This window comes from Ranitomeya imitator, chromosome 3 (genome assembly GCF_032444005.1).
Source record: "Ranitomeya imitator isolate aRanImi1 chromosome 3, aRanImi1.pri, whole genome shotgun sequence".
NCBI lineage: Eukaryota > Metazoa > Chordata > Amphibia > Anura > Dendrobatidae > Ranitomeya > Ranitomeya imitator.
Window position 1 is genome coordinate 616,119,539 of NC_091284.1, and position 72,089 is coordinate 616,191,627.

Genomic DNA, 72,089 nt, shown 5'->3' on the forward strand with positions numbered 1-72,089 from the left:
GAGGTCCTGGACTTCAGCTTCTCTCCAATTTTCCTGTTATCAAATTTAAGGATTTTCCATTTCCCTCTAACTTTGTCATTTGTACCAATGTATTACATGACCGTTGGGTTTTACCCAGCCCCTCCCAGCAATATGTCTGTCTGATCCTCAATACGCTCAACCTGAGCACCCAGTAGACAGCAGGCTGTTCGGCGTTCACAGTCTCGGTGGCAGCTAACACTGTCTGTCCTCCTAATTATAGAGTCCCCTTCCACCAACATCTGTCTGGTCTTTGCTGCACTCCTTTGTGTGTCAATAAAGGTTTAATTGCTTTTTCTTTTAAAGGGCACAATAGTCACATAAATGATTTTTTTGGGGGGAAAGGGGTGGGGTTGTAAATTTCTGACAGGTTCCTATTAACATGAGGTCATATTACCTCTGAAATTACGATACACTTCTTGCCAGTTTTAGAAAATCTTTCAAGGTACTTGAAATATAAATGGAATTTTACTCCTCAGCCTGCTAGCCACTTCAAAACCGGAAATAGTTAAACAGTCTCTTAATAGGAAGTCTTCAACAAAGTAAAAATGTTTTAAGCTCTCCTAATATAAATATTTGATTGCTTTCAGGAGCTTCAGTTCTAATATTTATAACTAAGTGTGCATATTTTGAAAAATATGATTACAACTCCCAGGATCACAGATGCAGCAGATGTTCAGTACTTTGTATTCAGCTGGCAGGAATGATTTGTATACTCTTTTTGATCACAGAAACGATAGCGGTGTCCTAGTGGGTAAAAGAAGTTGTTTAGAAGGAAAGTAACTGTTGTTATTCTAATGCTGACTACTTCTTCAGAGACCGAGGTCTCACCAGGGATTTCCACGGTGCCGCTGCAGAGTGGAATTACAAGTTTTACAAGTAACTTATATTATGAGTTAGTTTTCATAATGATTCCATTTGTATTGCAGTACAATTACCAATATGATCAGCATTGATAAGACATTATAATATTCTTGCCATCTTTTAATTTGGCACATAAAGTAAGTGCCATAAGGGACAGTGTGCAGCTCAAAACTTTTTAAAAGCCTTGAAAATCAAAGTCCTATGCTGACTAAATAACAACCTGTATAACTCCCTATACCTTTGCTACTGAATGACAATGAGATTAATTTATACAATGCTTTCAAGTGCCTGAAGTTCTTACAGTTTTCCTTTCAAGAGTGCATGATAATTAAATGTTCCTTCATCAAAGGGGTGAAACCAGTAGCGTAGCTACCAGGGGCAGAGGGGGCGGTCGTCCGGGCCCCACGCTCAGAGGGGGCCCACCCGGAGCTAGGCTACTTTAACTGTATGCGGCGTGCGCAGCATGCCGATACAGTTAGATTCTATGGCAGAGCAATCGATCTCACTGCTCTGCCATCTGGCCGCTATGACCGATGCTAGAAGCGGGACCCCATGCCAGCAGCGGGCCCCCCACCTGTCATAGCAGGTTTGACTGTATCGGCTAGAAGCCGATAAAGCTGACTGCATTGATGAGAGGAGCGTTACACTCTCTCTTCCATCATCCCCCTGACAGAGTCTGACATTCCTGATGGAGAAACTGACAGCGGTCATGATGATGTCACTACTCAGCACCTGCTGTCTGGAGATATGCGGGAGTTCGGAACAGCAGAGGAATCAGGAGGAAGAGAGGTGAGTATTGTATTTATTTATTTTTTTATGGAAGTGCATTATACCATAGAGGCCTAAAAGGGTGCATTATATTAGAGTCTGCCTATGGGGGTGCTTTATATTACAGTCTGCCTATGGGGGGTGCATTATATTAGAGTCTGCCTATGGGGGACAGCATTATATTAGAGTCTGCCCATGGGGGGCTGCAATATACTGTAAAGTCTGCCTATGGGGAGCTGCATTATATTAGAGTCTACCTATGGGGGAATGCATTATACTAAAGAGTCTGCCTATGGGGTAAGCATTACATTAGAGTCTGCTTTATGGGGGGCTGCATTACATTAGAGTCTGCCTATGAGGGGCTGCATTATAGTATATAATTTCTGCCCATGGGTGCCTGCATTATACTATAGTGCCTGCCTATGGGAGTGCATTACACCATATAGAGTCTGCATATGGGGGTACATTATACTATGTAGAGTCTGCCTATGGGGGTGCATTATACTATATAGAGTCTGCCTATGGGGGGGTGCATTATACTATATAAAGTCTGCCTATAGGGAGTGCATTATGCTATATGGAAGTCTATGGGGAGTGCATTATACTATATCAGTGGTCCCCAACTCCAGGCCTCGAGGGCCGCCAACAGTGCAGGTTTTCAGGATTTCCTTAGTATTGCACAGGGGTTGGAATCATCACCTGTGCAGATGATCACATTACCACCGATGCAATACTAAAGAAATCCTGAAAACCTGCACTGCTGGCGGCCCTCGAGGCCTGGAGTTGGGGACCCCTGTACTATATGGAGGTTTATGAGGAGTGCATTATACTATATGGACATCCACATCATACAGTGTGGAGATTACAGGGACTGAGCCATCATGCAATTAAACAGATAAGGCAGCACTCTGCAGCGCTATAGCATGCAAACATAAAATATGGAAATTGAATTGCATTACTGCACTAGAAATATGAAAAATTGAGAATGCTTAGCGCATAAATTGGCCAATTCATGTGTACCTTGCAGCCATGTTAAGGCGATTCTCGTTGCCAGCACCTAATGCCAATCCTCTCTTAGACAGTCTACATCTCTCTGGGAACCTAATATGAATCTTCTCTTGGACTAAAGTTATCTGTGGATAATCCTGCTGCAATTAAAAACACCTAAGGCTAAGGGGAGGAGTGCTCAGTCAGAAGGCCAATAAATGGAGGAGAGGAAAGACAAAACAAATGATATTGTGCACGCCCATCATAAGATAGTCATAAAATATGATACATTTTTTTGCTCATCTCAAACACACAAAAAATGGAGTTAAAATCACTTAAAAACATATAACAACATGAACATCAAATAACACCCCTTCCAAAAAGAGTAGTCATGTCAGACATCAAACAAATTAATACATGGAGTTCCGCTGGTCAATAGACAAAGAAAACAGTCAGCCAGGCACAAAGGATAAATATGCCTCAGTGCATAGACCAGAGTCACTAAGTAGTGAGGGTTACTCTTTAGGAAAGACAAACTATGAAAGGAGCAACAATTCTGATCAGCCAAAAGTTAGAGGTACCCCCTTAGCCATGTGTATAAGGTTCTGTACTGCATAATGCAAATTAATCAGTATGGCTAAAGGGTGACAGAGAGACATGCGATCCAGCAGCCTTTTGAAAGGCTAACTCATATACAATCAAACAGATAAGGCAGCACTCTGTAGCGCTATAGCATGATAACATAAAATATGAAAATTGTGATATTTCAGTTTTTCTTTTTTAATAAATTTGCAAAAATTTCTAGATTTCTGTTTTTTTCAATCAAGATGGGGTGCAGAGTGTTCATTAGTGAGAAAAAAAATGAACCTTTTTGAATTTACCAAATGGCTGCGATGAAACAAAGAGTGAAAAATGTAAAGGGGTCTGAATAGTTTACGTACCCACTGAAAATCCTCTGAACCCAACCCATACCCAGACATACAGATCTTATAACCCTAAGCCACACAGACACATTATATATCTCCAAATGACACTGTGATTTATTACCCCAGCCTTTACCAAGACTATTTTTTTCTGTTCTGAATTAGTTGTTGCTTAGAGGTACCCGAAAAATTGTGGTCTTGCTCCCCCCAAAAGGTGCAACTTCACACTACTATTACCGACACTACAGTGAACAGCACTTTTACAGATCCATGGTAAATGGCAAACGGAAAAGCTCATGAAGAAGATGAAGACACGATAAAGACTACGTATTTCTATCCCAATAAACAACATTTCATCTAATATTGGAACAGAAAATGAGAATTCATGGCGACAAGTTCACTTTAATGAAATTAAAGATTTATCTACAACACAATCTAATCTCTATTTAGCATTGCCAAAAATACTTAAAACCTATATAATATGTTTACTGTGTACGCCGCACATTAAACAGGAAAGCTTAGTTAAAGCAATAAATATTTTTTAAACCAATAGAATAATTAGAGTCTGGGCTCAGAATGACAAGTATTATCAACAAAAATTAATCAGGCGCATCTTTTAGTGAACTCAATTAATAATGTGCAACAACAGGGTCTCTTTTCTTAAAAGGAAAATTAATTAGTGAAGGGAAGGTCACTTGGAGATGCTGACATCACTCATCAGAATGCTCTGGCAGCTCTAATTATTTGTCTTCCAGGCTTGGGTGATCAAAAATTATTGCAATACCTGGGCAACATTTTGAGAAAGCTTTGTGTATGGCTCTTTTAATTAGAGTTGGTATGTGATTAATGCAATGGCAGCATTTAGTTCAGCCTCTTAACATTGACTGACTTCGTTTTATGTGACTGTCCTATTGAAGGCAGACGCATGAACGGGACTTTTTCTAATTACATAAGTATATGTTCTTTTAACTCTTGATTGCCATGCAATGAGCAGTACATGAAGTTTAACTAATATATATTATAATTGTATTTTATGTATCTGCAAATTGAAATTCTGTAAGCATTACAAATCCATCATTTTCTAACATTGAACTATATCCCGGAAAGACGTAAATGATACATTGCCTACTATTTTGTTATAGTTTTCTAGGGCTCATCATCAGTTTGTATCTGAACTACGGTACTTTAACCCCTTAGCCCCCAAAGCTTTTTTAGGTTTTGCGTTTTCGTTTTTTGCTCCCCTCATTCCCAGAGCCATAATTTTTTTATTTTTCCATCAATATGGCCATGTGAGGGCTTATTTTTGTGAGACGAGTTGTACTTTTGAACGACACCATTGATTTTACCATGTCGTGTACTAGAAAACAGGAAAAAAAATTCCTAGTGCGGTGAAATTGCAAAAAAAGTGCAATCCCAAACTTGTTTTTTGTTTGGCTTTTTTTGCTAGGTTCACTAAATACTAAAACTGACCTGCTATTATGATTCTCGAAGGCATTACAAGTTCATAGACACCAAACATGTCTAGGTTCTTTTTCATCTAAGTGATGAAAAAAAATTAAAAGTTGCTAAAAAAAATTTTTTTTTACGATACTCGTAGTGTCTCCATTTTTCGTGATCTGGGGTTGGGTGAGGGCTTATTTTTTTGTGCCAAGTCGACTTTTTTAATTATATCATTTTGGTGCAGATACGTTCCTTTGATCGCCCGTTGTTGCATTTTAATGCAATGTCTCGGGGACCAAAAAAACGTAATTCTGGCGTTTTGACTTTTTTATCGCTATACCGTTTAGCGATCAGGTTAATCCTTTTTTTTTATAGATCTGGTGATCGCTCAAAGCAACCAGCATCAACAACTGTAGACCTCTGGTTGTCATGCCAATGCACCGATGACCCCCGATCAAGTGACGGGGCACCGGTGCGTACATTTCCAGCTGGATGGCCAGAAGCCATCTGAGTTTGACAGCAGCATTTAACTTGGTAATAGGCGCGGGTGGATTGCGATTCCACCCTTGCCTATTGCAGTCACATGTCAGCTGTTCAAAACAGCTGAAATGTCCCAGCTTTGAGTTGGGCTCATTGCCGGAGCCCACATCAAAGCGGGGGATACTGCCATTGGCGTAATAGTACGTACGATGGCAGTAAGGGATTAAAAAGAGCAATGTCACCACTTAAGGCCCTATTGTGCTGACTTTATATAACACTAGATGGTGGCCCGATTCTAACGCATCGGGTATTCTAGAATATGTATGTATATATATATAGCAGCCACATAGTATATAGAACAGGCCACATAGTATATAGAAGTACTACGTGGCCTGTGGTATATACCATGTGGCTGCTATATACATACATACATATTGTAGAATACCCGATGCGTTAATATAGGCCACGGAAGCTGGCGGCAGGCGCGAGCGCATTGTCGGACTACAGAAGGTGAAAATAGCAGTTTTTTGTTTTTTTATTATTTTTATGCATAAGCAGCATCAATAGTAAAAACTTGGTCACACAGGGTTAATAGCGGCGGTAATGGAGTGAGTTACCCGCGGCTTAACGCGGTCCTTTACCGCTGGCATTAACCCTGTGTGACCGGTGACTGGAGAGGAGTATGGAGCGGGCACTGACTGTGGGGAGTATGGAGCGGGCGCTGGGCACTGACTGCAGGGAGTAGGGAGGGACTAATCGGACTGTGGCCATCACTGATTGGTCGCGGCAGCCATGACAGGCAGCTGGCGAGACCAATCAGCGACTTGGATTTCCATGACAGACAGAGGCCGCGGCCAATGAATATCCGTGACAGGCAGAAAGACAGAAGGACAGACGGAAGTGACCCTTAGACAATTATATAGTAGATTAAAGTGTGAGGACAATATACAAGGTGAAACTATGCAATGGAAACAATATTCAACACATGACATATATGGAGCCGCAATTATAAATAGAAAAACATTTATTTTTTATAGTTACAAAAATGTTACATTGGGAAGGGGTATAAGAAAACAATTGTCTTAAAGTTATATTGTATATAACTTTTTACAGTCTGGAAGAACAACCCCAATTCCAAATATTTGTGTGAAAGGAAAAGAAAACAAGAATGCAATTCAATTATTTGGAAATGTCTGATAGCCATATTTAATTCATAACTGTACATAGAACATATATCAAAAGGGAAAAAGCTAGACATGTTTCCATTTCATTTGAAAAAAAAACTCATTAAGAAATTGATAGCAGCAACACATCTTAAAAAACTTAGGTCAGGGTTAACATAAGGCTGAGAAAGCAAGTGGTAGTAAAGGGTTATTTATCAACTAAGTCAGATGACTGTGTTGAAAAAGTTACATAAGCAGAGTCTCCCAGAAGCAAAGATGGTCAAAAGTTCACCAATCTGACCGACTGCATTAAAAAATTTCAGAAAAATGGACCTCAACATAAATTTTCGAGGCTGGATCTATGATGGTGCAGATGTAACAAATGTTACATTATTATTATTTATTATTATTATTTATTGTTATAGCACCATTTATTCCATGGCGCTTTACATGTGAGGAGGGGTATACATAATAAAAACAAGTACAATAATCTTAAACAATACAAGTCATAACTGGTACAGGAGGAGAGAGGACCCTGCCCGCAAAGGCTCACAATCTACAAGGGATGGGTGAGAATACAGTAGGTGAGGGTAGAGCTGGTCATGCCGTGGTTCGGTCAATCGGTGGTTACTGCAGGTTATAGGCTTGTCGGAAGAGGTGGGTCTTCAGGCTCTTTTTGAAGGTTTCAATGGTAGGTGAGAGTCTGATGTGTTGTGGTAGAGAGTTCCAGAGTAGGGGTGATGCGCGAGAGAAATCTTGTATGCGACTGTGGGAACAGGAGATAAGAGGGGAGTAGAGAAGGAGATCTTGTGAGGATCGGAGGTTGTGTGTAGGAAAGTACCGGGAGACGAGGTCACAGATGTATGGAGGAGACAAGTTGTGGATGGCTTTGTATGTCATGGTTAGGGTTTTGTACTGGGGTCTCTGGGTAATGGGGAGCCAGTGAAGGGATTGACAGAGGGAAAAAGCTGGGGAATAGCGGGGGGACAGGTGGATTAGTTGGGCAGCAGAGTTTAGAATAGATTGGAGGGGTGCGAGTGTGTTCCAGGAGAGGCCACAGAGCAGGAGGTTGCAGTAGTCAAGGCAAGAGATGATGAGGGCAAGTGAACATGAAACACTGAAGTGTTTCAGTGTTAACACGCGCTACAATACTGCTGTAGCATGTCCTGCATGTCAGTTTCACTAATGCTACACCTGTTATCAAAAAGTAAGAAGATTATTGACTATATAGTAAAGTATAAAGTTACGGTATATATACTATCTATAACTTACTGTGAGGAAAAGGTAATACATATGGAGAATGCCTTGGTAGTAGTCATAACCAAACCACAGTGGCTGATATGGTGCAAAGGCTCCTGAGCTACATAAAATGACAGAATATTATAAATGCTACAGATGAAGTGGAGTTTCCGCAACATATTTTGCTTTGGTGGCAGGAACTTAAAGGGGTTGTATGCAATCTATACAACCATTTTTTTTAAATAAAGTACACTGCCTTGTGAAATGCAAATAGTAGATACTAGTAATGAGCGAGCATACTCGTTGCTTGGGTTTTACCAAGCATGCTCGGGTCGTCTCCGAGAATTTGTAACTGCTCGGAGATTTCATTTTTGCTGACACAGTTGCATGATTTACAGCTGCTAGACAGACTAAGTACATGTGGGGGTTGCCTGGTTTCTAGGGAATCTCCACATGTATTCAAACTGTCTATCAGCTGTAAATCATGCAGCTGAGGAAACGAAAACTAAATCTCTGAGCACTAACAAATACTCAGAGACCACCCGAGCGTGCTCGGGAAAACCCAAGCAATGAGTACACTCGCTCATCACTAGTAGATACCTCACCTCCTGCACCTGTGCCATACCAGTGATGTTGGCAATGGGTCTTCAGACTCTCACATGAGATTGTTATGCCATGTGAGGCCTGAAGCCAATCAACAGATATTAAAATGCTGCATTCTCATTACTATATAGCAACCAATGATTGGCCATAGTCCCAAGTGATATGATAATACCACACAAGCCAAGTGAAACTCAACACCAGCATTATCAAAGTGGTGCCAGGACGATAGTCATTTGTTCTGATTAATATTTTATATCTTTCTTTTATTATAATTTAAACAATTTTTATTTATAAATGTTTATTTAATAACTTTGTGTTTGTATTATCTTTATATGCTTAATTCATAAAAGCAATGAGACAGGGTGTTGGCTATGGCTGGCTTTGTTTAAAAGTGTTACTACATTGGATTATGGTCCTTTGTCTCTAAACTTACATGTGTTTTAGGCAACAAGCTAAGCCATCCCCCTTTTCTTTCTGTGGATGTAATAAAATACTTGTGGCTTGGGATCTGTGAGCACACAAGCCTTGCACACTGGCAGTAACAGGCTGTGTGTGTTCTTGTCTCTGATGCATTGCTATTAATTGGAACATTGGTAGATCTGGAGATCCCTTTTATCTCACCCCAAATTAGCTCTCCCGGCAAAAGGGTTTCAGTGACAATGTTATTTTTAATTAACAAGGAGCAATACTTTATTTAAATTTATTGGGACAGACCCTTAAAAGGTGTTATCTGGAAATTTAAAAAGTATCTACAAGAATAGAATAGTTTAGGATGTAGAGGAGACTGAACTCAAGTAAAAATTTCCACACTTTATCAAGGCAAGTTACAATAGTAATAACATCAGAACAAATGCAACAATCATCAACCAGCACTACACGCTTCTGGTGCATGTAGCAACCTTAACCCCTTTACCCCCAAGGGTGGTTTGCACGTTAATGACCAGGCCAATTTTTACAATTCTGACCACTGTCCCTTTATGAGGTTATAACTCCGAAACGCTTCAACGGATCCTGGTGATTCTGACATTGTTTTCTCGTGACATATTGTACTTCATGATAGTGGTAAAATTTCTTTGATAGTACCTGCGTTTATTTGTGAAAAAAACGGAAATTTGGCGAAAATTTTGAAAATTTCGCAATTTTCAAACTTTGAATTTTTATGCAATTAAATCACAGAGATATGTCACACAAAATACTTAATAAGTAACATTTCCCACATGTCTCCTTTACATCAGCATAATTTTGGAACCAATTTTTTTTTTGTTAGGGAGTTATAAGGGTTAAAAGTTGACCAGCAATTTCTCATTTTTACAACACCATTTTTTTTAGGGACCACGTCTCATTTGAAGTCATTTTGAGGGGTCTATATGATAGAAAATGCCCAAGTGTGACACCATTCTAAAAACTGCACCCCTCAAGGTGCTCAAAACCACATTCAAGAAGTTTATTAACCCTTCAGGTGTTTAATAGGAATTTTTGGAATGTTTAAATAAAAATGAACATTTAACTTTTTTACACAAAAAATTTACTTCAGCTCCAATTTGTTTTATTTTACCAAGGGTAACAGGAGAAATTGGACCCAAAAAGTTGTTGTCCAATTTGTCCTGAGTACGCTGATACCCCATATGTGGCAGTAAACCACTGTTTGGGCGCATGGGAGAGCTCGGAAGGGAAGGAGCGCTATTTGACTTTTCAATGCAAAATTGACAGGAATTGAGATGGGACGCCATGTTGCGTTTGGAGAGCCACTGATGTGCCTAAACATTGAAACCCCCCACAAGTGACACCATTTTGGAAAGTAGACCCCCTAAGGAACTTATCTGGATGTGTGGTGAGCACTTTGACCCACCAAGTGCTTCACAGAAGTTTATAATGCAGAACCGTAAAAATAAAAAATCATATTTTTTCACAAAAATTATATTTTTGCCCCCAATTTTTTATTTTTCCAAGGGTAAGAGAAGAAATTGGACCTCAAAAGTTGTTGTCCAATTTGTCCTGAGTACGCTGATACCCCATATGTGGCAGTAAACCACTGTTTGGGCGCATGGGAGAGCTCGGAAGGGAAGGAGCGCCGTTTGACTTTTCAATGCAAAATTGACAGAAATTGAGATGGGACGCCATGTTGCGTTTGGAGAGCCACTGATGTGCCTAAACATTGAAACCCCCCACAAGTGACACCATTTTGGAAAGTAGACCCCCTAAGGAACTTATCTAGAGGTGTGGTGAGCACTTTGACCCACCAAGTGCTTCACAGAAGTTTATAATGCAGAACCGTAAAAATAAAAAATCATATTTTTTCACAAAAATTATATTTTTGCCCCCAATTTTTTATTTTTCCAAGGGTAAGATAAGAAATTGGACCTCAAAAGTTGTTGTCCAATTTGTCCCGAGTACGCTGATACCCCATATGTGGCAGTAAACCACTGTTTGGGCGCATGGGAGAGCTCGGAAGGGAAGGAGCGCCGTTTGACTTTTCAATGCAAAATTGACAGGAATTGAGATGGGACGCCATGTTGCGTTTGGAGAGCCACTGATGTGCCTAAACATTGAAACCCCCCACAAGTGACACCATTTTGGAAAGTAGACCCCCTAAGGAACTTATCTGGATGTGTGGTGAGCACTTTGACCCACCAAGGGCTTCACAGAAGTTTATAATGCAGAGCCATAAAAATAAAACAAAATTTTTTTCCCACAAAAATTATTTTTTAGCCCCCAGTTTTGTATTTTCCCTAGGGTAACAGGAGAAATTGGACCCCAAAAGTTGTTGTCCAATTTGTCCTGAGTACGCTGATACCCCATATGTGGGGGGGAACCACCGTTTGGGCGCATGGGAGGGTTCGGAAGGGAAGGAGCGCCATTTGGAATGCAGACTTAGATGGAATGGTCTGCAGGCGTCACATTGCGTTTGCAGAGCCCCTAATGTACCTAAACAGTAGAAACCCCCCACAAGTGACACCATTTTGGAAAGTAGACCCCCTAAGGAACTCATCTTGATGTGTTGTGAGAGCTTTGAACCCCCAAGTATTTCACTACAGTTTATAACGCAGAGCCATGCAAATAAAAAATATTTTTTTTTCCACAAAAATTATATTTTAGCCCCCAGTTTTGTATTTTTCCAAGGTTAGCAGGAGAAATTAGACCCTAAATGTTGTTGTCCAATTTGTCCTGAGTACGCTGATACCCGATATGTGGGGGGGAACCACCGTTTGGGCGCATGGGAGGGCTCGGAAGGGAAGGAGCATCATTTGGAATGCAGACTTAGATGGATTGGTCTGCAGGCGACACATTGCGTTTGCAGAGCCCCTAATGTACCTAAACAGTAGAAACCCCCCACAAGTGACCCCATATTGGAAACTAGACCCCTCAATGAACTTATCTAGATGTGTTGTGAGAACTTTGAACCCCCAAGTGTTTCACTACAGTTTATAACGCAGAGCCGTGAAAATAAAAAATCTTTTTGTTTTCCCACAAAAATTATTTTTTAGCCCCCAGTTTTGTATTTTCCCAAGGGTAACAGGAGAAATTGGTCCACAAAAGTTGTTGTCCAATTTGTCCTGAGTACGCTGATACCCCATATGTTGGGGTAAACCCCTGTTTGGGCACACAGGAGAGCTCGGAAGGGAAGGAGCACTGTTTTACTTTTTCAACGCAGAATTGGCTGGAATTGAGATCGGACGCCATGTCGTGTTTGGAGAGCCCCTGATGTGCCGAAACAGTGGAAACCCCCCAATTATAACTGAAACCCTAATCTAAACACACCCCTAACCCTAATTCCAACGGTAACCCTAACCACACCTCTAACCCTGACACACCCCTAACCCTAATCCCAACCCTATTCCCAACTGTAAATGTAATCTAAACCCTAACCCTAACTTTAGCCCCAACCCTAACTGTAGCCCCAACCCTAACCCTTACCCTAGCCCTAACCCTAGTCCTAACCCTAGCCCTAACCCTAACCCTAGCCCTAACCCTAACCCTAGCCCTAACCCTAGCCCTAACCCTAGCCCTAACCCTAGCCCTAGCCCTAACCCTAGCCCTAACCCTAGCCCTAGCCCTAACCCTAGCCCTAACCCTAGCCCTAGCCCTAACCCTAGCCCTAACCCTAGCCCTAATGGGAAAATGGAAATAAATACATTTTTTTTTATTTTTCCCTAACTAAGGGGGTGATGAAGGGGGGTTTGATTTACTTTTTTTGCGAGTTTTTTAGCGGCTTTTTATGATTGGCAGCCGTCACACACTGAAAGACCCTTTTTATTGCAAAAAATATTTTTTGCAATACCACATTTTGAGAGCTATAATTTTTCCATATTTTGGTCCACAGAGTCATGTGAGGTCTTGTTTTTTGCGGGACGAGTTGACGTTTTTATTGAAAACATTTTTGGGCACGTGACATTTTTTTATCGCTTTTTATTCCGATTTTTGTGAGGAAGAATGACCAAAAGCCAGCTGTTCATGAATTTCTATTGGGGGAGGCGTTTATACCGTTCCGCGTTTGGTAAAATTGATAAATCAGTTTTATTCTTCGGGTCAGTACGATTACAGCGATACCTCATTTATATCATTTTTTTATGGTTTGGTGCTTTTATACGATAAAAACTATTTTACAGAAAAAATAATTATTTTTGCATCGCTTTATTCTCAGGACTATAACTTTTTTATTTTTTTGCTGATGATGCTGTGTGGCGGCTATTTTTTTGCGGGACAATATGACGCTTTCAGCGGTACCATGGTTATTTATATCTGTCCTTTTGATCGCGTGTTATTCCACTTTTTGTTCGGCGGTATGATAATAAAGCGTTGTTTTTTGCCTCGTTTTTTTTTTTTTTTCTTACGGTGTTTACTGAAGGGGTTAACTAGTGGGACAGTTTTATAGGTCGGGTTGTTACGGACGCGGCGATACTAAATATGTGTACTTTTATTATTATTTTTTTTTTATTTAGATGAAGAAATGTATTTATGGGAATAATATTTTTTTTTTTTTTCATTATTTTGGAATATTTTTTTTTATTTTTTTTACACATTTGGAAAATTTTTTTTTTACTTTTTTACTTTGTCCCAGGGGGGGACATCACAGATCAGTGATCTGACAGTTTGCACAGCACTCTGTCAGATCACTGATCTGACATGCAGCGCTGCAGGCTTCACAGTGCCTGCTCTAAGCAGGCTCTGTGAAGCCACCTCCCTCCCTGCAGGACCTGGATCCGCGGCCATCTTGGATCCGGGGCTGGACTGAGCAGGGAGGGAGGTGAGACCCTCGCAGCAACGCGATCACATCGCGTTGCTCCGGGGGTCTCAGGGAAGCCCGCAGGGAGCCCCCTCCCTGCGCGGTGCGTCCCTGCACCGCCGGCACATCGCGATCATCTTTGATCGCGGTGTGCCAGGGGTTAATGTGCCGGGGGCGGTCCGTGACCGCTCCTGGCACATAGTGCCGGATGTCAGCTGCTTATCGCTTATCCCCCCGTGAGCGCGGCCGATCGGCTATGACGTACTATCCCGTCCAGGGTCAGATAAGCCCAGGGCACCTCGACGGGATAGTACGTCTAAGGTCACAGAGGGGTTAATCATGATGAACGTTCAACATGATTAAGGGTGTTATACGTTTCAAAACGCGCAGGAACAACTTGCTAATCAGTGCATTTTCTCTGATGTCATCACTATTTTTGCACACTTCAATAAAGTCTTGAATTTTTAACTCCATCTTAAGCTCAATCTCCTCCATATTCTTAACTGTTTGATGTCCATGGCAGTGGCTATTTTCTCGGTTTCAGAGGACATATTGTTGCATTGGTGAGATGTCTTTTTTACACGAATAAAATGTAATTTTAAATGCATTCCTAAATAAATACCTTTAGCTAGAAAATTACACTAATTTTATCTTTGAGGTAATCACTATAGTACATTAAAATGACAGCCATCTTGTTGCACTACCAGAAACTTGTCCTAGAATGTTAATAGGACTGGTGCCTGAAGGCATGTGAAATCGGAAATTTTGCTGCTGTGACTTGGCAACAGCTTCACATTATGTGGTATAAGTCACTCACAGCTAGAGATGGGAGAACATCTACTGTTCGGGCATGGACCCCGAACATGGACGCCACCAGAAGTCCCTGTTATTGTTCAGGTTTGGCCCCCTGAGCACTGCGTGTTTGTCACACTGGCATGTGTATGACAGAGGTAAATCATTACTGCCATTCAGAGAGCCGCAGTTCCCATGCTGTCAGATGACAGCGTGAGCCCGCAGCTGTGATTGGAGATAAAAAGTTTACCTCCATACACTGGTGTTGGCTGATGGAACTACTGCTTCCATCAGCCAATGCCTGCTGCTGCTAATAACAGGGAGAGCAGGCGGCAGCTGACGGAAGTATTCATAAGCCTGTGCCTGTGCTCTAAATAAATAATTAAAAAAAAAAAAAAGTATGGTTCTCTTGTATTTTTAGCTGTCAGTGTTAGCAAGTTTGGTTATGAAGAGTAGAGGGAATACAGATAATCATTTAAATAAATAAATAAATAAAGCGACATGGGGGTCCCCCCCATTTTTGAAAACCAGCCAAGCTAAAGCAGGCCACTGGGGACTGGCATTCTCAGGCTAGTAAGAGACCGTGAATATTGGCACCCCAGCCTAAAAATAGCCACAAGCAGCTGCCAAGAAAAGGTGCATCTATTAGCTGTACCAATTCTAGCACTCTGCCTGGCTCTTCCACTTGCCTTTTTTGTGGTGGCAAATGGGGTTCATATTTGAGGGGTTGATGTCACCTTTGTATTTTCCATTGACATCAAGCCCACGGCTTAGTAGTGAAGAGGTGTCTGTAAGACGCATATACATTACTAATCCTATAGTTGTATTGTAAATAAACACACTGCAAGAATAAAGTAATTTATTTAAAATAAAAACAAAAAACACTTATCCTTTTTTATTTAAAAATAACAAACATACTCTCGTAATGTCCATTCCATTGAAGTCCTCATCTCCTGCAAAAAAACAGAAATAAAAAACAGCAATATCCCTCACCTGTCCATCGTTCTGTCCCACTCCATAATCCATGTCTGAGGATAAACAGTTTTCAACTTGAAATGGTGCCAAGATGCCACCGTCCAGGCTGAGAACCACTGAGGAATAAGCTGCGAGCGCAACATCAGTTTTACCTGGCCCACGCTGGTTTATTTTTTAAAATTATTGCACATGACACAGAGACAAACACTGGATGTTCGGGCCCATCATTCAAGTGAATGGGGTCTGGGTCCTGGTCCAGGTTCCGTTCTTGTAGCAGAACCTAAACTTTTTTTAACTGTTCAACCGAGCCAATCGGACATGAACATCCAGGGGCCTGCCCATCTCTGGGCACAACAGCAGAGCTTAATACTACAATTAACACTGGACATTCTAGGACAGGTCTCTGTGTAACAAAACAATAGCCATTTTAAAATAATAAAGTCATTGCATCCCTAGACAAAACAAATACGATTTACTAAACAATGGTTTGTTAGAATTAGGTTGTAATTTTTCTTTATATCTATATTTTGAAATTGATGGATAACATCTTTAATGTCACGATAGTGCAGTGTTTTAAAGTTAGGTATGAAAAACAGCTACAGAAACTCACCCATGACCATAACAACTGCTCTGATATCCCTCCACAACCAGGATTTAAAACAAATAATAGTGACAACAACAACATCAAATATTAATCTTCATTATGTGTTTCAGGAACCAGCCAGGTCTCCACTCCTCTTCCTCATTATTATAAGTCTGGCTGTAAGACAGCTCACTGCACCTTTAGCCTCCTTGCTATTGTCTAGTAAGACAAAAGACCACTATGCCCCTTTGAAAGTGTGGTATCCATGGAACTGATGAGTTTGCTCATTGGAGAATTTCTAGGAGTTTGGCTTTTTCATGACCATGCAGAAAATGATTCATCCACTTTCTGGGATGTTCGGTCAAGTGGGCAGTCTTATCAGTGATTGACAGCTATCTCTGTATGCACAATTATATAAGGAAGGTTATCAGTCACTGAAAGGACCACCCATTGGACCAAAAATCCCATAAAGAGAGGAGGATTAATTGATTAAATCGCTGTTTAAACTGAATCTTTTCTAAAAAACTAAACACCAATCCTCACAATTCCCCCTGCTTTATAACATGCTGACTGCAGATTGGACGACATTTTCATGGTGACATGTTCCCTTTAACATAGGAAACTGTATTTCATCCTGTAAAACAAGCTGATGTATAAAAACAGATGCCATATGGATGGAAAAAATAGACATACATATAGTATACGGATGGCTTATCAATGACAAACACATGACATTAAAGATGAAAAATTATCCTTTTTTCTGGATGAAAATTTTATGATTTTTTTTTATATGCTCATATGAACTTAGCCTAATAAGCGGTGATGATGACTATATTCCTTGCTTAATTAAAGCATTTATTTCTTGGTTTAGTATACATTTAACAGATAAAAAGCAGTGTTGTGTTAATTTCTGCTCCAATCTAACCTATAGTACAAAGCTACTTCTTTGAGAGGGTTCAAAGCCCAATACAAAGTGTCTATATTTGGAAACTAGTATTTTCAACGGTAAAAGCTTTATATCTGTTTTGGTTTCAATGAGCTTTTATCAAGCCTTTATGCATCTTTGTAACCCTTTATAAATCCTTAGAAAATGAAATTTTAAGTTGCGTTTGGGAATCTGCAAGTGTTATTAATACATAGAATGTCTTGCAATGATTCTGTAAAGTACATGAACGGAAAGAAAAACAAAATTAGCGAGTGAATTATTTCATCTTCTTCCCATCTTTGTTTAATGCGAATCTGCAAATGGCTCTAACCACATCTTTTACTTTCGGAGAAGCCACATTAACCTTTATGATTCATAAAATTGGGGTGAGAGAGGGTTTATGAGGTGTTCTTCAAGTACAATTACAAATACATATTTTACATGATCACACACTACAATGTGTTGGAATTGCCAGGTCAGTCAATTGGGATGCAAAATAAAATGTTATATGAAAATCGACATTCAAATATTTGCATTACCTGCTTTGTTCTATATACATATTGCATATTATGTTCTGCTCTGAGAGTGATTGGTTTCTGAAATCACCTACATCTTTATGTTAGCAATTACTGTCTGTTCATGAGGGACATTTATGGCAGTTTCCATTTTAGCAGCAAGAGGTTTTATTAATATGCAAACTGTTAACAACTTGTGTCTTTAGAATTCCCAATGAGATAGTGTGGGAGCCATCTTACTTTTAACTACTGTCATCTGAATGGTTATTTCTACCTATTCTTGCCGTTCCTTACTCTGCAATCTATTCATGCGTGGTAAAGCTGGCAATCAAAGTTCGTATTTACATAGTGAATATGATAAATCTGGTGTTCAAGTTTCAACTACTTTTAATTGACTTGTGTTAGGCTTTTGTCACTTTTTTCTTAGGATATGTATTTTGTCAGATTATGTAGAGTGTTTTAGTTTTATACGGGTCTCACTCTATGGTTATATCATATATTATGGAGCAGCCTTTAATCCCTTCACCCCTGGGCAATTTTGCGTTTTTTTGTTTTCGTTTTTTCTCCCCTTCTTCCAAGAGCCATCATTTTTTTTTACATTTCCAGCCATTTCCTTGGCAAAAAAATAAAAAAAATTCCAGCCAAATAGACATATAAGGGCTTGTTTTTTGCAGGATGAATTGTACTTTTGAATGACACCATTCATTCTCATGGACTCACTCCTAAGTTGCCCCATCTGTGTGTTTCGGGTCATTGTCCTGCTCGAAGACCTAGCCACGACCCGCCTTCAATACTCTTACTGAGGGAAGGAGGTTGTTGTCCAAAATCTCGCGATACATTATCCCATCCATCCTCCCTTTAATATGGTTCAGTTGTCCTATGCACTTTGTAGAAAAGCACCCCTAAAGTATGATGTTTCCCACACCATCATTCATGATTGGGACAGTGTTCTTGCGGTTGTTCCCATTCTTCTTCCAAACATTGCTAGTGAAGTTGATACCAAAAGTTCTATTTTGGTCTCGTCTGGCCACATGACCTTCTCCCATGTTTCCTCTGGATCATCTACTGTAGATGATCATTGGAGAACTTCAAAATGGCCTGGACATGTGTTGATGTGAGCAGGGAAACCTTGCGTGCCCTGCAGGATTTTAATAGATGATGGCGTAATGTGTTACTAATGATAATGTTTGAGATCGTAGTCCCAGTTCTCTTCAATTCATTGACCGAGTCCTCCCATGTAGTTCTTGACTGATTCCTGAACTTTCTCAGAATCAACCTCACCCCATGAGGTGAGATGTTGCATGGTACCCCAGACCAATGACGATTTACAGTCATCTTCTATTTTTTTTTAATTTTCTAATAATTGTGCCAACAGTGGTTGCCCTCTCTCCAAGCTGCTTGCCTATTTTCTGATAGCTCATCCTAGCCTTGTGCAGATCTACAATTTGTTCCTGGTGTGCTTAGACAACTCTTTGGTCTTGGCCATGGTGGAGAGGTTGAAGTGTGATTGATTGAGCGTGTGAACAGGTGTCTTTACACAGGTAACAAGTTCAAACATGTGCAATTAATACAGGTGCAGAAAAGGAGGGCTTCTTAAAGAAGAACAAACAGGGCTGTTAGAGCCAGAGTTCTTGCTGGTTGGAGGAGATCAAATACTTATTTCATGCAATCAAATGCAATTTAATTATTTAAAAATCATACAATGCAATTTTCTGGTTTTTATTTTTAGATTATGTCTGTAACAGTTGAAGTGTACTTACGATAAAGCAATAACAGACCTCTCCATTCTTCATAGGTGGGGAAAATTGCAAAATTGGCAGTGTATCAAATGCTTATTTTTTCCCACTGTGTGTATATACAGGTGCATCTCATAAAATTAGAATATCATCAAAAAGTTAATTTATTTCAGTTCTTCAATACAAAACGTGAAACTCATACATTATATTAGATAGAGTCATTAGAAACAGACTCATCTATTTAAAGTATTTATTTCTGTTAATGTTGATGATTATGGCTTACAGCCAATGAAAACCCAAAAGTCATTATCTCAGTAAATTAGAATATTTTATAACACCAGCTTGAAAAAATGATTTTAACATCTAAAATGTTGACCTTCTGAAATGTATGTTCAGTAAACGCACTCAATACTTGGTCGGGGCTCCTTTTGCATCAATTACTGCATCAATACAATATGGCATGGAGGCAATCAGTCTGTGGCACTGCTGAGGTGTTATAGAAGCCCAGGTTGCTTTGATAGCAGTCTTCAGCTCATCTACATTGTTGGGACTGGTGTTTCTCATCTTCCTCTTGACAATACCCCATAGATTCGCTATGGGGTTAAGATCAGATGAGTTTGCTGGCAAATCAAGCACAGTGATACTGTTGTTTTGATACTTTTGACTGTGTGGACAGGTGCCAAGTCCTGCTGGAGAATTAAATTTCCATTTCCAAAAAGCTTGTCGGCAGAGGGAATCATGTAGTGCTCAAAAATTTCCTGGTAGAAGGCTGCGCTGACTTTGGTCTTGATAAAACACATTGGACCTACATCAGCAGATGACATTGCTCATGAAACCATCATTGATTGTGGATACTTTACACTAGACCTTGAAAATCAAGGTCCCAGAGTCTGGAAGAAAAGTGGAGAGACAGACAATGCAAGCTGCTTGAGGTCTAGTGTGAAGTTTCCACAATCAGTGATGGGTTGAGGAGCTATGTCATCTGCTGGGCACACATGATTTGGTTTTTCCCTATTTTCTACAGCAGTAATGCAATTTCAGTTTCATATATTTCATGTTTGCATGCTATAGTGTTACAGAGTTCAGATGTTTGTGACTTGCTTAATAGCTCCAGTAATTACTGGAGTGAGCTGGTGGTCATAATGCAATATAAGTCTGCGTGAACAAGAACGAGTCTCTCCTAGACTTATCTTGACAGCTTATGATCATTACTAGGGTTGAGCGAATATGTTCGGAATCGGACTCGGAATCTGAATTTGCTATATTCGTGCCATATTAGTACCCTATTAGTGCCAAATTTATTTTTGATGATTGTTCCCAAACATATTCAGTAATTTCTACTCCCATTGACTCCAATGACGTGCGGCTGCTTTTTTCGGCGAATATTGCATAAACAATATTCGCCCCGATCGTAATCAGAACCGAATTTTTAAAAATTCGCTCAACTATAATCATTACCTCTGACTTCTGGTTAGTTCGAAATTTTGGTCCCAAGATGGTGGCAAGGGACCAGAGTAGCTCCGGGAAGAACTGAAAAAGGTCACTGGTAAGTATAAGACTAGGGTCAGGGAACTTTGAATATTAGCACCATTCCATAGGGTCAGGGAACTTAGATTAGTAGAGCCACTCAAGTGCTGAAATAGAAAAAATGCTGGAGTGATGCTTTACTCAAACTTGCCAAAAGATCTTTTTTATTGAGCCGATAGCTTGCCACTGTTCACAGACAACTGAAACTGCTGTTTACACTGAACTATGTTTAGAGCGCTGCATATTATTTGTGATTTTATACAAGGACATTGTTGGGTTAGAATCCCATTGCTAAGTCTAATGAAAATGGCATATTTCAGCTTGCAAAGTCATGCTGCGAAACAATTGTGTAAACTGCTGGATGTCTAACTTTATGCACACAGCCCCTTCTCACATTCATCCTAAAGCTCAGCTGTGTGGTTGCTATCCCTAAGTACATCACTTCAAATTATCGGTAAATTAACAGAGTAACACATCCCACCTCACAGCAGATTTGATTCAAATAGTCTTTAAATGCCATATCTGTTCCTATTAACCTAAAGATCGCTGTAGCCGACATTTTAGTGAGACTGGCCAGATATATAGTGCAATAATTGTGACAGCACTTTTCATGATGATTTATGAGTCAATGTTTAACTTGATTACTCCACTGCTGACTCTGAGTACTATTTCAATTAGTGTGCAGAAGGTCACATCACAAATATTCCTCTATAATCTATTTCTATTAACATTAATGCACATACTATCCAAATCCTTTCACCCTTGTTGATTCAAATCAGCCGTGTCCCTAACAGTCAGATTGTTTACTGTATTAAAGCTACGGTCGCATCCGCTATGGTAATTTCCGGTCCATTGTGGATCATTAATACCTGCTCCATGACATCAAGAATAAAACATTTCACCGCTAGTGTTTTGGTATTAATAATTTCTGAAAATTATGAGATTACACCTTAAAATACATTGCATGCCCAGATCATTATTTCATAGCCAATTACAAGCGCAATGTAAAAAGAAAAATTACAAGGAAGGTAAAAAAAAATCTATTGTTTTGTTTTCCTAATAAGAGTATGAATTATTAATTTTAGGAACATGTAGACTGGTGTAAAGCACAAATACACAATATATTACGTTCAGTGAAAAGTCTTTGGATGGATTTTTTTATATGATTACATTTATTTTGATTAAAAGCACAAAAAAACAAACATGTTTCCCTATGGGTGTTGACAGATGGGCACTTTTTATGCTGGCACTTTTCCAGCTGGACAGGCACTAGTACAGAAAGTACTCATTAAACACTACAGTACTGTTTACAATGTTTACAGTATATTGTAAGAGTAATAAAGTATATAAAAAATAGAAAGAAAATCATTAATATTTTATTAATGTTATAATAAATTGTCATATCAATAAAATTAATAAATACAATTATCTTAGTTTTGAAATGGTAGTGTATTAGATTGACATATTGTGCTGTACTGATGAAAGAAAGCTTCTCTCTTGAGTCTTTCTATCTTTATGTATCAATAAGACTTTTTGGAGGGTGCATTGAATACATTGAAGGTGTCTGGCCAATATCCAAATTTTATGTGCTGTTAATACACTAGGTGTGTATTTCTCTCAATGCCAAACTATTATTAGTGCGACCGTGTAACATTATTATCTGCCGAAATCTATGAAACACCAGATACAGTGCATAGTGCCATAAATACAAAGAGAGGAGTCCTATTAATCATAAAAGGGCAAAGCAAGAAACATGGAGCACTTAGAAATGTTCACATACAGCATCCAGATAAAAGCTCAGTATATGCAGAAATTGCATAATCCTCATATGCTGAAGGCATTTGTAATTCTTACGTGTAGGAAACTATCATAGTCTGGTATGTGCACAAATAGTCTCAAAATAGATGTCAGTTTGGAACCATCTAGAAAAGTAGCAGAGATTAACGTGTTTAAACAGAAAATGAAGTATTTCTCCCAGAAAATTTTTGCAATTACACATGTTTTGTTATACACATGTGTAATTCCCTTTGTGTGTATGAGAACAACACAAAAAAACAGAAAAAAAAACAAACAAATTGGATATAATTTCATAAAAAAAAACCTCCAAAATCAGGATAGACACAATTGTTGGCACCCTCTACTTAATATTTAGTTGCACAACTTTTGGAATAAATAACTGCAATCAATTGCTTCTAATAACCTTCAACAAGCTTCTTACACCTCTCAACTGAAATTTGGACCACTCTTCTTTTGCAAACTGCTCCAGGTCTCTCATATTTGAAGAGTGCCTTGTTAAGATCTCTCCACAGGTGTTCAATGGGATTTATATCCGGACTCATTGCTCTAATGCTTTGTTTAAATCTATTTCTGGGTACTAAGTATGTTTGGAGTCATTGCCTTTCTTGGAGACCCATGATCTAGGACACAAACCCAGCTTTCTGACACTGGGCACAATATTGCCACCCAAAATCCTTTGGTAATCTTCAGATTTCATGATGCCTTGCACATAATTAAGGCAACCAATGCCAGAGGCAGCAGAACAACCCCAAAACATATTTGTACCTTGACCATATTTTACTGTAGGTACTGTGTTATTTTCTTTGTAATAAAGAGAAAAATGGTGTGCACTCTGGTCTAAATTATGAGGTGCTGGCGTAACGGACCGTGATGGCCCCAGAACTTAGTAGTAGAAATTCACCGCACACTCTTATACGTTAGTTTGCAGACATGCTTTCACACTTTTATTCCAAAAGTTACTCTCAAACACAAAAATAGACCACAAGCAGTGTAGAGATATACCGTATATACTCGAGTATAAGCCGAGATTTTCAGCCCAAATTTTTGGGCTGAAAGTGCCCCCCTCGGCTTATACTCGAGTCACGGTAGCGGTGAGGTCGGCGGGTGAGGGGGTGAGGGCGCTGGGGTATACTTACCTAGTCCCAGCGATCCTCGCGCTGTCCCTGCCGTCCCACGGGCTTCGGCGCTGCAGTTTCTTCCTCTCTTCAGCGGTCACGTGGGACCGCTCATTACAGAAATGAATAAGCGGCTCCACCTCCCATAGGGGCGGAGCCGCTTATTCATTTCTCTAATCAGCGGTGCCGGTGACCGCTGATAGAGAAAGAAGCTGCGGCACCGAAGACAGCTGTGACAAGAGGGGACAGCGCGAGGATCGCCAGGACTAGGTGAGTATAGCATATTCACCTGTCCTCGTTCCAGCCGCCGGGCGCCGATCCATCTTCCCGGCCGGCGCCTCCATCTTCCCGGCGTCTCTGCGCTCTGACTGTTCAGGCAGAGGGCGCGATGACGCATATAGTGTGCGCGGCGCCCTCTGCCTGATCAGTCAGAGCAGAGACGCCGGGAAGATGGAGGCGCCGGAACGAGACGCCGGAAGCTGCAATCAAGGGAGGTGAGTATGTGTTTTTTTTTCTTTATTGCGGCAGCGGCGGCACAAATTTATGTGGAACATCTATGGGGCACAGTGAACGGTGCAGAGCACCGTATATGGCACAGCACAGCTATGGGGCACAGTGAACGGTGCAGAGCACCGTATATGGCACAGCACAGCTATGGGGCACAGTGAACGGTGCAGAGCACCGTATATGGCACAGCACAGCTATGGGGCACAGTGAACGGTGCAGAGCACCGTATATGGCACAGCACAGCTATGGGGCACAGTGAACGGTGCAGAGCACCGTATATGGCACAGCACAGCTATGGGGCACAGTGAACGGTGCAGAGCACCGTATATGGCACAGCACAGCTATGGGGCACAGTGAACGGTGCAGAGCACCGTATATGGCACAGCACAGCTATGGGGCACAGTGAACGGTGCAGAGCACCGTATATGGCACAGCACAGCTATGGGGCACAGTGAACGGTGCAGAGCACCGTATATGGCACAGCTATGGGGCACAGTGAACGGTGCAGAGCACCGTATATGGCACAGCACAGCTATGGGGCACAGTGAACGGTGCAGAGCACCGTATATGGCACAGCTATGGGGCACAGTGAACGGTGCAGAGCACCGTATATGGCACAGCACAGCTATGGGGCACAGTGAACGGTGCAGAGCACCGTATATGGCACAGCACAGCTATGGGGCACAGTGAACGGTGCAGAGCACCGTATATGGCACAGCTATGGGGCACAGTGAACGGTGCAGAGCACCGTATATGGCACAGCACAGCTATGGGGCACAGTGAACGGTGCAGAGCACCGTATATGGCACAGCACAGCTATGGGGCACAGTGAACGGTGCAGAGCACCGTATATGGCACAGCACAGCTATGGGGCACAGTGAACGGTGCAGAGCACCGTATATGGCACAGCTATGGGGCACAGTGAACGGTGCAGAGCACCGTATATGGCACAGCACAGCTATGGGGCACAGTGAACGGTGCAGAGCACCGTATATGGCACAGCTATGGGGCACAGTGAACGGTGCAGAGCACCGTATATGGCACAGCTAGGGGGCACAATGAACGGTGCAGTGCACTATATGGTTCACACCTATGGGGAAATATGAACGGTGCAGAGCACTATATGGCACAGCTATGGGGAAATAATGATCTATTTTTATTTTTGAAATTCACCGGTAAATGCTGCATTTCCACCCTAGGCTTATACTCGAGTCAATAAGTTTTCCCAGTTTTTTGTGGCAAAATTAGGGGGGTCGGCTTATACTCGGGTCGGCTTATACTCGAGTATATACGGTAGTTTGATATAACAACCCAACGTTTCGACCCTCCATGGTCTTAGTCATGGGGTTACTTGGTTGTGGATGCCAGAGTAGAAGGTGGAGGATGTGGTGAGGGACCCTTAAACTTAGAGTACCCAAAACTGGGTAAGCCATCCACAACCTGTCCCCTCCATACATCTGTGACCTCGTCTCCCGGTACTTACCTACCCGCAACCTCCGATCCTCACAAGATCTCCATCTCTACTCCCCTCTTATCTCCTCTCCTCACAATCGTATACAAGATTTCTCTCACGTATCACCCCTACTCTGGATCCCTCTACCGCAACACATCAGACTCTCGCCTACCATCGAAACATTCAAAAAGAACCTGAAGACCCACCTCTTCTGACAAGCCTACAACCTGCAGTAACCACCGATCGACCAAACCGCTGCATGACCAGCTCTACCCTCACCTACTGTATTCTCACCCATCCCTTGTAGATTGTGAGCCTTCGCGGGCAGGGTCCTCATTCCTCCTGTACCAGTTATGACTTGTATTGTTTAAGATTATTGTACTTGTTTTTATTATGCATACCCCTCCTCACATGTAAAGCGCCATGGAATAAATGGCGCTATAACAATAAATAATAATAATAATAATAATAACTGCTGAAGGTGTGGTGTCCAGGGTAGTAGAGCGGCGCGTCCACGTCCTGCTCGGTGTGCGGCTGTTTGGTGTGTATTATTTTCTTTGTAGACCTCATTCCATTTTTGGTGAACAGTAGAATCAAGTGTTTTACCAAAAAGCTCCATCTTGTTCTCATCTGTACACAAGACCATTTCCCAGAAGGATTTCGGTTTATTCACTTATATTTTGGCAAATTACAGTCTTTCTTTTTTATGTCTGTTTCAGCAGTGGGGTCCTCATGAGTGTCTTGCCATAGCATTTCATTCAAATGTCTATAGATTGTTCGTGCTGACACTGCTGCACCTTGAGCCTACAGGACAGCTTGAATTTCTTTGGAACTTGATTGGTGCTGCATATCCACCATCCGGACTATCCTATGTTGCAACCTTTCATCAATTGTTCTCTGCCGTCCATGTCCAGGGAGATTAGATACAGTGCCATGGACAAAGGAACTTCCAGATCTCTGGAGATGAACTTGCAACCTTAACCCCTTTACCCCCAAGGGTGGTTTGCACGCTAATGACCGGGCCAATTTTTACAATTCTGACCACTGTCCCTTTATGAGGTTATAACTCTGGAACGCTTCAACGGATTCCAGTGATTCTGACATTCTTTTCTCGTGACATATTGTTCTTCATGATAGTGGTAAAAATTCTTTGATAGTACCTGCGTTTATTTGTGAAAAAAACGGAAATTTGGCGAAAATTATGAAAATTTCGCAATTTTCCAAATTTGAATTTTTATGCAATTAAATCACAGAGATATGTCACACAAAATCTATATATATAATTGTCTAAGGGTTTTTCCGTCTGTCTGTCTGTCTTTCTGTCTGTCTGTCTGTCTGTCTTTCTTTCTGTTTGTTTGTCTGTCTGTCCTGGAAATCCCGGCTCTCTGATTGGTCGAGGCCGCCAGGCCTCGACCAATCAGCAATGGGCACAGCGACGATATTGTCATAAAGGACGTAGAAATCCCGCGTCTGATTGGTCGAGGCCGCCAGGCCTCGACCAATCAGCAACGGGCACAGCGATGATGATGTCATAAAGGACGTAGACATCTCACGTTTCTGATTCAGCGACGGGCACAGTATCGACGTAGATGTCATAATGGTTGCCATGGCGACGAAGATGTCATAAAGGTTGCCTCGACCAATCAGCGACGGGCACAGTGTGCCGCGAATTCTGGAATCATCATTGTCCATATACTACGGGGACATGCATATTCTAGAATACCCGATGCGTTAGAATCGGGCCACAATCTAGTACTTAATAAGTAACATTTCCCACATGTCTACTTTACATTAGCACAATTTTGGAACCAAAATTTTTTTTGTTAGGGAGTTATAAGGGTTAAAAGTTGACCAGCAATTTCTCATTTTTACAAAACCATTTTTTTTTAGGGACCACATCTCATTTGAAGTCATTTTGAGGGGTCTATATGATAGAAAATACCCAAGTGTGACACCATTCTAAAAACTGCACCCCTCATGGTGCTCAAAACCATATTCAAGAAGTTTATTAACCCTTCTGGTGCTTCACATGAATTTTTGGAATGTTTAAATAAAAATTAACATTTAACTTTTTTTCACACAAAATGTATTTCAGCTCCAATTTGTTTTATTTTACCAAGGGTAACAGGAGAAAATGGACCCCAAAAGTTGTTGAACAATTTGTCCTGAGTACACCGATACCCCATATGTGGGGGTAAACCACTGTTTGGGCGCATGACAGAGCTCGGAAGCGAAGGAGCGCCGTTTGACTTTTCAATGCAAAATTGACTGGAATCGAGATGGGACACCATGTTGCGTTTGGAGAGCCCCTGATGTACCTAAACATTGAAACCCCCCACAAGTGACACCATTTTGGAAAGTAGACCCCCTAAGGAACTTATCTAGAGGTGTGGTGAGCACTTTGACCCACCAAGTGCTTCACAGAAGTTTATAATGCAGAACCGTAAAAATAAAAAATCATATTTTTTCACAAAAATTATCTTTTCGCCCCCAATGTTTTATTTTCCCAAGGGTAAGAGAAGAAATTGGACCCCAAAAGCTGTTGGACAATTTGTCCTGAGTACGCTGATACCCCATATGTGGGGGTAAACCACTGTTTGGGCGCATGGGAGAGCTCGAAAGGGAAGGAGCGCCGTTTGACTTTTCAATGCAAAATTGACAGGAATTGAGATGGGACGCCATGTTGAGTTTTTAGAGAGCCACTGATGTGCCTAAACATTGAAACCCCCCACAAGTGACACCATTTTGGAAAGTAGACCCTCTAAGGAACTTATCTAGATGTGTTTTGAGCGCTTTGACCCACCAAGGGCTTCACAGAAGTTTATAATGCAGAGCCGTAAAAATAAAACAAAAATTTTTTCTCACAAAAATTATTTTTTAGCCCCCAGTTTTGTATTTTCCGAGGGTAACAGGAGAAATTGGACCCCAAAATTTGTTGTCCAATTTGTCCTGAGTGTGCTGATACCCCATAAGTGGGGGGGAACCACTGTTTGGGCGCATGGGAGGGCTCGGAAGGGAAGGAGCGCCATTTGGAATGCAGACTTAGATGGAATGGTCTGCAGGTGTCACATTGCGTTTGCAGAGCCCCTAATGTACCTAAACAGTAGAAACCCCCCACAAGTGACACCATTTTGGAAACTAGACACCCTAAGGAACTCATCTAGATGTGTTGTTAGAGCTTTGAACCCCCAAGTGTTTCACTACAGTTTGTCACGCAGAGCCGTGAAAAAAAAAAAAAAAAAACTTTCCCCAAAAATTATTTTTTAGCCCCAGTTTTGTATTTTCCCGAGGGTAAGAGGAGAAATTCGACCCCAAAAGTTGTTGTCCAATTTGTCCTGAGTACGCTGATACCCCATATGTGGGGGGAACCACCGTTTGGGCGCATGGGAGGGCTCGGAAGGGAAGGAGTGCCATTTGGAATGCAGACTTAGATGGAATAGTCTGCAGGCGTCACATTGCATTTGCAGAGCCCCTAATGTACCTAAACAGTAGAAACCCCCCACAAGTGACCCCATATTGGAAACTAGACCCCCCAGGGAACTCATCTAGATGTGTTGTGAGAACTTTGAACCCCCAAATGTTTCACTACAGTTTATAACGCAGAGCCGTGAAAATAAAAAATCTTTTTTTTTCCCACAAAAATTATTTTTTAGCCCCCAGTTTTGTATTTTCCCAAAGGTAACAGGAGAAATTGGACCCCAAAAGTTGTTGTCCTATTTGTCCTGAGTACGCTGATACCCCATATGTTGGGGTAAACCCCTGTTTGGGCACACGGGAGAGCTTGGAAGGGAAGGAGCACTGTTTTACTTTTTCAACGCAGAATTGGCTGGAATTGAGATCAGACGCCATGTCGTGTTTGGAGAGCCCTGATGTGCCTAAACAGTGGAAACCCCCAAATTATAACTGAAACCCTAATCCAAACACACCCCTAACCCTAATTCCAACAGTAACCCTAACCACACCTCTAACCCTGACACACCCCTAACCCTAATCCCAACCCTATTCCCAACTGTAAATGTAATCTAAACCCTAACCCTAACTTTAGCCCCAACCCTAACTGTAGCCCCAACCCTAACCCTAGCCCTAGCCCTAACCCTAGCACTTACCCTAACCCTAGCCCTAGTTCTAACCCTAACCCTAGCCCTAACCCTAGCCCTAACCCTAGCCCTAACCCTAGCCCTAACCCTAGCCCTAACCCTAACCCTAGCCCTAACCCTAGCCCTAATGGGAAAATGGAAATAAATTCATTTTTTTAATTTTCCCTAACTAAGGGGGTGATGAAGGGGGGTTTGATTTACTTTTATAGCGAGTTTTTTAGCGGATTTTTATGATTGGCAGCCGTCATACACTGAAAGACGCTATTTATTGCAAAAAATTTTTTTTGCGTTACCACATTTTGAGAGCTATAATTTTTCCATATTTTGGTCCACAGAGTCATGTGAGGTCTTGTTTTTTGCGGGACGAGTTGATGTTTTAATTGGTAACATTTTCAGGCATGTGACATTTTTTGATCGCTTTTTATTTCGATTTTTGTGAGGAAGAATGACCAAAAACCAGCTATTCATGAATTTCTTTTGGGGGAGGCGTTTATACCGTTCCGCGTTTGGTAAAATTAATAAAGCAGTTTTATTCTTCGGGTTAGTACGATTACAGCGACACCTCATTTATATCTTTTTTTATGTTTTGTCGCTTTTATACGATAAAAACTATTTTATAGAAAAAATAATTATTTTGGCATCGTTTTATTCTCAGGACTATAACTTTTTTTATTATTTTGCTGATGATGCTGTATGGCGGCTCGTTTTTTGCGGGACAAGATGACGTTTTCAGCGGTACCATGGTTATTTATATCTGTCTTTTTGATCGCGTGTTATTCCACTTTTTGTTCGGCGGTATGATAATAAAGCGTTGTTTTTTGCCTCGGTTTTTTTTTTCTTACGGTGTTTACTGAAGGGGTTAACTAGTGGGCCAGTTTTATAGGTTGGGCCGTTACGGACGCGGCGATACTAAATATGTGTACTTTTATTGTTTTTATTTTTTATTTAGATGAAGAAATGTATTTATGGGAATAATATATATTTTTTTCATTATTTAGGAATATTTTTTTTATTTTTTTTACACATTTGGAAATTTTTTTTTAAACTTTTTTATTTTGTCCCAGGGGTAGACATCACAGATCGGTGATCTGACAGTGTGCACAGCACTCTGTCAGATCACCGATCTGACATGCAGCACTGCAGGCTTCACAGTGCCAGCTCTGAGCAGGCTCTGTGAAGCCACCTCCCTCCCTGCAGGACCCGGATCCCCCGGCGTCAGCTTCCCACACTGACTGTGTCATCGCAGGCCGGCCGTAAAGCAGAGCTCGGCGGTGACATCACCGCTCTGCTTTTCGGCCGGCACTTACACAGTGCAGGGAAGCTGACGCTGGGGGACGTGACAGGAATGTGAGTATGTACTGTTTGTTTTTTTTAACTTTTGCAATGGTAACCAGGGTAAATATCGGGTTACTAAGCGTGGCCCTGCGCTTAGTAACCCGATGTTTACCCTGGTTACCCAGGGACTTCGGCATCGTTGAAGACAGTTTCAACGATGCCGAAGTTGTTCTCCTGATCGTTGGTCGCTGGAGAGAGCTGTCTGTGTGACAGCTCCCCAGCGACCACACAACGACTTACCAATGATCACGGCCAGGTCGTATAGCTCTCAAGTCCTCAGGCAGTTATCTTTTCCTCTTTCTGTTCTCCATTCTTGGTGTGTCACACACAGACAAACAATGTAAAGATTGAGTCAAAGTCTTCTCTTTCAATCTCGTTTCAGGTGTGATTTTCATAATGCCTACACCTGTTACTTGCCACAAGTGAGTTTGAACAAGCATCGTATGCTTCAAACAAAGTTGTTCACCCAAATTTTTGGAAAGTTGCCCACAATATTGTGCACCCAATTTTGGGAGTTTTGTATGAAATGAAGTCCAATTTGCATTTTTTCTTTGGGTTTTTGTGTTGTACTAATAAACACAAAGTAAATAAGCATGTGCATAAAAATATGTGTAACTGCAATAATTTAGGAGAAATACTTAATCTTCTGGAACAATTTCAAGGATGCCAACACTTTCAGCCATGACTGTATATAAAGCGGTTGTGCTCGGGTCAGGAGAGCCACGACCAGTTCGTACATTGTGGTCTGTGGTCAGACCGATTTACATAGATGTTTTCATGAACCCTAACTCTTTCTTGTGCAGTGTAGTAGCTTACTGATATTAAATGGGTCAAATCAGTACAGACACTGATAGTTAATAGCTGTAACAGTGGCAAAATGTCTTGTTGTTACCATTTCATTCATTCAAGTGATCAGTTTCTAACTTGATAAGGGTATTTAACTTAGAAAATGTTAAAAACGTATAATAATATTTTGGATGTGTTTCCTTTTATTACTGGATCTAATGGCTCTTTCACATGATTTTTCTTGAGCGCCAAAAAAAAAGTGGTTGAATTTTCATCAGTGTTTTTTTGAGCAGAGTTTATTCAGTGTATCAGTTTTTTTTCTTTCAGAGTTTGGTCAGGGATTCAACCTTTTTTTTTTTCAGATGAAAAATTAAAGACTGATTGACGTTTCTCAAGCCTCTACTGTTAAACGGTCCGTGAATATCAGACAGCACGTGAATAGCATTTAATTTTTTCATGGCCTCATAGACTTGTATTGGGAAATTTGATCAGAGACATGGTTCAATATTGAGCCAACCTCTGTACTTTTTTGTGGACCACTTGGTCTGAGAAAATGCCCAGACATGTGAACTGTTCCAAAGACTATAATAAGTTCTATCGGTGAAAAACATGAATCGAACTTGTACAAGAAAAACTGTTGTCTGAATTAGCCCTTACTCTAGTACATACAGTATGTCAAATGCATTAAAGAAAGCCTGTGCTCTTTATCCTAGAAATGTATCCATACTTACTTTTTTCTTGAATTTGATTCCTCATGATACAAATTCAATACCCAAATGGTGGCATGCTAGCAAATTAATTGGCAGACTGCAATTCACATCTTAACCACTAAGTCACAAAACAGACATATGTAGCATATACAGTTCATGACAGAGTATCACAAAATATATATAGATTTTTTTGAAAGCTTGTAATTGACAGAAACACATATAGAAAATGCAAATATGACACATCTTTGCCTAATTTGTGTTGTATAACTGTTTATGGTTAGGTGCCTAAAAATTGCGCTTATTACTGGGAAACCCATTTTTTTATGAATATATATTACTCTGAGATGAACCGAATGGTTGGTGAAGTAGACACATGACATTAGTTTAGTGTCCATTCTAGTACTGATGCTTTGGCAATTAAAAAAGTTGTTTCATCATTACCTGGAAGATATATGATATGGCAATATAATGATAGAATAGTGCCTTGTCTATAAAGCAGGTATAGAGCAAGTTTCATTTACAGATAACACTTAAAGTTGCTTCTCCTACCACTCACTTTTTGTTGACAAAGGCAATGAAAATGTTATCTTCTTAATCACCCTTCAGTAGTTACTTTGGTAATGTAACAATGTTGACAATTTACTTTAAAATGATTAAATTCTCTGGAACTGACCTTTGACAGTGCTGATTCCAAATGTCCTCCATTTCTCAGTGGGCAGACACTTTTGCAGCAAATCATGCAAATGCAGTGACCTATGTATTCCAGATCAATGCAGAAAATTGCAGAACTCTAGTTTTCTTTTTGTAGCATGTAACTTATATTGGTTTTAATTTAATATTAACACATAGATAGTTTTGCCTGTTTTGCTGACACAATAAAAAGATAATGTAAAAGAGGATAGGGAGAAGGGGGAAAGTTTAGATGCCAATAACCAATCATTGTGTTACTATTATTTTACATGAAGGTAATCAATTTAGCATTTGTAATTTGACTGTTTGCTAGTGTTGCACAGAAATTCATGCATAGAGGGATGAAAAGCAGGTCAGAGTGATCGATACAGGTTGTTTATTAAATTAGTAAAAGATTTTGATAGCAGTGGACAATTCTGCTGAACTATGAAATGTGTGAAACCTTTTTTTTAGATTATGCATATATCTATATATATAGATATATATCCATATCTATATATATACAGATATATACATACACACAGTATACATCAGTACTATGCAAAAGTTTTAGACAGTTGAGGAAAAAAAAATACTGCAAGTAAAAAAGCTTTCAAAATACACTAAACAAAAATATAAACTCAACACTTGTATTTTTCTCCAATTTTTCATGTGATAAACTCAAAGAGCTAAGACTTTCTATGTACACACAAGGCCTTTTTCTCTCAAGTATTGTTCACAAATTTGTGTAAATCTATGGCAGTGAGCACTCCTCCTTTGCCGAGAAAATCTATCCACCTCACATTTGTGGCATATCAAGAGGCTGATTAGACAGCATGATTATTGCACAGGTGTGCCTTAGGCTTGCCACAATGCAAGGCCACTCTTAAATGTGCTGTTTTACAGAATTGGGGGTATCTGTGAGGGTCAGAAAACCAGTCAGTATCTGGTGTGACCACCATTTGCCCACATAGTGCAACACATCTCCTTTGCATTGAGTTGATCAGGTTGTAAAATGGGGTTGTGCATTATAATGTTCCAACATAAGGTGATAGTGGTGGAATAATGGCACAACCATTGACCTCAGGATCTCATCACGGTATCTCTGTGCATTCAAAATTGCATCAATAAAATGCACTTGTGCTCATTGTTCATAACATACGCCTGCCCATACCACCACCACCATGGGTCACTCGGTTCACAACGTTGACATCAGCAAACCACTCATCCACACAATGCCATACATGCTGTATGTCATCTGACCAGTACAGTGAAAACCAGGATTCATCCATGAAGAGAACACCTCTCCAATGTTCCAGACTCCATAGAATGTGAGCACTTAGCCACACAAGTCAGTTACGATGATGAACTGCGGTTTGTTTGAGACATCTATGATGATGACGACGAGCATACAGATGAGCTTTCCTGAGATGGTTTCTGATAGTTTGTGCAGAAATTTTTTTGTTATTCAAAATGATTGTTTCAGCAGCTGTCCGGGTGGATGGTCTCAGACAATCTTGGAGGTGAAGATGCTGGATGTTGAAGTCCTGGGCTGGTGTGGTTACATGTGTTCTGCGGGTGAGAGGCTAGTTGGATGTACTGCCAAATTCTCTGAAATGCCTTTGTAGATGGCTTATGGTAGAGAAATGAACATTCAATTCATGGGCAACAACTCTGGTGGAAATGTCTTCAGTCAGCTTGCTTATTGCACGCTCCCTCAAAACTTGCAAAATCTGTGGCATTTTGCTGTGTGATAAAACTACACATCTTAGAATAGCCTTTTACTGTGGCCAGTCTATGGCACACCTGTGCAATAATCATGTATTTGCAACAGGTAACCTTCTGGCACCAGAGAGCCTTCCTTGTCAATCACGTTCAATCTTTCTGAAGAAACCGCCATGGGGTATTTTGGATTAGAATATTGCTCTGCTTTTTATACTTGTTTAACCTAATAAATAAATTGAGAAAACAATGTGGGGTCCTCCCTATTTTATGAAGCCAGCAAAGGTAAAGCTAACATTTGAGAGTTGAAATTATCAAGCTGACAAGGTCTATGGTTATGCTGCATGGATCTATCTATCTATCTATCTATCTATCTATCTATCTATCTATCTATCTATCTATCTATCTATCTATCTATCTATCCCTAGCTAATATCTTTCTACATCCCCTGGCAAAAATTATGTAATCACCTTCATTGGAGGATGTTCATTCAGTTGTTTAATTTTGTAGAAAAAAAGCAGATCACAGACTTGGCACAAAACTAAAGTCATTTCAAATGGCAACTTTTTGGCTTTAAGAAACACTAAAATAAATCATTGAGTGACTCCATAATTTTTACCCTATGCTTGGTTAAAAAAAGTAACCATTACTGACTACCACATTTTTTGTTCTTGATTTCTTTTAGTGTTTCTGAAAGCCAGAAAGTTGCAATTTCAAATGACTTTAGTTTTGTGCCATGTCTGTGATCTGCTTTTTTTCTACAAAATTAAACAACTGAATGAATATCCTTCAAGGCCGGTGATTACATAATTTTTGCCAGGGCTTGTATCATCTACAGTGGCACGGAAAGTACTCAGACTTTTTCACTCTTTGCTTCATTGCAGCCATTTGGTAAATTCAAAAAAGCTCATTTTTTCCTCATTAATGTACACTCTACACCAGGGGTGTCAAACTGCATTCCTCGAGGGCTGCAAACAGATTATGTTTTCAGGATATCCTTGTACTGCACAGGTGATAATTTAATCACCTGCACAAATGATGAGTTGGTGATTAAATTATCACCTGTGCAGTACAAGGAAATCCTGAAAACATGACCTGTTTGCAGCCCTCGAGGAATGCAGTTTGACACCCCTGCTCTACACCCCATCTTGACCAAAAAAAAAACAGAAATGTAGAAATGTTTGCAAATTTATTAAAAAAGAAAAACTGAAGTATTACTGGTCATAAAAATTCAGACCCTTTGCTCAGACACTCATAAGTCACATGCTGTCCATTTCCTTGTGATCCTCCTTGAGATGGTTCTTCTCCTTCATTGGAGGTCAGCTGTGTTTAATTAAACTGATAGGACTTGATTTGTAAAAGCACACACCTGTGTATATAAGACCTCACAGCTCACAGTGAATGTCAGACCAAATAAGAATCATGAGGTCAAAGGAACTGACCAAGAAGCTCAGAGACAGAATTGTGGCAAGTCACAGACCTGGCCAAGGTTGCAAACAAATTTATGCAGCATTCAAGGTTCCTAAGAGAACAGTGGAGGCCATAATCCTTAAATGGAAGAAGTTTGGGACCACCAGTAGTCTTCCTAGACCTGGTCGTCCAGCCAAACTGAGCAATCGTGGGAGAAGAGCCTTGGGGAGAGATATAAAGAAGAACCCCAAGATCGCTATGGCTGAGTTCCAGAGATGCAGTAGGGGGATGGAAGAAAGTTCCACAAAGTCAACTTTCACTGCAGCCCTCCACCAGTAAGGCTATTATGGCAGAGTGGTCCAACGGAAGCCTCCCCTCAGTGCAAGACATATGAAAGCCCACATAGAGTTTGCTAAAAAAACACACGAAGGACTCCCAAACTATGAGAAATAAGATTCTCTGGTCTGATGAGATGAAGATAGATATTTTTGGTGATAATTCTAAGCGGTATGTGTGGAGAAAGCCAGCCACTTCTCATCACCTGCCCAATACAATCCCAACAGTGAAACTTGGTGGTGGCAGCGTCATGCTATGGGGTGTTTTTCAGTTGCAGGGACAGGATGACTGGTTGCTATTGAAGGAAACATCAATGTGTCCAAGTACAGAGATATCCTGGATGAAACCCTCTTCCACAGTGCTCTGGACCTCAGACATGGCCGCAGGTTAGCCTTCCAACAAGACAATGACCCTATGCACACAGCTAAAATAACAAAGGAGTGGCTTCAGAACGACTCTGTGACCACTCTTGACTGACACAGCCAGAGCCCTGACCTAAACTCAATTGAGCATCTCTGGAGAGACCTGAAAATGGCTGTCCACCAACGTTCACCATCCAACCTGACCGAACTGAAGAGGATCTGCAAGAAAGAATGACAGAGGATTTCCCAAATCCAGGTGTGAAAAACTTGTTGCATCATTCCCAAGACGACTCATGGCTGTACTAGCTCAAAAGGGTGCTTCTACTCAATACTGAGCAAAGGTTCTGAATACTTATGACCATGTGATATTTCAGTTTTCTTTTGAAATAAATTTGCAAACATTTTTTTGCATTTCTGTGTTTTTTTCAGTCAAGATGGAGTGCACAGTGTACATTAAAGGGAACCTGTCACCCCAAAATCGAAGGTGAGCTAAGCCCACCAGCATCAGGGGATTATCTACAGCATTCTGGAATGCTGTAGATAAACCCCTGATGTATCCTGAAAGATAAGAAAAAGAGATTAGATTATACTCACCCAGGGGTGGTCCCGCTGTGGTCTGGTCCGATTGGCGTCACGGTCTGGTCCAGGGCCTCCCATCTTCTTACGATGACATCCTCTTCTTGTATTCACGCTGCGGCTCCGGCACAGGCATACTTTGTCTGTCCTCTTGAGGGCAGGGCAAAGTACTGCAGTGCGCAGGCACTGGGAAAGGTCAGAGAGGCCCAGCGCCTGCGCACTGCAGTACTTTGCCCTGCCCTCAACAGGGCAGACAAAGTATGCCTGTGCCGGAGCCGCAGCGTGAATACAAGAAGAGGATGTCATCGTAAGAAGATGGGAGGCCTCGGACCGGACCGCGACACCCATCGTAGCGGGACCACCCCTGGGTGAGTATAATCTAACCTCTTTTTCTCATCTTTCATCGGGGGCTTATCTACAGCATTCCAGAATGCTGTAGATAAGCCCCTGATGCTGGTGTGCTTAGCTCACCTTCGATTTTGGGGGTGACAGGTTCCCTTTAATAAGAAAAAAATGAACTTTTTTGAATTTACCAAATGGCTGCAATGAAACAAAGAGTCAAAAATTTAAAGGGCTCTGAATACTTTCCGTACCCACTGTATCTTCATCTCTATCTCTATATAAGATTGCTTTGTTTTTTTTTTAAACTAGCTTTAAATTACATAAAGTATTACAGTATGTAAAAGATGATGTTAAAAACACATTGCATAGGGATGGCATACAGATTCTAGAAGAGAAAAAAAATCTCACACTCATTGCACTTGCATGACATATGTGACATACGGAGTGACATACACATAGCACTCATACCATTTTTGGTACAGTATGAAAATCGGGGAGATTTACTGTATTAAACGCTAGTGGAAGCTGCCAGGCCTGAAACGTAATGTGCACATAGTATATGTGCATAAAAGTAAGTGAACAGGTAGGCAATGCATATGAAGTCAAATATTATGTGAGTTCACATGATCAGGATCATTAAATGAAAAAAATTGTCAGAAAAATTATTAAACATCATTACTAATAGAAACACAGACAAGATAAATGAAAGAATACCCAAATGTAATTATCTGTTAATAATAATATATTTTTTCTATCTACTGGCTAACACGGTACCAAGATATATATCTTTCCTGTAATAATATATGATATTTTGTCTGGTATTCATACCTAAAGCTATTCTTTTTTTTTTTAAAAAAAACCATATTGTTTATCCATTATGATTCCCAGTTAAGCAACTTTCTCCTGTGAACTCCTCTTCTAATTTGTTTTTTTATCCTTTCAATACCTATCACTTTGCATGTATATGTAATGTCTCCATGTTTATCAATTTATTTGTAATTTGTAATAACTGATATTTTGGACACTGGTAGGATTTGAAATAAACTCTTGACACTGACGTTATGGTCTCTTCTATCTTATAAACTCACAATGGCCATGATCCTTAGTGGCATAAAAGGAGAATTGCTACAAAAAAATCTTCCAAACTTATGTAGTCACGTCTTTTCTCTTTCACACTGCAGAACACTGTGTCTTTAAACAAGATGTTTATCCACTGTTAATCCGTATTTTTCATTTGAGTTATAGCAGAAACAAGATTTTTTATAGCAGTAATGTCAGCTGTCTTTGAAGAATGCAATTTTTAATGTCATTGCCATGCAGATCAAGATATTCATCAGCCCTGACAATCAACCAAGGTCTATTCTATTTGTATTACTTCTGCTGTTATTACTTCTAAAAATTACACATAATTTTCCTTTCACATTCTCATTGTCCCTTTCAGTAAAAATGCTTGAACTTCCAGAACTGTTTGATAGTCTTCTTCTTCTTCATATTTTTTTTTACACAAATTGCTAACCAACAGTAATTGTTAAACAATCTCTTGTCATGAGTTATTCATTATAAATATTGGTAATTAACATAAATGTAGCTTTCTCTCAGCGCTACTTTCTGCAGGGAAAAACAGCCAACATGTAGTTCATGGAATGTAACATTACAGTGTGAACATTGCATTCTAGTTTTGCTTTATATTGGGGAAAAATGAAGAATTAACCCTCTGTTAAAAATATTTTGGCTTCATTTGTATGAATCATTTAGTTAAACAAAGGAACAAAAAAATTCTTGAAAAATGGGGAGGTCTCTATTGTTTCATATTATATATAAAATTTTCTCTTTTAAACTTCAGTTTGTTTACTTTACCCATAATTTATTTCCCCACATAATGCCCCATAAAAACCCAAAATATGCCCATGGAAGCATATTTGCTTAGTAATGCACCCGACTGAATAAAAGTATACCCAGCTGTAAGTCGTGTAATGGGGCGTGTTCTTCAGGATAGAGCGAAAACTTGGGCTAGAAAACCAACTCCTACACCAGTTCACACTTGGGCGCACCTATAATGAGGCCAGTTGAGCACTTTGCCTCAGGTGGCAGTGAGTCCGTGAAGACAGGGGGCGGCAGCGTAGCGTCACCAGCTACAGTCAGATAACTTGATGCCCTGCTTCTGCATTCCTGTGTGTTGTCAGTGAGTCAAAAGAGCAAGCTGTGGTCTGGACTTGGGAGGGAGGAGGCTGCATGGTTGCACTTTCACTTTCAATACAGCAGCAATTAACTCTACCACCTCTGCATCTGCCCCCTCCTGCCAGGGAGTGTGAATGATTGGTATATCTATGAGTCATTCTACCTCTCTGGATCAAGTGACTGCATCTGTGTCGATCAGACTCCAGGTGCTGTATATGGGGGATGCTATGCTGTATATAGGGGGTGCTGTGGTTTATATGGGGGGTGCTGTGCTGTATGTGGTGGGTGCTGTATGTGGGGGTGCTGTATGTGGGTGGGGGTTGTGTGCTGTATATGATGGGTGCTGTGCTGTATATGGGGGTCCTGTGCTTTATATGGGGGTCCTGTGCTGTATAGTATATAGGGGTGCTGTATTTGGGGGTGCTATGCTGTACATGGGGGTGCTGTGCTGTATATTGGGGTGCTGTATATGGGGTGCTATGCTGTACGGGGTGATGCTGTGCTGTATATGGGGGTGCTGTGCTGTATATGGGGGGTGCTGTGCTGTATATTGGGGTGCTGTGCTGTATATTGGGGTGCTGTGCTGTATATGAGGGCTGCTGTGCTGTAAATGGGGGTGCTGTGCTGTATATGGGGTTGCTGTATATGGGGGTGCTGTGCTGTATTTGGGGGTGCTGTGCTGTATTTTTTATTATTATTATTTATTATTATTATTCAATTTTATAGCGCCATTTATTCCATGGCGCTTTACATGTGAACGAGGCAAATAGAGACAAGTACAATAGACATGAGTAAAACAAGGCACACACAAGTACAGGAGGAGAGAGGATCCTGCCCGCGAGGGCTCACAGTCTACAGGGGATGGGTGAGGATACACTAGGTGAGGATAGAGCTGATCATGTGGCGGTTCAGTAGACTGGGGATCACTGCAGGTTGTAGGCTTGTTGGAAGAGGTGGGTCTTCAGGTTCCTTTTGAAGGTTTCCGTGGTAGGTGAGAGCCTGATGTGTTGGGATAGAGAGTTCCAGAGTATAGGGGAAGCACGGGAGAAGTGTTGGATGCGGTTGTGGGAGGAAGAGATGAGAGAGGAGTAGAGCAGGAGATCATGAGATGATCGAAGGTTGCGTGTAGGTAGGTAACGGGAGACCATGTTACAGATGTATGGAGGAGTCAGATTGTGAATGGCTTTGTATGTCATTGTTAGTGTTTTGAACTGGAGCCTCTGGGCAATAGGAAGCCAGTGAAGGGTCTGGCAAAGAGGAGAGGCTGGGGAGTAACGGGGAGACAAGTGGATTAGTCGGGCAGCAGAGTTTAGGATGGATTAGAGTGGTGCCAGAGTGCTAGAGGGGAGGCCAGAGAGTAGGAGGTTGCAGTAGTCAAGGCAGGAGATGATAAGGTCATGTACTAGTGTTTTTGTGGTTTCATGGTCAAGGAATGTACGAATCCGGGAAATGTTTTTGAGTTGGAATTGGCAAGAGGAGGCAAGGGCTTGGATATGTGGCTTGAAAGAGAGGGTAGAGTCAAGGATCACCCCGAGGCACCGAACCTGCGGGACCGGGGAAAGTGAGCAGCCATTGACATTGATGGATAGGTCGGGTGGAGGGGTAGAGTGAGGTGGGGAAAAGATGATGAATTCTGTTTTGTCCATGTTCAGTTTTAGAAAACGAGCAGTAAAGAAGGATGAAATAGCAGACAGACATTGTGGGATTTTGGTCAATAAGGAAGTGAGGTCGGATCCAGATAGGTAGATCTGCGTATCATCAGTGTAGAGATGATATTGTAAATCGTGGGATTCTATGAGCGGTCACAGGCCGAAGGTGTACATGGAGAAGAGTAGAACTGAGCCTTGGGGAGCACCGACAGACAGGGGGCGAGATGAGGAGGTGGTGTCGGAGAGGGAGACACTGAATGTCCGGTCTGTTAGATATGATGAGATCCAGGATAGGGCCAAGTCTGTGATGCCAAGAGATGAGAGGATCTGTAACAGGAGGGAGTGGTCCACAGTGTCGACGGCAGAAGACAGGTCCAGGAGGAGGAGGACAGAGTAGTGTTGCTTGCTCTTGGCGGTTAGTAGGTCATTGGTCACATTAGTTAGGGCAGTTTCAGTTAAGTGATGTGTTCGGAAGCTAGATTGTAACCGGTCAAAGAGGGAGCAGGAGGAGAGGTGGGAGGACAGTTCAAGATGGACATGCTGTTCCAGTAGTTTTGAGGCATAAGGGAGAAGGGATATCGGGTGATAGCTGGACACAGAGGATGGGTCAAGGGAGGGTTTTTTGAGGATAGGTGTGATTGATGCATGTTTGAAGGATGAGGGGAAGACACGGTTTGTAAGTGAGAGGTTGAAGAGTTGTGTTAGGTTTGGGAGTGTATATGGGGGTGCTGTATTGTATATAGGTGGGCTGTGCTGTATATGCGGGTGCCATGCTGTATATGAGGAGTGCTGTACATGGCGTGCTGTGCTGTATTGCATTTGGGGATGCTGTGATGTATATGAGGGTTCCGTGCTGTATATGGCAGTGCTGTGCTTTATATGGGTGGTGCTGTGCTGTATATGGGGTGCTATGCTGTATATGAGGAGTGCTGTATATGGGGGGTGCTGTGCTGTATATGGCGGTGCTATGCTGTATATAGGGGGTGCTGTATATGGCAGTGCTGTGCTGTATTGTATATAGGGGTGCTATGCTGTATATGGGGATGCTGTGCTGTATATGGGGTGCTATGCTGTATATGAGGGGTGCTGTTTATGGGGGGTGCTGTGCTGTACATGGCGGTGCTGTGCTGTATATTGGGGTGCTGTGTATGGGGGTGCTGTATATGGCAGTGCTGTGCTGTATTGTATATGGAGGTGCTGCGCTGTATATGGGGGGTTCTGTGCTGTATATGGAGGGTGCTGTCATGCTGTATATGGCGGTGCTGTACTGTATATGGCGGTGTGCTGTATATGGGGGATGCTGTATATGGCAGTGCTGTATATCAGGGTGCTGTATAAGGCAGTACTGTGCTGTATTGTATATGGGGGTGCTGTACTGTATATGGGGGTGCTGTGCTGTATATGAGGAGGCGCTGTTCTGTATATAGGGGATCTGTGCTGTATATAGGATTCTGTGCTGTAAATGGGGGTTGCTGTGCTGTATATGGGGTGCTGTATGTGGGGGTGCTGTATATGGCTGTGCTGTATATGGTGGTGCTGTATTATATATAGGGGTGTTGTGCTGTAAATGGGGTATTCTGCTGTATATGGTGGTGCTATGTTGTATATAGGGGGTGCTGTATATGGGGGTGCTGTAGCTGTATATGGTGGTGCTTTATTGTATATGGGGGTGCTGTGCTGTATATGGAGGGTGCTGTCGTGCTATATATGGCTGCGCTGTAATGTATATGGTGGTGCTGTGCTGTATATTGGGGTGCTGTGTATGGTTGTGCTGTATAGTATATAGGGGTGCTGTGCTGTATATGGGGGTGCTATGCTGTATATGAGGAATGCTGTATATGGGGAGTGCTGTGCTGTATATCGGGGGCGCTGTATATGGCAGTACCGTGCTGTATTGTATATAGGGGTGTTGTGCTATATATTGGGGGTGCTATGCTGTATATGAGAGGTACTGTATATGGGAAGTGCTGTGCTGTATATGGTGGTGCTGTGCTGTATATGGGGGTGCTGTGTATGGGGTGCTGTATATGGCAGTGCTGTGCTGTATATGGCGATGCTGTATTGTATATGGGGGTGCTGTGCTGTATATGGAGGGTGCTGTCGTGCTTTATATGGTGGTGCTGTACTGTATATGGCGGAGCTGTGATGCATATTGGGGTGCTGTGTATGGCTGTGCTGTGTTGTATATCGGGGGTGCTGTATATGGCAGTACTGTGCTGTATTGTATATGGGGGTGCTGTGCTGTGTATGGGGGTGCTGTGCTGTATATGAGGAGGCGCTGTTCTGTATATAGGGGTTCTGTGCTGTATATAGGATTATGTTAGTACACAAACCAAAAACAACATATAATAAATAGAGTGCATCCACCAGATACTATATAACCTATAAATATGATGCACAACTCAATGTGTATAAAGAATCATAATTTTATTAGATCAAAATTATAAAACAAATCATGCAGGGGATAACAGAAACGGTAGATAAAATACAGGATGTCACAGGATATATGTAGATTGCCACACCATAAAAGATAATAAATATATTCAAAACTATGTAGAAAATACATTACAAAATGTATTACTGTGTGGACAATACAGCAAATATAATGTCTCACGTTGAATAACCACTAGGGTTGGGCGACTTTTAGTTTTTTAGGGTAGAGTCGGGTTTCGCGAAACCCGACTATCTCAAAAGTCGAGTCGACTGCAATCGGCCGATTATCGCGAAAAGTCGGGGATCGACCGAAACACGAAACCCAATGCAAGTCAATGGGGAAGCATAGTCGGCAGTGAGTGGAGGCCAGGAAAACACCTACAGTGCCCATTTTAATGGCAAAAACATCCATTCTTGTTACTGAAGCTTGTCAATCTTAATTTACCTTATAATAATAGTAAGGCATTGAATATTGGGGGTCATTTGGCTAAAGTTGTGGGGGGTAGGGCTGGTTCAAGTATTTAGTGGGCCCAGGTAATCTGGACCACCTCAGGGCAGCGGAGCAGGGAGAGGTAAGTATTTAAACTTTGCAAGTGCTGTGATCCTGAGCAAGCAGGGGGGGCCCACTCGTTGGTATTGGCACTGGCACAGGGCCCCTCAAAGTACGGCGGTGTGTTTGCACGGCGGGGGCGCCTCCCACCGGCAGCGACACTTTTTGCATACTATGAGGGGCCCTGTGCCAGTGACGTCACAAACGAGTATTCCCCCCCCACCTGATGAAGGAACCTGCACTTTCATCTGCACCTTCCTTTTTGTCCCCGTGTAAGGTGTTATGGTATGCGGGAAGGGGAACCTGACTATCAGCAGGGTCACATTCTTGCTGTATAGCGTGCACGGGGAATGTAGCTTCTGGGTCAATGTACCAGCAGACTCATCTATCACTGGCTGGGCAATGGGCAGGATGAGGAGGAAACAAAGATATAGGCCCAAAGAATAAAGTGGGCTAAATGCAGTTCAAAATTGGTAACAGGACTAACCAGGGGGCATTGCTTTGTTCAGTGGAGTACAACTGTAATGAGAGGCTGACACAGAGAGTAGGCCCAAATCAGTAAGTAGGCTAAATGCAGCTCAAAATTGGTAACAGTAGTAAACAGGTGGCACTGGTTTGTTCAGTGTAGGAGAACATCAAGGAGCGGCAGACACCATTGGTAGGGCCAACAAAACAAGTAGGCCAAATGCAGTGTTATATTAAAAACAATTTAACAAGAGCCTGAAGATAGAAGCTAGGGAAAGACAACCTGGAGAACACCTTGGAGCGGAAGACACCGTTTGTAGAACCCAGACCCAACTTGTAGGCCTAATGCAGTGTTGTTTCAACAACTATTTAACGAGAGCCTGAAGATTGAAGCTCAGGAAAGGCAACCTGGAGAACACCTTGGAGCGGCAGACACCGTTAGTAGGCCCCAACCCAACTAGTAGCCCCACTGCAGTTGTTCGATTAAAAAACTATTTAACGAGAGCATGAAGATTGAAGCTCAGGAAAGGCAACCTGGAGAACACCTTGGAGCGGCATACACCGTTAGTAGGCCCCAACCCAACTAGTAGGCCAAATGCAGTTGTTCCATTTAACAACTATTTAACAAGAGCCTGAAGATTGAAGCTCAGGAAAGGCAACCTGGAGAACACCTTGGAGCGGCAGACACTGGTAGTAGGCCCCAACCCAACTAGTAGCCCCACTGCAGTTGTTCCATTAAAAAACTAATTAACAAGAGCCTGAAGATTGAAGCTCAGGAAAGGCAACCTGGAGAACACCTTGGAGCGGCAGACACCGTTAGTAGGCCCCAACCAAACTAGTAGCCCCACTGCAGTTGTTCGATTAAAAACTATTTAACAAGAGCCTGAAGATTGAAGCTCAGGAAAGGCAACCAGGAGAACACCTTGGAGCGGCAGACACCGTTAGTAGGTCCCAACCAAACTAGTAGCCCCACTGCAGTTGTTCGATTAAAAAACTATTTAACAAGAGCCTGAAGATTGAAGCTCAGGAAAGGCAACCTGGAGAACACCTTGGAGCGGCAGACACTGGTAGTAGGCCCCAACCCAACTAGTAGCTCCACTGCAGTTGTTCGATTAAAAAACTATTTAACGAGAGCCTGAAGATTGAAGCTCAGGAAAGGCAACCTGGAGAACACCTTGGAGCGGCATACACCGTTAGTAGGCCCCAACCCAACTAGTAGCCCCACTGCAGTTGTTCGATTAAAAAACTATTTAACGAGAGCCTGAAGATTGAAGCTCAGGAAAGGCAACCTGGAGAACACCTTGGAGCGGCATACACCGTTAGTAGGCCCCAACCCAACTAGTAGGCCAAATGCAGTTGTTCCATTTAACAACTATTTAACAAGAGCCTGAAGATTGAAGCTCAGGAAAGGCAACCAGGAGAACACCTTGGAGCGGCAGACACTGGTAGTAGGCCCCAACCCAACTAGTAGCCCCACTGCAGTTGTTCCATTAAAAAACTATTTAACGAGAGCCTGAAGATTGAAGCTCAGGAAAGGCAACCTGGAGAACACCTTGGAGCGGCATACACCGTTAGTAGGCCCCAACCCAACTAGTAGGCCAAATGCAGTTGTTCCATTTAACAACTATTTAACAAGAGCCTGAAGATTGAAGCTCAGGAAAGGCAACCTGGAGAACACCTTGGAGCGGCAGACACTGGTAGTAGGCCCCAACCCAACTAGTAGCCCCACTGCAGTTGTTCCATTAAAAAACTATTTAACAAGAGCCTGAAGATTGAAGCTCAGGAAAGGCAACCAGGAGAACACCTTGGTGCGGCAGACACTGGTAGTAGGCCCCAACCCAACTAGTAGCCCCACTGCAGTTGTTCCATTAAAAAACTATTTAACGAGAGCCTGAAGATTGAAGCTCAGGAAAGGCAACCAGGAGAACACCTTGGTGCGGCAGACACTGGTAGTAGGCCCCAACCCAACTAGTAGCCCCACTGCAGTTGTTCCATTAAAAAACTTTTTAACGAGAGCCTGAAGATTGAAGCTCAGGAAAGGCAACCAGGAGAACACCTTGGAGCGGAAGAATCAGTTTGTAGACCACAACAAAACTTGTGGTCCCAATGCAGTTTTATAATTCTGACAGGCTGAAAACCAGCCTTTTTTTTTTTTTTTTTTTTAAGAGGAGAACAGCTGTATTAAGTGGCGCAGACAGACACTGCTAGTAGGCCTTACACCACAAAGTTGGCTCACTGCAGGTTGAAAAAAAGGTACATGGGTACACGGTCGGCATTGGTGTGCTCAGCGGAGGACAAATGGAAGGATGGACCGCAGACAGACTTAGTAGGCCTACAATAAAGAAAGTAGGCTCTATGCTCTTTTAAATAGGTTCCAGGGGTACACAGGCAGCATTGGTGTGGTCAGCAGAGGACTATTGGAAGGAGGGACCGCAGACAGACTTAGTAGTCCTAAAATAAAAAAAATTAGGCTCAATGCAGTTCGAATTATCTTGCAGGGGTACACAGGCAGCATTGGTTTCTTCAGCGGAGGACGATTGGAAGGAGTGTCTGACACAGTTAGTACTCCCCAAAAATAAATAGAGGTTAATGTCTCTCAAAACAACTAAACCAAAAAACAAAAGGGTGGCATACTTAGGTACAGGGGTGGGTTCCTTTGCTGAGTTTCAGACATAGTAATTTGGCGCCGCTAAGTATTTACTGGTGTCAATATAGGACACTGACCCTGACTATTTTAACTAGCATCATACATGTCAACAAATTGGTATTGTCAGTGCCAGGCATTGAAGGATGTCAGCGCATAGACTAAACATTGGTGGAGCTGTGAGAGATAATTTTGCAAGTGGTAGAGCACTGTTTGAGCTGGGGGGGGGGGAACTCTCTTGTGGCCGGCGGTACAGGCCCAGGGCCCTTCATGTTACAACGGTGTGTCTGACTTTGGTTGCGCGCCACCACCGCCAGAGACACTTTATTGTACTATGAGGGACCCAGTGGCAGTGCACACCCACCTCTTCAGACAAATGGCACTCTCACGGGTGCTTGCGCCAAGTGGCGAGACCACGGCCCCGTGGGGGTGAGTTAGCACATTTAGGGAGGTGTAAACATGTCGTATGCTGGACAAACAGCTGCTGCAGATTAAGAGATTGGAACAGTCAGTAAGACCAGTCCACAAGCAAGACCTTTTTATAGGAAAGCTAGGTGTCAGCCGGGGAAAGGTGGGGCAAAATAATTAGAAATCCATGAGTAGTTCATTTTAATGAAGGTTAGATCATCAACATTTTGGGTAGCCAGACGAGTCCTTTTTTTCGGTCAATATTGAACCAGCAGCACTGAATACTCTTTCTGATAGCACACTAGCTGCTGGGCAAGCAAGCTCCTGCAATGCATATTCTGCCAATTCAGGCCAGGTGTCTATTTTGGATGCCCAGTAATCAAATGGGAATGATGGTTGAGGGAGAACATCGATAAGGGATGAAAAATAGTTAGTAACCATACTGGACAAATGTCTCCTGTCAATTTGAATTGATGCTGCAGTACCTGTCCTGTCTGCGGTCATTGCGAAGTCACTCCACAACCTGGTCAGAAAACCCCTCTGTCCAACACCACTTCTGATTTGTGCACCTCTAACACCTCTGCCCTGTTGCCCCCTGCACCTCGTGTGAGAACCATAACCGGCGCTGTGTGCTGAGAATGCCTGAATCAAACGGTCTACCAGAGTTGCTTGTTTGGTTGCTAATATTTGTTCGAGGTTCTCATGTGGCATGATATTTTGCAATTTGCCTTTATAGCGAGGATCAAGGAGGCAGGCCAACCAGTAATCGTCATCGGTTATCATTTTAATAATGCGTGGGTCCCTTTTGAGGATACGTAAGGCATAATCTGCCATGTGGGCCAAAGTTCCAGTTGTGAAATCTGCGGTTGTGCTGGGTTGAGGGGCAGTTTCAGGCAAATCTACGTCACCTGTCTCCCTCAAAAAACCTGAACCCGGCCTTGCAACGCCAACAGTTTCTATTGGCCCCTGAGAAGCTTCCTCATTCAAAAAATACTCATCCCCATCATCCTCCTCGTCCTCCTCCTCTTCGCCCGCTATCTCGTCCTGCAGACTGGCCTGACCAGACAATGGCTAACTGTCATCAAGGCTTTCCTCTTACTCGGCTGCAGACGCCTGCTCCTTTATGTGCGTTAAACTTTGCATCAGCAGAAGCATTAGGGGGATGCTCATGCTTATTATGGCGTTGTCTGCACTAACCAGCCGTGTGCATTCCTCAAAACACTGCAGGACTTGACACAGGTCTTGTACCTTCGACCACTGCACACCTGACAACTCCATGTTTGCCATCCAACTGCCTGCCTGTGTATGTGTATCCTCCCACAAATACATAACAGCATGCCTCTGTTCGCACAGTCTCTGAAGCACGTGCAGTGTGGAGTTCCACCTTGTTGCAACGTCGATGATTAGGCGATGCTGGGGAAGGTTCAAAGACCGCTGATGGTTCTGCATACGGCTGGAGTGTACGGGCGAACGGCGGATATGCACGCAAAGTCTGCGCACTTTGAGGAGCAGGTCGGGTAACCCCGGATAACTTTTCAGGAAGCACTGCACCACGAGGTTTAAGGTGTGAGCCAGGCAAGGAATGTGTTTCAGTTGTGAAAGGGCTATGGCAGCCATAAAATTCCTTCCGTTATCACTCACTACCTTGTCTGCCTCAAGATGTACAGTGCCCAGCCATGACTGAGTTTCTTTGTGCAAGAACTCGGACAGAACTTCCGTGGTGTGTCTGTTGTCGCCCAAACACTTCATTGCCAATACAGCCTGCTGATGCTTGCCACTAGCTGTCCCATAATGGGACACCTCGTGTGCAACAGTGGCAGCTGCGGATGGAGTGGTCGTGCGACTGCGGTCTGTGGACGAGCTCTCGCTTCTGCAGGAGCACGAGGAGGAGGGGGGGGCAAACGCCTACAGCCAACTGTTTCCTAGACCGTGGGCTAGGCAGAACTGTCCCAATATTGCTGTCCCCTGTGGACCCTGCATCCACCACATTAACCCAGTGTGCCGTGATGGACACGTAACATCCCTGGCCATGCCTACTGGTCCATGCATCTGTTGTCAGGTGCACCTTTGTACTCACAGATTGCCTGAGTGCATGGATGATGCGGTCTTTTACATGCTGGTGGAGGGCGGGAATGGCTTTTCTTGAAAAGAAGTGTCGACTGGGTAGCCCATAGCGTGGTACAGCGTAGTCCATAACGGCTTTGAAAGCTTCGCTTTCAACTAACCGGTAGGGCATCATCTCTAATGAGATTAGTCTAGCAATGTGGGCATTCAAACCCTGTGTACGTGGATGCGAGAATGAGTACTTCCTTTTCCTAACGAGAGTCTCATGTAGGGTGAGCTGGACTGGAGAGCTGCAGATGGTGGTACTAGCGGGGGTGCCGGTGGACATGGCAGACTGAGAGAGGGTTGGAGATGGTATTCTTGCTGGTGTGCTACATGCAGTGTTTCCTACCACGAACCTGGTGATTCCCTGGCTGCTTTGGCCTGGCAACGAAACCTGCACATTTACTGCAGGTGGTGCGGTAAATGGTGGGCTTACAGTGAGGGAAGGGATGTAGTGTTGCTGACTAGCTTCATTGGCCGAGGGTGCTACAACCTTAAGGGACGTTTGGTAGTTAGTCCAGGCTTGCAAATGCATGGTGGTTAAATGTCTACGCATGCAACTTGTATTTAGACTTTTAAGATTCTGACCTCTGCTTAAGGTAGTTGAACATTTTTGACAGATGACTTTGCAGAGATCATTTGGATTTTGTTTAAAAAAATGCCAGACTGCACTCTTTCTAGTATCGGATACCTTTTCAGGTATTGCAGACTGAGCTTCTTTAAACGGATGGCCACGCTGTCCTACAACTGGTTTTGCCACGCGTTTTTGGCCAGATACGGGCCTGGCAGATGGAACCTGTTGTGATGTTGATGCCTGCTGCGGCTCCTCCTCCTCCGCTTCAGAGCTACTGCCGCCTGCACCCTGTTTCCCCAATGGCTGCCAATCGGGGTCAAAAACTGGGTCATCTATGACCTCCTCTTCTATCTCGTGTGCAACTTCGTCTGTGTCACCGTGTAAGCCGGTGGTATAGCGTTCGTGACGGGACACCATAGTCTCATCAGGGTCTGATTCTGGATCAGTACACTGCGAGGGCAATGTTCTGGTCTGAGTCAAAGGAACAGCATAGTAATCTGGCTGTGGCTGTGCATCTGTGCACTCCATGTCCGATTCAACTTGTAATGGGCATGGCCTGTTAACTGTTTCACTTTCTAACCCAGGAACGGTATGTGTAAAGAGCTCCATGGAGTAACCCGTTGTGTCGCCTGACGCATCCTTCTCTGTTGTTCTTGGTGAAGAAGACAAGGAAGTGACTTGTCCCTGACCGTGAACATCCACTAACGACGCGCTGCTTTTAGATTTAGCAGTTTCTGAAGAGGGGTCGAAAGAGCTAGAGGCTGAGTCAGCAAGGAAAGCCAAAACTTGTTCTTGCTGCTCCGGCTTTAAAAGCAGTTTTCCTACTCCCAGAAAAGGGAGCGTTCGAGGCCTTGTGTAGCCAGACGACGAACCTGGCTCAACAACTCGAGACTTAGGTGCTATATTGCTTTTCCCACGACCACCTGATGCTCCACCACCACTACCATAATTACCAGCTGGCAATGACCGCCCACGGCCACGACCTCTTCCACCAGACTTCCTCATTGTTTGAAAAACGTAACCAAACTAATGGTATTTGTTACTGTAAAACCAGTTACAAGGTGAACTCAAACTTCTGTTGGATCTATATATCCCTTTATAGGTGGGTGAGACTGCAGGGATAATCAGGCCCAATGTATAACAGTACACAGCTTCAGTGGCAGACAGATATGCCACTAACAGGACTGACACTGATGCAGACACTAACAATTAAAATCTCCCCCTTTTTACTTTTTCTGGGAGAATATTGAAGAAATGTGGCCCACTCTTATACAGTATATGTTCTGTGGCAGAAAATTAGAGACAGATGCCACACACAGCACTGGCACTGAGGCAGAATTGCCAATCTTAATCTCCCACTATTTTTTTTTTTCCAGGGAGAATTTAAAAGAAATCTGGCTCAGTGTTGCACACTAGGTTTTCTGTGGCACAAAATTAGAGACAGGTGGCACACACAGGACTGGCACCGAAGCAGAAATGCCAATCTTAATCTCCCACTATTTTTTTTTTCAGGGAGAATTTAAAAAAAATCTGGCCAAGTATTACACACTATGGTTTCTGTGGCACAAAATTAGAGACAGGTGGCACACACAGGACTGGCACCGAAGCAGAAATGCCAATCTTAATCTCCCACTATTTTTTTTCAGGGAGAATTTAAAAGAAATCTGGCCCAGTGTTACACACTAGGTTTAATGTGGCACAAAATTTGAGACAGGTGGCACACACAGGACTGGCACCGAAGCAGAAATGCCAATCTTAATCTCCCACTATTTGTTTTTTTCCGGGAGAATTTAAAAGAAATCTGGCCCAGTGTTACACACTAGGTTTAATGTGGCACAAAATTAGAGACAGGTGGCACACACAGGACTGGCACCGAAGCAGAAATGCCAATCTTAATCTCCCACTATTTTTTTTTCAGGGAGAATTTAAAAGAAATCTGGCCCAGTGTTACATACTAGGTTTAATGTGGCACAAAATTAGAGACAGGTGGCACACACAGGACTGGCACCGAAGCAGAAATGCCAATCTTAATCTCCCACTATTTGTTTTTTTCCGGGAGAATTTAAAAGAAATCTGGCCCAGTGTTACACACTAGGTTTAATGTGGCACAAAATTAGAGACAGGTGGCACACACAGGACTGGCACCAAAGCAGAAATGCCAATCTTAATCTCCCACTATTTCTTTTTTTCAGGGAGAATTTAAAAAAAATCTGGCCCAGTATTACACACTAGGGTTGCTGTGGCACAAAATTAGAGACAGGTGGCACACACAGGACTGGCACCAAAGCAGAAATGCCAATCTTAATCTCCCACTATTTTTTTTTTCTGGGAGAATTTAAAAGAAATCTGGCACAGTGTTACACACTAGGTTTAATGTGGCACAAAAATAGAGACAGGTGGCACACACAGGTATCCAACAAATGTGTTAGACCGCACCCAATACTGACACCGTCTCCATGGACATCATTGCGCTCGTCCACACCAGGGGGTCGGTCCCAGCAAAAAAGTCCACAATCGAAATATAGAAAGGACAGCGCCACAACAGGAAGTGACAGACAGTAACTTTCTTTATTCTGCCTCCTGCGGCGACGTTTCGGTCCGTGGACCGAAAGAAAGTTACTGTCTGTCACTTCCAGGTGGCACACACAGGACTTGCACCAAAGCAGAAATGCCAATCTTAATCTCCCACTATTTTTTTTTTCCTTGGAGAATTTAAAAAAAATTTGGCCCAGTATTACACACTAGGGTTTCTGTGGCACAAAATTAGAGACAGATGCCACACACAGCACTGGCACCGAAGCAGAAATGCCAATCTTAACCTCCCACTAATTTTTTTTTATTTATGTGAGAATTGGCAAGAAATCAGGCCCACTGTTAGACTGTATGTTTTCTGTGCCAGAAAATGAGATACAGATGCCACACACAGGACTGCCACTTATGCAGATTTGTCAATTTTAATCTGCACCCTTTATTTTTTTTTCTTCAGGGAGACTAGTGAATAAATCTGGGCCACTGTATTAGAGTATATTTTCTATGGCAGAAAGTGGCTTGAAGAGATATAACGAAAAAAAAAAATGGACTGTCCTACAATTACTATCTCCCTGCAGTAATCTCAGCAAAGTATGGCAGGCAGCAATAACAAGGAGTGGACTGCTGCACAAAAAAGTCAAAAGTGTGGACAAACAAACAAGATAGCTGTGCATAAAGGAAGGAGCAACAGGATTTGTGCTTTGAAAAAAGCAGTTGGTTTGCACAGCGGTGTACAAACAGCAATGCAGCTATCAGGGAGCCTTCTAGGGCAGCCCAATGAGCTACAGCGCTGAGGAAAAAAAATTTTTGCCTCCACTGTCCCTGCAAACAAAAGGTGGTGTTGGACAGTGGAAATCGCTACAGCACAAGCGGTTTGGGGGTTAATGTATCCTGCCTAATGCTATCCCTGCTTCTGATGAAGCGGCAGAAACCTCTCCCTATGCCCAGATCAGCAGCAGTAAGATGGCGGTCGGCGGGAATGCCCCTTTATAGCCCCTGTGACGCCGCAGAAAGCAAGCCAATCACTGCAATGCCCTTCTCTAAGATGGTGGGGACTGAGACCTATGTCATCACGCTGTCCACACTCTGCGTCCACCTTCATTGGCTGAGAAATGGTGCTTTTCGCATCATTGAAATGCGACTTTGGCGCGAAAGTCGCGTACCGCATAGCCGACCCCACACAGGGATCGGGTCGGGTTTCATGAAACCCAACTTTGCCAAAAGTTGGCGACTTATGAAAATGAACGATCCGTTTCGCTCAACCCTAATAACCACACTAGATAATCTCAAACCTATTGTTAGGGGTCGAGTTCCTGCCTCTGCACAGGGGGAATCTCGGGCCATCTCCGCTGCGGTCTCCCATTCTTCTCCTGCCGCTGTGGAGCTTGCTCAGCGGAGACGTCGATCCCAGCGTCTCGCTCAGTCTGACTCTGTGCTTAGAGTTACTGCTGCATTTCCTGCTTCTCCCACTGAAGTCAGTGCTGGGCAGCGGCGAGCGGACGCTTCTGGGGCTAAGTCCTGCTTTTCACATTCTGAGCATGCCCAGAGTAAGATCTCTCAGTGGAGATCGAGGGTCACATGATCAGATACTGCAGCTAAGGTCCTTGTAGCTGCTAGGACTAAATCCTGCTTTGCACTCTGAGCATGCCCAGGGCGAGATCTTTCAGTGGAGATCCAGGGTCACATGCTCAGGTGCTGCAGCACTCCATTGGTCCTTCTTTGGAAGGTCCTAAACATGCTGCAGCTATTTAAGCCTCGCATGGCCGCACGGCCATGCGCTAGTATTGTCTTTTGTAAATGTATTGTCTATTGTATGACTGCTCGCGGAAGGTGGGTGATTGCTACCTAGCGCCCGACTTAGCCATCAGCACGGTACACACATTACAACGTCTTATTGCTGTGACCGCCAGTGCGGCACCGTGCGCTTTCTCTGCGCTTTCCTAACCCAAGCCTGGGTGGATAGTGGCGTCCGCCAGTGCGGCACCGCACGCACTCTCGTGCCTCTAAAATATATTCTCTTGGTGCGGTACCGCGGCCCTGTGACTCAACAGGGTTCGCTTCCTTCACACTGGGTGAGGTTAACCCAAGTGTGTATTCATATTGTACTGCCATCTCGTCCGTCTCTACTAGCAGCAGGGTTTTCACCTGCACGGTGGACCTCGGACGGCGAACGCACCTAATACCGTTACACCTTATACTTGGTGCGTTCTGCCAGTCCTAACATAATACTAGCGCCAAGGTCTGGCTAGTAATGACGGACGATCAGCGTTCACAGCGGTACATCCAGCAGCTGGAGGGAAGGTTGGCGGCTCTTGAGCATTCAACCTCAGCTGTGGATGTTACTGCTGTCGCTGCTCAGGCTGCAAGTGCGGCTGCAGCTACCTTGTCCACTGCCGCCCCTGTACCGACGCTATCTCGCCTCCTGCTACCAGAGAAATTTTCTGGTGACAGTAAGTCCTGTAGGGGTTTCGTGAGTCAGTGCTCAATACATCTCGAGCTTCTGGCCTCTCGTTTCCCTACAGAGCGGGCTAAGGTGGGCTTTATCGTATCTTTATTGTCGGACAGGGCGTTGCAGTGGGCTACGCCGCTGTGGGAGCGTGGCGATCATGTGGTGCAGAGTGCTCCGTTATTCCTGAGCACTCTGAAACAGGTCTTTTTAGGACCTCGTGTCACCCATGATACGGCACTCCAACTGTTGGTATTGACTCAGGGCTCGTCCTTGGTCAGCCATTTTGCCGTCCACTTCCGCACCCTAGCATCTGAGCTGGAGTGGTCGGATAAGGCCCTTATTCCTATATTTTGGAGGGGGCTGGCTGACCATGTTAAGGACGCCCTGGCCACTAGGGAGATTCCCGCCACACTGGAAGAGTTAATAACAGTGTCTACTCGTATTGACCTCCGTTTTCACGAGCAGAGGTTAGAGTGAGCCCAGTGTAGGCAGAGGTTTCGGCTGGCTCCCACCTTCGCCAAACCTTTATAGTCTCCAGGCCAGGCTCCTGAGTCCCATGAGCCTATGGTAGTGTCAAGAGCGGGATCTAAGTCCCGGACCACTCGTGCACTCCAGGTTTGTCATGTTTGCCAACAGTCAGGACATCTTGCCACCATATGTCTCCAGCGGTCGAGGAAACGTCAGCGTCTAGTGGTAGTAGGTGGAGGTGCACTAGACACGGCGACGTTTGCCTCCAAATTGTCCTTTAAGGGGACAATAACATTAGGCTCTTCCTCCCACTCGGTAGAGCTCTGCGTGGATTCTGGGGCGGAGGGCAATTTTATGTCTTCTGCCTTCGCCCAACGTCACGCAATACCCCTGGTTATGCTACCTCAACCAGTAACGGTACGAGTGGTGAATGGGTCGACACTGCCCGCACAGATAACACATCAGACCATCCCTTTTACTCTGTCCATGTCACCATCCCATCAGGAGATTATATCTCTGCTCATCATTCCAGAGGGGATTGATGAGGTCCTGTTGGGGATACCTTGGTTACAGTACCACTCTCTTCACATCGAGTGGTTCTCAGGCAGAATTCTGGGATGGGGTGAATCATGTGGGGGTAGGTGTCACCGAGAGTGCGTTCAGGTTGCTACTACGGAGGTATCCGCAGATCTATCCTCTCTCCCCAAGCAATATTGGTCGTATGCAGACGTGTTCTCCAAAAAGGCGGCGGAGACCCTTCCGCCCCATCGCAACTATGACTGTCCGATTGATCTCTTGCCTGGTGCTGAGCCTCCCCGGGGTCGAGTCTATCCATTATCTCTCCCGGAGACGGAGGCAATGTCTCAGTACATTCAAGAGAATCTGGCAAGAGGGTTCATCAGGAAGTCAGTGTCACCTGCTGGGGCAGGGTTCTTTTTCGTGCAGAAGAAGAATGGGGAACTACGTCCATGCATAGACTACAGGGGTCTTAACGCTATCACCGTTAAGAACAAGTATCCTTTGCCCTTGATATCTGAGCTTTTCGATAGGCTTCGGGGAGCAAGGGTGTTTACCAAACTAGATCTGTGGGGTGCTTACAACCTGATTCGCATCCGTGAGGGGGACGAATGGAAAACGGCGTTTAACACCAGAGATGGGCACTATGAGTATTTGGTGATGCCCTTCGGGCTCTGAAATGCCACAGCCGTTTTCCAAGACTTTGTCAACGACATCTTCCAGGATATGCTTTCCACCTCGGTTGTAGTCTATCTGGATGATATTCTCATCTTTTCTCCAGATATTGACTCCCACCGGAGAGATGTTGGCAGAGTCTTCGACCTCCTACGGGCAAACTCTCTTTATGCTAAGTTGGAGAAGTGTATGTTTGAGCAGGAGTCTTTACCGTTCCTGGGCTATATCATCTCCGCCCAGGGATTGGCTATGGATCCTGCCAAACTACAGGCTGTGATGGACTGGCAAGAGCCCCATTCTCTTAAGGCGGTGCAGCGCTTTATGGGGTTCATTATTTATTACCGCCAGTTCATTCCCCACTTCTCAACTCTGGTAGCTCCCTTGGTAGCCCTCACCAAGAAGGGAGCAAATCCCAAAGTGTGGTCTGAAGAGGTCTCTAGGGCCTTTTCTTCTACTAAGTCTCATTTTGCTAGCGCTCCCATCCTACATCGTCCTGATGTCGATAAGCCGTTTATAATGGAGGTAGATGCCTCTTCCGTTGGTGCTGGAGCAGTCCTCTTCCAAAAGGATGCTCAAGGTCGGAAGCATCCGTGCTTCTTCTTCTCCAAGACCTTCACACCAGCAGAGAGGAATTATTCCATCGGGGACAGGGAGTTGCTAGCAATGAAATTGGCTTTCTCAGAGTGGAGACATCTCTTGGAGGGGGCTCGTTTTCCCTTTCAAGTTTTCACAGACCACAAAAATTTGCTATATTTGCAAACAGCCCAGCGGCTAAATTCTCGCCAGGCCAGATGGTCCTTATTCTTCTCCCGATTCCACTTCACCCTCCATTATCTCACTGGGGAGAAGAATATTCGAGCTGATGCCCTTTCTCGCTCTGTTGTGTCATCTGAGGAGGAGGAAGGAGAGCCTCGGCTTATTGTTCCTTCTGAGAGCTTGAGAACCATGGCTCCAGTGTCGCTTTAGTCTGTGCTTCCGGGCAAGACTTTTGTGCCCATAAATTTGCGACCGGAGGTTCTCTCTTGGGCTCATTCCTCCAGGGTGGGTGGACACTTTGGGACAAAAAGGACATCTGAGCTGCTGGCGAGGACGTACTGGTGGCCGCATATGCTCCGAGATGTCAGAGATTACGTTCTGGCGTGTGTCTCATGCGCCAAAAATAAGTCTCCTTGACAACGGCCGTCTGGGTTACTCTATCCCTTGCCGGTGGCAGACAGGCCCTGGGAGATGGTCGGGTTGGACTTTGTAGTGGGTTTGCCCAAGTCTCGCGGCTGTACCGTCATTTGGGTTATTACCGATCATTTCTCGAAAATGGTGCATTTGGTGCCGCTCCCACGGTTACCTTCTGCACGGGCCTTGGCAGCGTTGTTCATAAGACACATCTTCCGCCTACACGGCATGCCAGACAAAATTGTCAGTGACCGGGGTCCCCAGTTTGCGTCTCGGTTCTGGAGAGAGCTTTGTGGTCTTCTCAGCATTGAGTTAAATCTCTCTTCCGCATATCATCCCGAGACTAATGGGTTGGTAGAGAGGGCCAATCAGACTCTGGTTACATATCTACGACATTTTGTTTCTGCCAGGCAGGATGACTGGGCATCTTTATTACCATGGGCAGAGTTCGCCCTTAATAACGCTGTAGCCGACTCCACTGGTCAGACTCCTTTCCTCCTTAATTACGGCCAGCATCCGCGGGTTCCTGTGCCTATGCTCGTGTCCTCTGCTGACTCCAGGGTGGCAGACTGGGCAGTGGAGGCACGGGACATTTGGGACCGCACTCAGGATGCCATTCGGGCCTCAAAGGAGAGAATGAGGTCCTCCGCAGATGCACATCGGCGCCCTGCCCCGACCTTTGCTCCTGGCGATTTAGTGTTTCTCTCCACCCGTAACATCAGGCTGCGTGTAGAGTCCACTAAGTTTGCACCTCGCTACTTGGGTCCCTTCAAGGTCCTCAAACAGGTTAATCCTGTGGTCTACCGTCTGGCCCTTCCTCCACGCCTTGGTATCACCGACACCTTTCATGTGTCCCTCCTTAAGCCCATATACATGTCCCGGTTTTCTGAGTCATCTGCCGGGACATCGGGTTCGTCTACGGATGATTACGAGGTGAACGCTATTTTGGGGTACAAAGTGGTACGTGGTAAAAAATTCTATTTGGTGGATTGGAAGGGTTATGGCCCTGAGGACAGGTCCTGGGAGCCTGCTGAGCACATTCGGGCTCTGCAGCTCATTGCTGCCTTCGAACGTAGCGAGACCCAAGGAGGGGGGGGCCCTAGGAGGGGGGTAATGTTAGGGGTCGAGTTCCTGCCTCTGCACAGGGGGAATCTCGGGCCATCTCCGCTGCGGTCTCCCATTCTTCTCCTGCCCCAGTGGAGCTTGCTCAGCGGAGACGTCAATCCCAGCGTCTCGCTCAGTCTGACTCTGTGTTTAGAGTTACTGCTGCGTTTCCTGCTTCTCCCATTGAAGTCAGTGCTGGGCAGCGGCGAGCGGACGCTTCTGGGGCTAAGTCCTGCTTTTCACATTCTGAGCATGCCCAGAGTAAGATCTCTCAGTGGAGATCGAGGGTCACATGATCAGATACTGCAGCTAAGGTCCTTGTAGCTGCTAGGACTAAATCCTGCTTTGCACTCTGAGCATGCCCAGGGCGAGATCTCTCAGTGGAGATCCAGGGTCACATGATCAGGTGCTGCAGCACTCCATTGGTCCTTCTTTGGAAGGTCCCAAACATGCTGCAGCTATTTAAGCCTCGCATGGCCGCACGGCCATGCGCTAGTATTGTCTTTTGTAAATGTGTGTGTTGTGAATGAAAGTCGTTCTTTAAAATCCCCTCCCTATTGTATGACTGCTCGCGGAAGGTGGGTGATTGCTACCTAGCGCCCGACTTAGCCATCAGCACGGTACACACATTACAACGTCTTATTGCTGTGGCCGCCAGTGCGGCGCCGTGCGCTTTCTCTGCGCTTTCCTAACCCAAGCCTGGGTGGATAGTGGCGTCCGCCAGTGCGGCACCGCACGCACTCTCGTGCCTTTAAAATATATTCTCTTGGTGCGGTACCGCGGCCCTGTGACTCAACAGGGTTCGCTTCCTTCACACTGGGTGAGGTTAACCCAAGTGTGTATTCATATTGTACCGCCATCTCATCCGTCTCTACTAGCAGCAGGGTTTTCACCTGCACGGTGGACCTCAGACGGCGAACGCACCTAATACCATTACACCTTATACTTGGTGCGTTCCGCCAGTCCTAACACCTATGGTAAGGTGATGGAGTATATGGTGAATAGATTAATATATAAAGTAATATATAAAGTGCCGTGCATACTAGAATAAATATATAAATAATGTCACCCTTAAACAAATGTCTATTGTAAACATGAGGAGATACTCCTAAGAAAGTGTCATAGTGCCATACAATATACAAAGAGATCAAATGGAATACCAACCAGTATGAGAGCCCGTGACAGCCTGTACCTGCCCGACGCGCGTTTCGCCTGCGGATTCCCTCGTCAAAGCTCAGTGCTTTATATTTTAAATCACCTTTGATTGTAACTCCACCTCTTTTATTCTGTATGTATTTTGCAGTCTTTCAGGTATACTTAGGCAACAGCTCCATCTTGTGATTGAATAATAACATTATTGCCGATGACTAAACTTATTTACAACAGGTACAGTATTAGGCTGTCGTCTCACTAGCAGTATTTGGTCAGTATTTTACATCAGTATTTGCAAGCCAAAGCCAGGAGTGGGTGATAAATGCAGAAGTGTTTCTGTTATACTTTTCCTCTATTTGTTCCACTCCTGGTTTTGGCTTACAAATACTGGTGTAAAATACTGACCAAATACTGCTAGTGTGACGGCAGCCTTATACTGATGCGGACACAGTATAGCACATTTATACCACACTGGTGAGCCGACACATCTCACACAACGTTTCATCTGAATGAAAATATGCTCCACTTAGTCCCACTTTAATAAAAAAAAGTGTGCAAACTGTAAAGTGCTGCGGGATATGTTAGCGCTATATAAAAATAAAGATTATTACTATTATTATTACAACCCAACAATGTGCTCCTGAATAAACATCTAATAAAATACTTGCCCAACTCTTTTTGCTTTGAATACAAATATTCCCCACACTATGCCTCGAAATTAATGTATGCCCAACATTGTGTACCTACTTACCCATACAGTATGCTCTACTGTGTGCTTCAGAATAATGAATACCTAATACTATTGCCTAATATTACTCTACCCTATCAGTTGAAAATGCTCACCCACCATCATTCCCATATGGTACTTTCAAAGAATAGTGCTAGGGAAGATGCCTACAGAGAAGATATCACTGTGCAAAGAGCATAGAAAGGTTCATTTGCAATCTTTAGTGACATCACTTTATTCAATTGTATCTCTGCCTTAAAGGGGTTGGCCATTTTCTCTTATCAATGCAGCTTTCCTCACAGACTGACCAGAATTTCTGTCCATACAATAGCTGCTGGTGGATAAATAAGAGATAAGACCATTGTATCTGCCTCCTGCAATAGAAGAGCAGATTTCAATGAAGTGAGGAGCTTTACAATTGGTGGAGGATGATGGACAGGTCTGGTCACATGCTCCTCCAACAGAAGCCATTTTATGGAGACCGAAGTTCAGGTCAGTTTGTGATGAAGGGAACACTGACAAGTTAAAGTGGCCAGCCCCTTTAAGACATGGATATAATTGAATATTGTGGTAGAACGAATGTGTGCAAAGGAACCTTCCTAGCCGCTCTGCACAGCTACAGTATATGGCGCTTTATATGTGGGTGCCTTTAAGGACACAGATGCAACTGAGGACCCAGTGTGGAGAACAGTGTACACAGAATATCTGGGGCAGGTCCAGACTAGTTGGATTATCTCATGTGTGCACACTCGGTTGTAACTATTGTAAATGAAGAAGTTAAGGTACCTTCACACATAACGATATTGTTAACGATATCGTTGCTATTTGTGACGTAGCAACGATATCGTTAATGAAATCGTTATGTGTGACAGCGACCAACGATCAGGCCCCTGCTGGGAGATCGTTGGTCGCTGGATAAAGTCCAGAACTTTATTTCGTCGCTGGACTCCCTGGAGACATCGCTGGATCGGCGTGTGTGACACCGATCCAGCGATGTCTTCACTGGTAACCAGGGTAAACATCGGGTAACTAAGCGCAGGGCCGCGCTTAGTAACCCGATGTTTACCCTGGTTACCATGCTAAAAGTAAAAAAAAACAAACACTAGATACTTACCTACCGCTGTCTGTCCTCCAGCGCTGCGCTCTGCACTCCTCCTGTACTGGCTGTGAGCCGGAAAGCAGAGCGGTGACGTCACCGCTCTGCTTTCCGGCTCCCAGACAGTACAGGAGGAGAGCAGAGAAGCAGAGCGCAGCGCTGGAGGACAGACGGCTGTAGGTAAGTATCTAGTGTTTGTTTTTTTTTACTTTTAGCATGGTAACCAGGGTAAACATCGGGTTACTAAGCGCGGCCCTGCGCTTAGTTACCCGATGTTTACCCTGGTTACCGGCATCGTTGGTCGCTGGAGAGCGGTCTGTGTGACAGCTCTCCAGCGACCAAACAGCGACGCTGCAGCGATCCGGATCGTTGTCGGTATCGCTGCAGCGTCGCTAAATGTGAAGGGGCCTTACTGTAACCTTGTTTGCGTATACCTTTTGGTTGTAAAATTACTCCTTCCTTTTATCTTTTCCTATACTTCGGTTGAATTTGATGGACATTTGTCCTAGTGCTTGCAGCGGATTCTATTGTAATAGATTACTATAATGCAGTGGCATGTAGCTCAGGACATTACGCTATATAATGAAAGATGCACAGCAATATGGTCCCTTATGGGATTATGAGATGTCTTCAAGTTATAGAGTCCAGTGTCATCGAAGACAGTCCCTAATTCTAGGGATTAGATTCCAGTATCTAGGGATACTGTTGTGTTCGCCTTGGGCATACATTTGGTGGCATACATGGGTCAGTATTGGGACCTGTTCTCTTCAACATATTCATTAATGATCTGGTAGAAGGTTTACACAGTAAAATATCGATATTTGCAGATGATACAAAACTATGTAAAGCAGTTAATACAAGAGAAGATAGTATTCTGCTACAGATGGATCTGGATAAGTTGGAAACTTGGGCTGAAAGGTGGCAGATGAGGTTTAACAATGATAAATGTAAGGTTATACACATGGGAAGAAGGAATCAATGTCACCATTACACACTGAATGGGAAACCACTGGGTAAATCTGACAGGGAGAAGGACTTGGGGATCCTAGTTAATGATAAACTTGCCTGGAGCAGCCAGTGCCAGGCAGCAGCTGCCAAGGCAAACAGGATCATGGGGTGCATTAAAAGAGGTCTGGATACACATGATGAGAGCATTATACTGCCTCTGTACAAATCCCTAGTTAGACCGCACATGGAGTACTGTGTCCAGTTTTGGGCACCGGTGCTCAGGAAGGATATAATGGAACTAGAGAGAGTACAAAGGAGGGCAACAAAATTAATAAAGGGGATGGGAGAACTACAATACCCAGATAGATTAGCGAAATTAGGATTATTTAGTCTAGAAAAAAGACGACTGAGGGGCGATCTAATAACCATGTATAAGTATATAAGGGGACAATACAAATATCTCGCTGAGGATCTGTTTATACCAAGGAAGGTGACGGGCACAAGGGGGCATTCTTTGCGTCTGGAGGAGAGAAGGTTTTTCCACCAACATAGAAGAGGATTCTTTACTGTTAGGGCAGTGAGAATCTGGAATTGCTTGCCTGAGGAGGTGGTGATGGCGAACTCAGTCGAGGGGTTCAAGAGAGGCCTGGATGTCTTCCTGAAGCAGAACAATATTGTATCATACAATTAGGTTCTGTAGAAGGACGTAGATCTGGGAATTTATTATGATGGAATATAGGCTGAACTGGATGGACAAATGTCTTTTTTCGGCCTTACTAACTATGTTACTATGTTACTATGTTATGGGTACCGTACAAATCAGCATAGGTTAGGATTTGTGTCGCATGGATAGTTTTAGGGTTATAGTTGAGTCCTTCACAATGCATATAATAAATATATGTATTTGAAAATCATTTCAAGACATTTCCAGCTGTTACATTGAAGAATTGACAATAATGACATTTGCTCAGAAGGCAAGCATTATATTATCGTGAAATCTAGGGTTCAAAGAATGAGGCATTCATTTAATCCACTGAGCCATGGTGGGAAGAGTCACAGAAAACAAACCATAGTTTGTCAAATATAACAGTTCATTTGAAGCATTTAAAGTTGTCTGGAATTAAATACTTGTCAACCTGCAAAGTGGACTGTTAATTAAGAGAGTAGGCAAGTGACAGGCACAGCCATTGTGGTGCTCTCAAGCAAACAAACAGATGCTGAATTTTCAATCCCTTTTACAATAGAGCAGTGAAAGCACATAGCAGTTATTTTCCTTGTTCTCTAAATTTCATACCAGTGATCACTCCGACAAAAAATGCTGAGTCTACAGAGACTTGACGGAGACATTTTGTGTTTCATCCTCATTGCAGCATGCTTGTAACAAACACTTTCACACTATTTAGTGCTTCCCAGAAGGTTAGTAATACAACCTCAATTTATTTAAGTGTTATTTAGCAAAATGAATGTGCTTACAGTAAGAAAAATCAGTACAATACTTTTCAATTATGAAGAGTACACATATGAGAAATGGTTTCCATGACAATACGATATCGGACACACAGGATAAAGGATATTAATGCCTTGTTTTCATAAAAATTAAATTTAATCAAACGTTAAAATATTTCACTCCCAAGCCTCAAGTTTTAGATGTGTCAATAATATTAAAGAGTATTTATTATGATCTGCAAAATAATTCAGCAGAAACTCAAAGAAAACATTACAGAGAATTCCCAAAATAGTTGAGAGATTCCCGTACTGATATATTTCTGAAACTTGGACTATGTTTCTGTCAAGGCAAATTAGGTCAATGTATCTAAATGGAGAGTCATGGGATAATAAAACATAACAGAGGACATTATTAACTTATGCATATTTCATTGTTTTCTACATTGTCATGTAGCAGCAGTATTATTAATGTTAAACAGAAATGGAGCTTACTCTGAGATAGAGCTTTCCCAGAATAAAAAGAAGAATAAAAGTTCAGAGCTATACATGTATATATCATAACCACTCAGGAGTACAATGTGCAAGGAAATAATGTACCATTCTCAAAACAGTTTTGACACTCGAGGATATAAATTACATATAAACGGATCTTAGTAATGGAATGTACCACCTTTCATGGTCCAATAACATGTCAGGTTGTACCACCTCCAAAGGCTACAAAAACATTAATGGTGGAATTTACATATCTGGTGTGGGTTCCATCTATAAGTCTTTTGCTCCTACATTTGATACCCCAGAAACCAGGATACTCTACTTTAGTTTGTGGGTGCTGCAGGAGCAGCCAAGCAATTCACAATGGTTTTCTCCTTATAACTGACAATGGTCTTGTGCCAGTCATGATTAGCTACCTTGTACATCAATATCTGATCAATAGTAAAAATGTGAAACATAACTAGAGATATTAGCAAAATTGGAGACAAACACCCATCAGTAGACTTTACTGATTCAGACTTTTTGATCATCAGCACAGAGCAGGGTTATGGCAGCCTGGGTAACATGACTTTAGACAGCTCTTGAAAACTATTGATGCTCCTCCTAGATTCTAGAATTTAAGACTCCCTATTGGTTCCTCTTGCAAAGATCCAACTGGTGGAGAGAGCATAAATACAATCCAGGAGCTACTACATATCTCGCCTAGCTTACTCTGCATTGATGAGGAGCAAAACAATGCTGTCTTTTGATGGGTATTGTTATGATAAGGTAATTAGGTACCACAATGGACATAGAGGTCAGAGCACATACAATGACCTGACAATAACCCAAAAACATAGAACGAGCTCTGAGACGTGGGAACTCTGCTGACCGCAATCCCTAATCCTCACCAACCACACTAGAGGCAGCCGTGGATTGCGCCTAACGCTCCCTATGCAACTCGGCACAGCCTGAGAAACTAGCTAGCCTGAAGATAGAAAATAAGCCTACCTTGCCTCAGAGAAATACCCCAAAGGAAAAGGCAGCCCCCACATATAATGACTGTGAGTTAAGATGAAAAGACAAACGTAGAGATGAAATAGATTTAGCAAAGTGAGGCCCGACTTTCTGAACAGAGCAAGGATAGGAAAGGTAACTTTGCGGTCAACACAAAACCCTACAAAAACCACGCAAAGGGGGCAAAAAGACCCTCCGTACCGAACTAACAGCACGGAGGTACACCCTCTGCGTCCCAGAGCTTCCAGCAAGCAGGAAAAAACAAATAGACAAGCTGGACAGAAAAAAACAGCAAACAAAATAGCAAAGCAGAACTTAGCTATGCAGAGCAGCAGGACACAGGAACGATCCAGGAGGAAACAGGTCCAATACTAGAACATTGACTGGAGGCCAGGATCAAAGCACTAGGTGGAGTTAAATAGAGCAGCACCTAACGACTTCACCACATCACCTGAGGAAGGAAACTCAGAAGCCGCAGTACCACTTTCCTCCACCAACGGAAGCTCACAGAGAGAATCAGCCGAAGTACCACTTGTGACCACAGGAGGGAGCTCTGCCACAGAATTCACAACAGGGTATCTCTCATTTGGATGATTTATAGCCATGTTTCAATGACTCTACAATGGGTAAGACATTGACTTACAGGGAAATTGCATACTTTTCCGCAGGGAACATGCAAAACATATTACACCAGAATGCACCAACTGTTTCTCTTTGGATTGGCAAATAAAGGGGTCAGTTAACCAATATTCTATATGGGAGATGGATTCTCCACATACTTATACAGCAGGTATGGACTGGGGATGAAATTCAGCCCTGGCATTTGAAATCACACAGGCCCATGGTGTCCCCGTCCCCAAGAACCAGATGGGATATATCACTAATATTACCCTGGATGAAGGAAAGGAAGATTTACTACAAGACCAATATTTCTAATTAAACCACGGCATGCTGAGGTAAGTGACGGAGTGACCGGCTTTGTGCTCCGTCACAACTGTTAACAGTATGGATGTCTTGAGAACATTGATTCTGTTAACAATGTAGCAGACAAGGCAAGCCCACAACCAGACCGGCCTTTATGGCATTTGCCAGAATTGCCAAATGGCCAGTCCGGCCCTGTTATACAGACATTTATTGCATTTTCTTTCAATATATCTCACTGCATTTAATACATGCTATTTCAATATGCCTTAGATTGGAATATGAGCACTATGGGTAACATCGATGGCTAGTCCAGGGTCTGAAAAAAGGTACAAGACACAGGAGTTAAAATAAAATTACATTTATACGCCAACCTTCATGCTTGCCATTACAGTGCCCTCCATAACACTGCTATCCACAGACCGGAGTCATGTCTTTTCTAAATATCTTTACATGTTTCACTACTACGGTGTTCATTTTAGGACATGGTCACAAATCAAAGTCAAACATCAGAAATACTCTGTCTGATACCTGATTCTGATACTTGAGTCTGATACCTGAGTCTGATACCTGAGTCTGATACTTGACTCTGATACTTGACTCTGATACCTGACTCTGATACCTGACTCTGATACCTGACTCTGATACTTGACTCTGATACCTGACTCTGATACCTGACTCTGATACCTGACTCTGATACTTGACTCTGAAACCTGAGTCTGATACTTGACTCTGATACCTGACTCTGATACCTGACTCTGATACCTGACTCTGATACTTGACTCTGATACCTGACTCTGATACCTGAGTCTGATACTTGACTCTGATACTTGATTCTGATACCTGACTCTGATACCTGACTCTGATACCTGACTCTGATACTTGACTCTGATACCTGACTCTGGTTCTTGACTCTGATACCTGACTCTGATACCTGACTCTGATACTTGACTCTGAAACCTGAGTCTGATACTTGACTCTGATACCTGACTCTGATACCTGACTCTGATACCTGACTCTGATACTTGACTCTGATACCTGACTCTGATACCTGAGTCTGATACTTGACTCTGATACTTGACTCTGATACATGAAATTAGTAAAATTAGTAAAATTAGCTAAAATTAGTACCTGGGATCACTTGAGCTTGTGGTGCAATGGTAAGGCCGACGGCTGTAGTCTCTAGACGCCGGATCCGTTTTTTTTCCACCGGATCCGTTTTTCTTCTGCCGGATCCATTTTTTTACGCCGTCTCCGTTTTTCTTCTGCCCAATCCATTTTTTATTTAACGTCGGATCCGTTTTTTTTTTTGCCAGATCCATTTTTTTTCGCCGGATCCGTTTTTTTCTGCCGGATCCGTTTTTCTTACGCTGGATCCGTTTTTTTCTGCCGGATCCGTTTATTTTACGCCGGATCCGGGTTTTTTTTTACGCTGGATCCGTTTTTTTTTCGCCATATCCGTTTTTTCTGCCGGATCCGTTTTTTTTCACCATATCCGTTTTTTTCTGCCGGATCCATTTATTTTACGCCGGATCCATTTTTTTTTTTACGCCGGATCCATTTTTTTTGCGCCGGATCCGTTTTTTTTCTGCCGGATCCAGCTTTTTTCACCATATCCGTTTTCTTTCTGCCGGATCCATTTTTTTACGCCGGATCCATTTTTTTTACGCCGATTTTGTTTTTTTTCCGCCATATCTGTTTTTTTCTGCCTGATCCATTTTTTTCGCCGTATCCGTTTTTTTTACGCCGGATCTGTTTTTTTCGTCGGATCCGTTTTTTTTTCGCCATATCCATTTTTTTCTGCCAGATCCGTTTTTTTTACGCTGATTCCGTTTTTTTCGCCATATCCGTTTTTTTCTGCCGGATCCATTTTTTTTCGCCATATCCGTTTTTTAACGCCGGATCCGTTTTTTTTTAACGCCGGATCCGTTTTTTTTCCCTGGATCCGTTTTTTCTGCCGGATCCGTTTTTTTTTCGCCATATCCGTTTTTTTCTGCCGGATCTGTTTTTTTACGCCAGATCCGGGTTTTTTTACGCTGATTCCATTTTTTTCGCCATATCTGTTTTTTTCTGCCGGATCCATTTTTTTTCGCCATATCCGTTTTTTTTAACGCCGGATCCGTATTTTTTATGCCGGATCCATTTTTTTCTGCCGGATCCGTTTTTTTTTGCCATATCCGTTTTTTTCTGCCGGATCCGTTTTTTTACGCCAGATCCGTTTTTTTACGCCAATTCCATTTTTTAAGCCGGATCCGTTTTTTTCCACAGAAGAAAAATGGATCTGGCGGAAAAAAACGGATCCGATGAAGAAAAATGGATCCGGCGTAAAAAAAACGGATCCGGCGTAAAAAAAAACGGATATGGCGAAAAAAATGAATCCGGCAGAAAAAAAAGGATATGGCGAAAAAAACGGAATCGGCGTAAAAAGACGGATCTGGCGTAAAAAAACGGATCCGGCAGAAAAAAACGGATCCGGTGAAAAAAAACGGATCCGGCGTAAAAAAAACGGATACGGCGAAAAAAATGGATCTGGCAGAAAAAACGGATATGGCGAAAAAAAAACGGAATCGGGGTAAAAAAACCGGATTCGGCCTAAAAAAAACGTATTCAGTGTAAAAAAACGGATCCGGCGAAAAAAAAACGTATCTGGTAGAAAAAAACGGATCCGGCATAAAAAAACGGATCCGTTGAAAAAAAAACGGATCCGGCGAAAAAAAACAACGGATCTGGCGTAAAATAAACGGATAAGGCAGAAAAAAATGGATATGGCCAAAAAAACGGATCCGGCAAAAAAAAACGGATCCGGCAGAAAAAAACGGATCCGACGTAAAAAAAAAATGGATTCGACAAAAGAAAAACGGAGACGGCGTAAAAAAAATGGATCCGGCAGAAGAAAAACGGATCCGGTGGAAAAAAACGGATCCGGCGTCTAGAGACTACAGCCGTCAGCCTTACCATTGCAACCACAATCTCAAGTGATCCCAGGTACTAATTTTAGCTAATTTTACTAATTTTACTAATTTCATGTATCAGAGTCAAGTATCAGACTCAGGTATCAGAGTCAAGTATCAGAGTCAAGTATCAGACTCAAGTATCAGAGTCAGGTATCAGAGTCAGGTATCAGAGTCAGGTATCAGAGTCAGGTATCAGAGTCAAGTATCAGACTCAGGTATCAGAGTCAAGTATCTGAGTCAGGTATCAGAGTCAGGTATCAGAGTCAGGTATCAGAGTCAGGTATCAGAGTCAAGTATCAGAGTCAGGTATCAGAGTCAAGTATCAGAGTCAAGTATCAGACTCAAGTATCAGAGTCAGGTATCAGAGTCAAGTATCAGAGTCAAGTATCAGAGTCAAGTATCAGACTCAGGTATCAGACTCAAGTATCAGACTCAGGTATCAGACTCAAGTATCAGAATCAGGTATCAGACAGAGTATTTCTGATGTTTGACTTTGATTTGTGACCATGTCCTAAAATGAACACCGTACACTACCATGTCTGTGTGCTGATACTTAAAGGCTGCACAGAACAACATAATAGGCTGCATGTGATTACCAATGGTTGTGCAAATTTCATCTAATATAATAGTCTTATCCCTCAAATGGTTGGTATGGAACAATATTTCTCCTTGCTACTAGCCTGCTAACCCTGTCCCTCTGCCTTTAGTTCACTGGACTATCAGTCTCATGGCAAGCACTGAGGCTGGTCTGTACCCATCCATTGTACTGCTTAGAACTGTTTACCAGGGAAAGACATGGAGAGCAACTTATAAAGTCCATATTTCCATGAATACAGGGCATCAGGGCTGTAAGGAATGGATTGCTAGCACAGGCAGACACGATTTTACAAACATCGAAATGAAATATATCTCATAGTTAAGACCAAAAAGAAAAACAGAAAGCTAATTTTCACCTAATCACTCATCTCTAAAGCTGCATCGCTACTTGCTGAACGCCATCTGCCTCTCTTCTTTCCAGCATTGTGCACCGCATCTCTGACCTCTTCCATGTGTGCCAGGAATTTCGGCTGTATCCAAGCCTCGGAGATCATTGTGTGTTGTAAGGTTGCCACATTAAGATGTTGCCTCATGGTGGGCAATGTCCTCTAAGGCCTGGATGTAGCAAGAAGTCCTGGTCTATAACGAAGAGATCTGGAGTTGAATCATGCAACGGCGGAAAAAAGAGGGCTGCATGGTGAGCAGTGAGGTGGCCAGAGAGGTGAACTATGAGGTGAGTAAAGGTAAAAGAACACAAAATAACCAACAAATACCTCTCCGTCTGACTCGCTGCTCACTGTCCGCCATCCAGTCATCTTTTTTCTGCTGACTCAACTGGCATCTCCGACCTCTTCACTACAGCCAAGACTTCTGGCCATGTTCCATCTTAGTAGGTAAAGATGGCTTAAAAGGTTACGATGCAT